This window comes from Xenopus laevis, chromosome 3L (assembly GCF_017654675.1).
Source record: "Xenopus laevis strain J_2021 chromosome 3L, Xenopus_laevis_v10.1, whole genome shotgun sequence".
Taxonomy (NCBI): Eukaryota; Metazoa; Chordata; class Amphibia; order Anura; family Pipidae; genus Xenopus; species Xenopus laevis.
Window position 1 is genome coordinate 13420894 of NC_054375.1, and position 72089 is coordinate 13492982.

The 72089-nt window shown below is 42.8% G+C and overlaps 1 protein-coding gene and 1 long non-coding RNA gene across 3 annotated transcripts; one reads left to right on the plus strand and one right to left on the minus strand.

Annotated features, from left to right (window-relative positions):
• Positions 1-6708: 6708 nt before the first annotated feature.
• On the minus strand, positions 6709-18739 carry LOC121393043. The gene is made up of 14 exons (XM_041585425.1): positions 18447-18739; positions 18232-18345; positions 17889-17960; positions 11604-11693; positions 11398-11484; positions 10929-11003; positions 10085-10232; positions 9689-9990; positions 9395-9602; positions 8463-8585; positions 8240-8373; positions 7880-8104; positions 7544-7767; positions 6709-7144 (listed from the first exon to the last, which is right to left on the minus strand). Exons 1-14 carry the CDS (start codon positions 18737-18739, stop codon positions 7026-7028), a joined length of 2214 nt encoding a protein of 737 aa, XP_041441359.1. The 3' UTR covers positions 6709-7025.
• Positions 18740-66488: 47749 nt separating this feature from the next.
• LOC121401026 lies at positions 66489-70934 on the plus strand. 2 transcript variants are annotated; one of them, XR_005966045.1, is made up of 6 exons: positions 66489-66819; positions 66947-67049; positions 67242-67357; positions 67715-67783; positions 68027-68113; positions 70678-70934. It is a non-coding gene; the product is annotated as an uncharacterized LOC121401026 (long non-coding RNA). The 2 variants fall into 2 exon arrangements; XR_005966044.1 differs by lacking the exon at positions 70678-70934 and adding an exon at positions 69731-69819.
• The last annotated feature ends 1155 nt before the right edge of the window (positions 70935-72089 follow it).

A 72089-nucleotide genomic window follows, 5' to 3' on the forward strand; every position in this document is an offset into this window, starting at 1 on the left:
TCTATTAGAGAACCTGCTGATAAAATGTGCTTTATTTTGCAACATCATGTAAACACGTGATTCAGAGCTACTTCCAATGTATTTCTCTCAGAGGGGTACTGGCACAGATGGATGAGTGTGCACCAGCTGCAAGTCCCACTAACAGACATGAATGAAAATTCACATGACTGTTAGATGCTACTTGAAACTGGGCCACACAATGTAACATTAGGTAATCAAGCGATTCAGAGCTAGAGACAGGCTACTTCTACTCCAATGGCTCTGAAATAGTGTAAATACTAGTCAACCTGTTGGTGTATGTGTGAGAATAAAAATACACACAAACCACTTCAATAGTAGTGTCAGGAAGCAAGTTGTGTAGGTGTGCGATCTCCACTGCCCTCCTCTCTCCCACTCACTGTCCCCTTCTCATCTGCTGTGGCTCCACCTGCAAAATGTAAAACAAGCAACTCAGGTGCACATCTTTGTCATATTACAATATAGGTGCCCAGTTCTATTAAACGGCAAATTGGTATGAATGTGATAAATCATAGTAAAAACACAGTAATACAAAAAAACTGACAAAGAGGGATGGGTGTGCACCAACTGGCGTCCCCACTTACAGCCATGAACCGTATGAATTTACATGACTGTAAGGTGGAGACACTAAAGGGGCCACATGTCTGATAAACAGCTTGTCTTGTGTCTGTTGTTATTCGGAGGTGGAGACGGGCGATGAGCGTGCACTTGTCAGAGTGGTGAGATTCATGAATGAACATACTCACATCCATGAAACTTGCCATCCAAACTGGGGCACACATTTCTATTAGAGAACATGCTGTGCATTGGTGATTGGTGATTTGTGATGGAGAAACTGCTGGCACAGATAGATTGATGCACCCCGGGGTGCTGTGGGTTCTGGCAAATGCCAGAGGGGCTGCTATAAGGTGCCATAGAAAGTCACTATTTTGTGGGCTGGTGGAGGCTGTTTGGGCCTCTGTGTGGGCTGCTGCGCCTCTGTACCTGAAATGCCCGGGCCTATTTTAATTCTCAGTCCGGACCTGGTGTAAAGTGAAGGTCTCACCAACTCCCAGTGATAATGAAAGAAGAAAGAGATCCTGTGAGGCAGAGCAGATACAGGGAAGCAGTCTGGCAGCTTTAATCCACACTGAGCTTGGGATGCTGGTGTAGGGAAAGGCTTCCTGAATTCCTGAGGAGATCCACTGTCACGGAGGCTGCTGGGAAATCCACAGTCCAGATCGGGTGTACACGCTGGCAACTCACTACAGGGCTGAAGTCCTATCTATCCTACAGGGATTACTTCCCTAGCAATAGCTCAGGCAGCTGCACTACTTCCACTCACTATGATGGCTGACTGGAAAGGGTTAACTAACTCCCTGTGCTCTGACTATGGGATTCCCTATATGGGTAAATATTCTATAGGTGAAATCCCTGGCTTCCTACTCAGATAAATCAGCAGGAACACTCACAGCAGTAGTTCTGTGCAGAGACCATGCTTTCTTCTTCTCTCCTTCCTGGTTAACCTAAGCCTCACTTTCATTTTGGCTCCAAACTTCATTCAGAGAGGTCACAAGGTCAGAAGCAAATCCTTCTTGCTGATTGGCCAGGCTGTGGCTGAAAACGGTCTCACTGCAGTGCAAGCAGCAGCCATGCTTTTGGTGGATCCAGATTTAAAGTCGCAGGGTTATGCAGATAGGGAAATGGCAAATAGAGGGATGGGTGTGCACCAACTGGCGTCCCCACTTACAGCCATGAACTGTGTCTGGAAGTCCCTGCCGGGACTTTTCATCTGAAAGAATACAACTCCCATCATGCTGTCTGGTGGTGCTGGCCTGTTACAGCCAGCAGTATTCATGCTATAATGAAGGCAGTGAGCATCATGGTAGTTGTAGTTTACGCTCGTCGTTAACATTTAACTTCCCAAAATGGTCCCATCAACTCCAGCTGTTTGGGCAGTGAGAGGGTGAACGCTGTTGTGCTAATCTGGGGTTAGCATACACCTCCCATCATGCTTGCTACCCCCAATATAACCTGTACATTGCTGGCACTAACAGGCTGGCAAATCTGGCGACCGGATGACATGTTAAATATGGGTCCTTTCAAACGGTTACCTTCCAGGTGGCCTGCCTATATGCTAACCTTGCCATCTCTCACATTCCCAAAAGCATTCGGCCTAAGGTCCCCTACTGCCCGGCAGACATGCCAGACCAGTGCAAGTTAACCTAAAGTGCCTGGCCCATCCAAGGCTGTCCTCTGGGCCCTGGAATTACTAGAGCTCAATGAAGCCCATGGAGGGGATGCTAGGTGCTTTGGACATGCTGGGGCCTTTTGCAGCAGTGACAGAAAATGGCCAAAGGTCCCCCTACAGTCAGGCATGAATGTCAGAGCAGTAAAAGTTAATGGCCATTCAAGGCTTTCCTCTGGGCCCTGGAATTGCTAGGGCTCACTGAAGCCCAGTAAGGGGAAGCAAGGAGATAGTGCATGCAGCTTGAGGCCTGATAGTCACTGTTTAGCTTAGATATGGTTGGCAGTACCAGCCACACAGTTTTGACAAGCTCAGTAACCAACCAGGGCCTATATGGTACAGGGCCTATACAAGCAGCAAGATAGGCTGCTTCAAGCTCTGATCACACTGGGAGTTCCACTCTCTATGGTGCTTGCCTGTTACTATCAGCAATAGTCACGCCATAATATAGGTGGAATATTGAGTAAGTCACAAGTGTGGCTGGTATTGCGAGCCATATCCAAGCTATTGGATATTCCCGCGGCTAATACACATAGAGGGGTGAACAAAAGTATGAAGAGAGTCAAGTTAGACACAGACAGGGAGGCAGATTACCGTTAGCGCGCCAACCGCGCAGTATTCAACAGGATGTCTTGAGAGAATAACTCCTGGGGGCGGCGAAATATGAAAAAGTAGATTTTTTTGCTGGGGAGCGCATTTTAGGGTCCCCAGATGCATTCTAGATATAAAATTTTGTATGGAATTTTTTATTATGCTAGAACCAGAAACCCATTACCACCGGTGGTAATTCTAGCAAAACGTACTTTGAAACCGTGATTCTGAGGAAGTGAGTCGCTGTGGTTTCGGGTTACCCATCTCAAGGCAAACAAACGAACCAAAAATCGAAAAAATCCGATAACAGCGTGGCGCGTTATTTCGATTACCGAAACCGCGCAAGGAATTGGCGAAGAAAAAAAGTTTTTTTTGTTTGGAATTTCGAAGTTTTGAAGGTGGGTAATCGAAGGTCTCATCGAGGGGAACAATTTGACACCTGACTCACCGTATCGCCGTATATGGTGCGCTAGCTATGGGCGTTGCTAGGACGCAAAACTGCGCGTTTTTGGTAACCTCTTAGTATATGATAGGGAATTACTCCAAAACCACTTCCTCTACACACTTCAAATTTGCTGTGGTTGTTCATGAATATTCCCTGGACTAGTGTTTCCATTTTCAGCCTTTGAAACTCAAAGGAGCCTTCACAGGAATTTTTTAGAAACCGCCATTTTAGGTAAATGCTAAATCTGATGCGCGTCTATTTGGGGTTTCTCGAAAACGGTCCATGGTAGGAACGTGAAATTTTGCACACACATGTAGGGGAACACAAGCTATAAACATGCCAAGTTTCAAACTTCTGCATTTTAAGGATTAGCTTCTAGTGCGATTTTAGTGTGCGCGTTTTCGCAATTTTGCTTGTATATAGAAGTTTAGTAATTTATATTACGAAAACTATGCTTGTCAAAAATTTGAAATTATGTTTAGGACATGATAAAAGTTTTGCACAAAAAAAATTGGACTGCTATGTTGCACGGAGGCTGAAAAAATTATTCCCAAAGTTCCATCCATTTTAAGATTTAAAATCAAAATGGAGGGCCCATTGGTTTAACATGGGCCATTGATTTCAATGGAGGAGTGATGTACATCTGATTTATGATTAAATTTCTAGTTTTCCAAAGGAGGTGGAAACATGAAACTAGCCATGTACACTAAGGACATTGGGGTCTACTGTATTGCAAATTTGGGGTTCACTATTACATGCCATCTCAATGGAATATCCAGTCAAATTGGCAAATCCAAGGCTTTCCTCTTGGCCCTGGAATTCCTAGGGACACTGAAGCCCAGAAAGGGGAAGCTAGGAGATACCGCACAGAGCCTGCAGACCGCTCACCACTATTTAGCTTAGCTATGGTTGGCAGTACATGCCACACAGTTGTGATAGGCCCAATAACCAACCAACATGGGCCTATATGGTCCAGGGCCTATACAAGAAATAAGATAGTTGGCTTCAAGCTCCGGTCACACTGGATGGGCTACTTTACATGGTGCTGGTCTGTTACTGCCAGCAATAGTCATGTCATAATATTGGTAGAATATTGAGTCAGTCACAGAGGTGGTTAGCAGTACACAGACTGTATACCTCCTAGCTGCTCACCTGGTTGGGGGGGAGGTGGGGGGGATGTTTGCTGGCAGGAGCTAAACAATGGCTTGTGCTCAGCTCATTAGCAATTGAAAGACCCAGCCCTGCACAGCTCTTTCCCAACCATCTCAAAGAATACAACCCCCATCATGCTTTATGTTGGTGCTGGGCCCTTACTGCCAGCAATATTCCTGCTATAATGAAGACAGTGGGATCATGGTAGTTGTAGTTTACACCGGTAGTTTACCTGTAGCTTTCCACAATGGTCCCATCAACCTCAGCTGTTTGGGCAGTGAGATAGAGATCGCTGTTGTGCTAATCTGGGTTAGCATACACATCCCAGCATGCTTGCTAGCCCCAATATAACCTGTACATTGCTGGCACTAGCATTCTGGCCAAATCTGTATGCCATGTTAATGAGGGGTCCTATCGTACAGAAACCTTCCAGGTGGATTGCCTATATGTTAACCTTGCCATCTCTCATTCACAAAAGCAGTATGGCAGTTCTGGCAGACATGCCAGGCCAGTGCAAGTTTACCTAAAAGTGCATGGCCCATCCAAGGCTATCATCTTGGCCCTCAAATTGCTAGGGCTCACTGAAGCCCAGTGATGGGATGCAAGGGGCTTGTGACATGCTGAGGTCCTTTGCAGCATTGTGAAAAATGGCCTAAGGTCCCCCTACATCCAGACATGAATGATAAAGCAGTGAGAGTTACTGGCCCATCCAAAACTTTCCTCTGGGCCCTTGAATTGTTAGTGCTCAATGAAGCCAGGGAGGAGATTCTAGGGGCTTTGGACATGCTTGGGCCTTTTTCAGCAGTGACAGAAAATGGCAAAAGTCCCACCTTCAGCCATTCATGATTGCCAGAGCAAAGAGAGTTACTGGCCCATCCGAGGCTGTCCTCTTGTCACTAGCATTGCTAGAGCTCAGTGGAGCCCAGGGAGGGGATGACAGCTGCTTTGGACATGCTTGGGCCTTCTGTCGACAAGCGCTGACCCCCAGGAACGTTTCTTTCTTTGTGGAGATCAGCGCATGGGGCAATGGAGATTTTAGAGATGAATATAGTGTAGTATATCTTTGTTGCAGGGAATTCACCCAGTGCTCACGTTTCTAAAGGAGGCAACCTCTAGGACCCTGCAGCATGCCAAAATCATACATGCGAGTACCCCATAAGAGAAAATTGTGAGTGCAATGTTTTTTTTTTAATAACGTTTTATTAAAGTAGCATTACACTATCTTTTGGTTTTATCTTTTGCCTTGGGGGGTCTGAGCGACCGGGACATCAGGACAGAGAGCACCACGAGGACTTGTTATATGCGCTACACCACAACAGTGGTCAGTGAGTAGGCATTTTTGCCAATGGTGGAGGAATTAAGACTTTCTGCACAGGATTGATGGTTTTTTTAAATATTAATCCACCCCTATGTGAATAATATTATAATATATGTAAAGAGGATACCCCTGGTATAAGAAGGAGGGGGGACACTCCTTTAGCATGCTGGGGTCCTTTGCAGCAGTGACAGAAAAAGGTGTAAGGTCCCCCTTTAGCCCAGCATAAATGTCAGACCAGTGAGAGTTACTGGCCCATCCAAGGCTGTCTTCTGGGCCCTGGAATTGCTTGGGCCCACTGAAGCCCGGTAAGGGGAGCTATGACAAACTGCTATCACCTTCTGATGAGCAGCTAGATACAATTGGAGTTCCTATTGATGAGAATACACAAGAGATATAAATAAAGGAGCATTAATTAATTTTAAATCTCTTTTTATTAAATTTGTAAATTTTCCAGAGGGTACAGAAAAAAAAGGGAAATGGGGAAAGAAAATGAACATAAAAAGAACATAAAAGAGAAACAAAATTACACACCTTAGCACTTAAAGGAACTGTAACGTCAAAAAATAAAAGTGTTTTAAAGTAATGAAAATATAATGCAGTGTTGCCCTGCCCTGGTAAAACGGCTGTTTACTTAAGAAACACTACTATTGTTTATATAAATAAGCTGCTGTGTAGCAATGGGGGCAGCCATTCAAAGGAGTAAAAGCTCAAGCTACACAGCAGATAGCAGATGAGCTCTGTCTGTCAGATGGTGTTTTCTGTTATCAATTAATTAACCTGTGCCATTGAGCCATTCTTCAATTTCCACCATTGCTCCACAGCAGCTTGTGTATATAGTGTTTCTGAAGCAAACAGATCAGTTTTACCAGTGCAGGGCAACAGTACATGACATTTTCATTACTTTAAAACACTTTCATTTTTTGGTGTTACTGTTCCTTTAAAACTCAAAGCACAAATAAACATTTTCAAAACAAAAAACCCCCCCAACAAAAACTCCCAGCCAAATATTTCTATTTGGCTACCAGTCATTAAAAATGCTGCAGAATCCAAAACAGGGCAAGGTTTCTCCCATCTGACATATTCATTAGACGAACAATCTCTTCCAACTCTCTTGATGGTTTAAGGTGCTAATGTCTCATCTACATCTGTTATGAGGAAATCTGCAGATGCCAATGCATTCCACCAATCTTTTCAAACTTTCAAACTTTCAAACTTTTATCCAGCTGAATTCATGCTCACTCCACTTGACACGTGTTTAGAAACCTGGTTTGCTATCAACGTGGCTTTATGGTTTCCAGAATATCCCGTATCCGTGGTAAGTTGGTCTTCCATGCATGGCCTTCGATACATTCTCTCACTCTCTCTTCATTTGGTTTCTGATATTTGAAAATTCCTAGAATGGATGGGTGTAAGAGAAAGAATTATTAGATATTCACAAACGTATACATTCAGTGATTGCACATAGTTACATAGTTACATAGTTAAATTGGGTTGAAAAAAGACAACGTCCATCAAGTTCAACCCCTCCAAATGAAAACCCAGCATCTATACATACACCCCTCTCTACTTTTAATTAAATTCTATATACCCATACCTATACTAACTATAGAGCTTAGTATCACAATAGCCTTTGATATTATGTCTGTCCAAAAAATCATCCAAGCCATTCTTAAATGCATTAACTGAATCAGCATCACAACTTCACCTGGCAGTGCATTCCACAACCTCACTGTCCTGACTGGGAAGAACCCCCTAAACTGTGAAAAACATACAACAATTTTGGAAGACTTACCAGCAACATAATCCACCCTCATCTTGTTCTGTAGTTTTCTCCATTGATCATAAAAGTACTGGCCGTACTCATTGGAAAAGGCTAACGCTGCCTTTAAGCATGGAGGATTTGCATCATGGGTGACTGGACGGGCTTTTTTGAATCTCTCAAAAGCATTCTCCCTCAAGTCTCGAGAGACTACTGTACTTTCTGTTTCCAGTGGCTGCTGTGGCATCTGTTTAAACCTGTTAAATGGATAATGAGAATGAAACCGGTGGTTAGTATAAATCATAATTTATCAGTATTTAAAACAAAATTGCATACAGAAAACCATGTAAATGCTCTATATCAACTTACCTTGATGTTGAAGCCTGGGGGCCATACAATGCCTTCTTCATGACTTCTGCCGCTTCTACCATATTTTCAATGGTCTTCTCTCGATAAACCCTTTCGGCAGTCAAATTTGAATGGCCCAGCATCTTGGCAAACGAGTACCTCTCTGCATCAGTTTTTAAGTGGGAGGCCATGTATGTCTCCATTCTTCTTCTAGCCTCTTGACTAGTCATAGGGCGCAAATTAAACCTATGGAAAAAAATATATGTTCAGAAATGTAAACGTTGAACAAGTGCTAAACTTGGCTTGTAAGCCTGTACCAGTATTCACCGGATGGTTATAGTTTTTGAGAAGAACTATTTGCATTACAACATGTATACTTACTTCTTATGAAGTCTAGCAATGTCGTTTGTCACACTGTGAATCGGCTCCCCTGATGATGAGATAAAGAATGTCTTCGGGCTTGTCCCACTCCTGATAAAGGATGGCCGTATTTTTTTATAGAACACATAAAACCACTGAAATGACACAAAAGAAAGTCCAGTTGAAAAAAAAATGCTCTGCAACACACTGTCACAAATTGCAACTGTTCACTTCAGACATATACCTGTTCTTCTTCTTCTTCTAAAAGTACAGTGGCGACTTGCTGTGTAGCAGTCTTATGTTTTTTTACAGCAATGGCCATACGTGTCTTGCAGTCCGACAATTTCCTGTTGCGCCATTCTTCAACCTATATGCAAATAAGACACACAAGGATCAGTAAAATGCCAAACAGTGCAAGTTAACAGCATGGCATTAACTCAAGGGATGAAAACATAATTATGCCTCTTTATAGGTCCCTCGTGAGGCCTCATCTGGAGTATGGGGGCAGTTTTGGACTCCAGTCCTTAAGAGGGATATAAATGAGCTGGAGAGAGTGCAGAGACTAAGTGCAACTAAACTGGTTAGAGGGAGGGAAGAGTTAAATGAGACTGGGAGACTGTCAAGGTTGGGATTGTTTTCTCGGGAAAAAAGGCGCTTGCAAGGGGATATGATTACACTTTATAAATACATTAGAGGACATTATAAATACATTAGAGGACATTATAGACAAATAGCAGGGGACCTTTTTACCCATAAAGAGGATCACCGTACCAGAGGCCACCCCTTTAGACTAGAAGAAAAGAACTTTCATATTAAGCAACGTAGGGGGTTCTTCCCAGTCAGGACAGTGAGGTTGTGGAATGCACTGCCAGGTGAAGTTGTGATGGATGATTCAGTTAATGCCTTTAAGAATGGCTTGGATGATTTTTTGGACAGACATAATATCAAAGGCTATTGTGATACTGTACTCTATAGTTAGTATAGGTATGGGTATATAGAATTTATGTGAAAGAGGGGAGGGGAGGGGTGTGTGTATGGATGCTGGGATTTCATTTGGAGGGGTTGAACTTGATGGACTTTGTCTTTTTTCAACCCAATTTAACTATGTTACTATGTAACTATGTAACAGGGCATAAAAAGCATGTCAGTAGAAAAAAATGCAACATGGGTACTCACAGTCATGTTCTGCACAACTCCTGGTCGCTGGAGTTGCTTTAGGACAACTATTGCCTCCAAGTAATAGAGGACAACACACTTTTCTTTATCCAAAAGTGTTCCACCCATCTTGGCCTTCTTTATCAGCTGCTCGATCGTTGGCCTTGCCTCTACGAGAATCCTCTGACACTCCACTGGGTCCTTTTTTCCAGATGTCATGTAGTCATACCTGTAAATAGGGATGGTAAAGGTTACAAACCAAACGCAAACACACAAACATCCAAACTAGATGCACAGGTACTAAAGCATACTTACTTTTTCCCCACAGTCTCAGCTGAAATTCCTTTGCTCAGCTTTCCCTGTAGACCCGCAGTCATCTCGAGAAACAGCCTACATCTTTCCACGGTTTCTTTAGATTGATGTGATGAAGTTAGAGTATTCATCTGAGACCGAACAAACCTTTTAATGTGCTTCAGGTAGGTGAACTGAGTGGCATGACTGTTCCCCAAACTTGCCAGTTTAGTAAAAAAAGCCACTGTCTTCGGTGTATCATCCAGGAACTTTAAGGAGGGTTTGGAGGGGTCCACAAAATATAAAAACCTGGCCACATTTCCAACCTAAAATTAGACATGTGGAAAAAATCATTATGAGGAAATGGGAACAGCAAAAAAAAAAAACAGCAAGCGCTACATAGACAGGTGTAAATCTTACCTCTTGTGACCATCTTCTAACTCGTAATTCTTGCTGAAGAAATGTTCGGAAACTAACAAGAAGATCACATTCAAGAGAGTGTTTCCTGTACATCCCGGCTGCCTTCATTTTTTTCTTCAGCAGAATTAGATGTGACTCTGTCTTGCTCCTAGCCCAAAGAAAAACACATTTAGAAATGATTGAAAATCTGAACACCTATTACAGCATGGACGTGTGAAGCTTAAATATGCTTGTGTAAAGTTAACTTACTGGTCCAAATTTGGGGGGTTGTGGAAGCACTCTTAAGGCTAAATTGAAGTATATTTAAGTATAAGCGAAGTGCCACTTACAATGCTCTTCCCTGGGCCCTTGTTTTATAAGTAATTCAGTATAAATGCTAGTGCATGTGTTTACAAAAACATGGGTTTTAGGTTACAAAGTTATGATCATAAAGTTGAAAAGCCACCATACCTCATCAAGCTAAACCCCATATGGCTGTCCCTAACTTCTTTAGCTCTGGTCATAGTAAAAAAAGACAATTCCCTGCATAGTAGCATTACCTGAGTTCAGTATGTGTTGGTTTCAGTGTGAAGGCTAAAATCCTCCCCCGCCAATAAGTCTTTTAAGAGACAGTGATTGCCTAAACCAACCAATGCTTCCGGCTAATACAATATACAAATTTGGGGGGTTGTGGAAGCACTCTTAAGGCTAAATTGAAGTATATTTAAGTATGAGGGAAGTGCCACTTACAATGCACTTCCCTGGGCCCCTGTTTTATAAGTAATTCAGTATAAATGTAAAATCTGAACACCTATTACAGCATGGACGTGTGAATCTTAAATATGCTTGTGTAAAGTTAACTTACTGGTCCAGCTTTTTTGGATTTTCATCATCATCATTATCATCAGTCGATGGGCATGCATTGTCTGACTCAACAGGGCTATAACAATACAAATCAACAAAAAAGATTAACACATACTACTGTGTAGACATGATCAATAGAATTCTTAATGAATCAGATGTCAATTGAGCATAGGACTGGCCAAATATGGGATGAGTTTATTATTAAATATATTGTAATATATGGACAAACAATTCCTGTTTTGCTTAAAGGGTAAGGCATTTTTTAATAGCAGTATGCACAAAATGTCTCTGTCTTAAATATATTGATAATGGGTTGAGTGCAGAGGACCTCTTGCTTCTACTATATGTATTTTGTGGTCACAACCTCATTGCACCCCCGCTTAATGTTTTTAAAAGTTAGTGGTTGAGCACAACTTTCCCTTGTATGTAGACAGGTGTAGATTAGATGTGCATGTGCCAATTATACTTACATGTCCAGCTTTTTAAAAGGTCCTCGTGTCTCCACCTCTTTTTCATTTACAGGGCCTACGATGTCCTCCTCTTCTGACTCCATGGGGCTAAAATAAAGATCAACAACAGTTAAGAAAGGATTGAAACAAAAAAAATGCATGCATATTACGAAGTATAGGCAAATATTAGACGTATGCTAGAAGTATAAGTATAGAAGTGGACTTACTGGTCCGGCTGTTCAGCAATAGGTCGGTGTCTCTGCACTTTTTCAGCGTTCACTGGGCTGGGTTTGGTCTTCTTATGTGACCTGACAGAGCTATATTAATAAAAATCAAAACAAGTTCAGAAACAATGAATAACAATGTGCAAGTTACTATGTAGACCAGTGAAGATTTTAAAGGAGAAGGAAAGGTTAAAATTAAGTAAGCCTTAGCAGAAAAGTCCATCTAAATATACCAGTAATCCCTCAAAGAAATGCTATCCTGAGGCCTCTGTCAAAAGAAACACAGTAGGACGGTCGCACAGACAGAGAGCTCCGTCCCAACGGGAGATATATTACCCGATCGTAGCCTCTATATTGCCAACTTTTGCTAATCGGGCGAGTATGAGCACCAAAGGAAAGCGTGTCGAGCTGGGGAAACGCCGAACTAAGGTCTCACCCGACACAATGTCTCCTTATTTTCAGAAGTCGGCATCTTAGAAACAGCGTGTCCAAGATGGCGCCGGAGACTCTGACAATGGCGCACTTGCAGATATCTCTCCGTCTAGCTCTCCGGGACACAGTGATTCGATAGCTACCTCTCCTGGACACTTCACCACTGAGTCCACTATACAACCGCTTACCGCAATCCCGCAGGCACAAGGCCCAGACCTGGTAACGGTACAGGTACTTGCGCAACAGCTTACAGATCTTCATGAGCGGTTAACAAACTCGATTACAGCAAGTTTTCACCTGGCTCTTAAAAATATACAAGCGGATATAACTAATCTTGGGGACCGGACTGATCAACTTGAAAACAAGGTTGACGATCTTATCACACGCTATAATCAAATGGAGGAGGAGAATTTCACACTACGTGATGAGCTCCACTCCCTACAGTCCCATACGGAAGATCTGGAAAACAGATCCAGACGACAAAACCTACGGGTAAGAGGGGTTTCTGAAAACATTTCTCCTCAAGACATTAGGCCCTTCCTTCGCTCACTCTTTTCAGCCATTAATCCGGATCTCCCGGTAGAAGCATGGCGGTTCGATAGGGCCCATAGAGCCTTAGGAGCCAGACCCCCCAACGTCACAACGCCAAGGGACATTGTTGTATGCTTGCACTATTTTGAGAGCAAAGACAGCATTATAGCTAAAACTAGAAATTGCTCACATGTGGACCATCAAGGTCAGAAAGTGCAGATTTTCAATGACGTCTCACCAATTACACTGAACAAAAGAAGGGAACTTTGTCCCACAACTCAAACATTACGGGATCATAATATCCCCTATCGATGGGGCTTCCCATTCCGGTTGATTGTGACAAAGGGGAACCGCCAGTATTCGTTACAGGATCACACTCAAGGATCTAAATTTCTACATGATCTCGGCTTGCATACGTTGGATCCAAAAATACCGACACCGGCTAGGACGGAGCTACAACCCACCCGACTCTCACCCATTTGGGAAAAGGTGAAGACCAGCACCCATCGAACGACGCCCCCTAAAGATGCACCCTGAGCATCTTCCTTTGGTATTATGGACTCTGAGAATAGATCTCTCCGGATACTGAGTCTCTGACGATTTCCTTGTTTAGTTCTGCCCTACTCATTGACACCTGGGACTCCCCCAACACAGATATGGTTATCTTGTGGTCCCGATACCTGCCTGATTTGGCGGTAGAGCTGCGACTAACTGAATCTTTCCCTACTGGCTCCCTTCAGATGGGATACGACTTACAGAGTTCCTTTTATATAAGTATACTTTGTTTGTTTTTGTCTATTTTCTCTGGTTTGTTTTCTATGGTTTTTGGTCAGACATTTTACCCTTGGGGATGGTTCACCGGGATTTGTTTTCTCTACCATGTCTTATTTTCGCTATTTTACCTTTGGGGATGGTTTACCGGGATTTGTTCTCTATACCATGCCTTATTTTCATTATTGCATTTGCTAAAGCCCATTATAGGTTTTCGGTTTGAGATTGGGCTTTGGGAAAACTGTTGGTATAATGGATGTTCAAGGAAGCTTATCCTACCAATAAGTCACCATGGTTAAATGTCTAACATTAAATGTGAATGGTTTGAACAGTGTTATGAAACGATATATGCTCAGAAGGGAGCTACACAGATTGCGACCCGATATTGCTATGATTCAAGAATCGCACTTTAGGACATCCGACAATATCTCATTCATAACTAAATTGTATCCTACTGCTTATCAAGCAACCTCTAGCTCTAAAAAAGCGGGCCTTATGACATTAATACATAGGAATTGTCCCTTTGAGGTTCAAGGTATTCAGGCAGATCCTAAAGGTCGCTATTTGATATTGGATGGCCTTTTGGAAGGCAAACCTCTCAGGCTAGCCAATATCTACTCCCCCAATAAGAATCAGCTGCGGTTTTTGAAAACCACCCTCCCTAAAGCTAGAGGGGATTACCAATATCCTATTATTATTGGAGGGGACTACAATTTAGTTCTCTCGGAAAACAGGGACCGCTCTCACCCCCCTCCTTCCAAGCACTATAAATCTCAATGTCAAAGATTTCGCCAACTAATTCATAGATTAGATTTGAGAGATATCTGGAGGGTACATCACCCCAATGAGAGGGCCTTTTCCTTTTATTCAGCACGCCATTTGCTCTATTCTAGATTGGATTTTTTTTTGACTTCCAGGGACTTGTTAGCATATCCAGCCTCCTCAGATATCATCCCTATTTCATGGTCAGACCATCATGCTATTACCCTGGACATTCATCTGACCTCCCCAGTGCGGAAATCTACGCATTGGAGGTTAAATGAAGATCTATTGAATAACCCTCGTATTTGCGAAGATTTATCCCAATTGATCCTAGACTATTTTAGAGACAATGCTCACTCAGTGAATAAGATCTCAACTTTATGGGAAGCCCATAAAGCAATATTGAGGGGTAAACTTATAGCTATAGCAGCAGCTCGGAAAAAAGCTAAATCACATACTAGGACATCTTTACTACACAAATTAAACCATTTAGAACACAAAGCTCATTGTACTCCAACAGCTGAACTTCGTAGGGAGATTCTTGGGGTTCGAAGAGAGCTTAGTTTACTTGCCTCAGGGGACATCTCGAAAGCGTTAAAATGGACCAAGCAAAAATATTATGAAAGAGGGGATAAACCACACTCTTTATTGGCTAAGAAATTGAGAGAACAGATTGCGCACTCCGCCATAGTCTCCATAGACAAATCAAATGGAGAAAGAACGTTCTCTCCAAAAGGGATTGCCTTGGCATTTGAGGAATACTACACCTCACTTTATAATCTTCCTCCTGCTCAACTTCCATTAGGCACTAGCGTTCCAGTTCTCAGACAATCCTTTTTGACAGACAACGTACACTCAGTTCTCACGCCAATAGAGCTTGAAACTCTTAACAAACCAATCACTGAGGAGGAAGTCAAGAGCACAATTAAGTCTCTCCCTTCTTCAAAGGCGCCTGGCCCCTATGGCTACTCATATGCCTATTATAAAAAATTTTGCGAACTATTGATCCCCCACCTGACTAAGCTTTTTAACTCTTTTATGTCAGACCAACCCATCCCCCAGTCCATGCTGTCTTCTTACATCACCCTACTACACAAGGAGGGTAAGGACCCTGGCCTCTGTGGTAGCTACAGGCCTATAGCCCTTTTGAATTCAGACCTTAAGATCTTCACTAAACTCTTGGCTAACAGGTTGGGACCCCTCATGCCCAGACTCATAAACACAGATCAAGTTGGTTTTATATATGGTAGGCAAGCAGGTGATAATACTCGTAGAGCAATTGATTTAATTGATGCTGTGAACAAAACCAAAACACCAACATTATTGCTTAGCCTAGATGCCGAAAAGGCTTTTGATCGCCTCAATTGGGATTTTATGTTCGACCTACTAGAGCACATGGGCATGGGGGGCCCCTTTCTTAAAGCTCTTCAATGTTTATATTCGTTTCCTGCGGCCACACTTAAATTACCGGAAGCATCTCATAAACAGATCCCTATCCGCAATGGGACTAGGCAGGGGTGCCCCTTGTCGCCATTGTTGTATGCCTTGAGCATTGAACCTCTGGCCTCGGCCATTAGAAATCATACAGATATAACTGGGCCTGTCATCCAACAACAGGAATTTGTTATCTCCCTATTCGCAGATGACATCCTCCTTACCCTGACAAACCCAGTTGTCTCCTTGCCAAACTTACATAAACCTCTGGTACAGTACGGCCAACTTTCAGGATATAAATTAAACATAGATAAAACAGAAGCGCTCCCATTGAATATACCCAGACCGATCAAAGAGGCCTTAGAAGCTTCGTTTCCGTACAAATGGAAAACTCACTCCTTAAAATATTTAGGCGTTCACCTAACTAAAACATATAGTCAATTGTATCAGGGCAACTTTCCCCCATTGATACAAACGATCAAGGCATCCCTCCTTAAGTGGAATTCATATACTATATCATGGTTGGGTCGCATAACAGTGATCAAGATGTCGATTCTTCCCAAGCTCTTGTACCTGTTCGAGACCCTCCCGATAGCGGTTCCCCGTTTAGTTCTTAGAGACCTTCAGACGTCTCTGTTTAAGTTTATATGGGGCAAACGCAGACATAGATTAGCTGGCACACTTATGACCACTAGTAAATCACAAGGGGGTCTCTCGGTCCCATCCTTGAGGGCCTACTATGAGGCGTCTCACTTAAGACATATCCCTGGGTGGACCACATATAATCACACGAGTAAATGGGCTTATATAGAGGCGCTATGGATTACTCCAATACATCCTGGCTCACTTCTCTGGGTCCCAAAGGATAGAAAACTCGGTCCACTCCTCTCTCCAATGTCATTTACTCTGAGGATATGGAAGCTATGCAAGGCGAAATATCGTCTAGCCAACCCCCACTCACTGGTCACCCCTTTCTTAGGAAATGCTGCCTTCCCTCCTGGTCTTTCGATGCACTTTAGAAACTACTGGGGTGCACAGGATCTATCCAGAACTTATGATTTTTTAAATCCCCTAACTCTCAAGCAACGAACTCTTGAGGAACTTGAGACTAAGTTCTCTATCCCACCAAATAGGATGTATGAATTGGTACAAATACTTTATTTCATCGGCCAAGGCCTTCCCCGAGGCACATCATCCCCCTCCCTAACCCAATTTGAGAGGTTATGCTTAAAAGGTCTACCTAGGAAAGCCTTGATCTCTACATTATACAATAATATTATGACTATTTCAGCCAACCCTTTCCCCAAGCACCCTTATATGTTAAAATGGGAGGAAATCACTTCCGATCCACTCCCTATGGAGGTCTGGTCCGAAATCTGGGAAAATGCAAACAGAAGTGCAACATGTGTCAGACAGAAAGAAAGCATCTATAAATCATTGTTCTTTTGGTACGACACTCCGGCTAAGCTTAGCCGTATTTTTCCAGGCACTTCTCCGTTATGTTGGAGAGGTTGTGGTCTTAGAGGAACGCAGCAACATATAATGTGGGAGTGCCCCAAATTAACATCACTATGGCACAAAGTAGAGGAGCTACTAACGAATGTTCTTTCTAAAAACGTCCATCTCGACATCTATACTACTTTGGTGGGCAGGCCATTCCCAGATATCACCTTTGCAGAACAAAGACTTACAAATTTTATTCTAACTGCTACCAGACTGGCTATTACAGCCCTTTGGAAATCGGCCTCCCCGCCAAAAATAGAGGATGTTATCTATAGGGTGAAGGATACGAGAGAGATGGAATATATGACGGCCAACATTAGGGGTAACAGATGTAAATGGGAGAAAGTGTGGTCAAAATGGGATGTGTACACTGTTAGGCTTTCTGAAACAAGGGCCTAAACCCAATCAGTTGGAATTGGACTTTGACCTGCTTATATGGACACAACCGGATTTGATTGTTTTTTGGCTTCTCCCCCTGCTCCTTCCCATCATTACACAATTTGCCATGCAATCTTCAGTGGATTGTTGGTTAACTGGAGGATATGTAGGAATTGCCTACCTTCCACTAGTTAATGTATGATTCTTTGTTCTAAAAGAAAAATGGATAACTTCTCCTTTTGTTCCTGAATGTAATTTATCTCCTTGAAATATACTAAACTGTTATACAGTGTTCATTTTCAATGCGTATTGTTTGTATAACTACGATATGTATGCACCTTTATCCAATAAAAATTTTAAGTTATAAAAAAAAAGAAACACAGCATTTCTTTCCCTCTATTGTAAATTAAGAAAAATTAACACATACTACTATGTAGACAGGTGTAGATTAGATGTGCATGTGCCAATTATACTTACAGGTCCAGCACTTTAACAGGTCCTTGTGTCTTCACCTCTTTTTCATGTACAGGTTTGGTCTTCTTATGTGACCTGACAGGGCGATATTAATAAAAATCAAAACACGTTCAGAAACAATGAATAACAATGTGCACGTTACTATGTAGACCGGTGAAGATTTTAAAGGAGAAGGAAATGTAAAAATTAAGTAAGCCTTAGCAGAAAAGTCCATCTAATATACCCATGTGACCTGACAGGGACGTATTGATAAAAATCAACAAAAGTTCAGAAACAATGGATAACAATGTGCAAGTTACAATGTAGACAGGTGAATATTAAAAGGACACATGCCAAGTATACTTACAGGTCCAGATCTTTAAAAGGTGCCTGTCTCTCCACTACTTTGTCAGCTGCCCGATTGAGGTTCACCTTGGTTCTGTTTATATCGGATGGACGTATTCTCTCTTCCATGGGAGAGCTGTAATGCAACAATAGATTAATTGTTAAGAAGAAATAAAAACAAAATGAATATTACAGACATACATGTCTAGACACAGCAATGGCCGGAGCAATACATACCTTGCTGACTTCTCAGGCTTCCCTCTAACATAGCAGCCATTTTTCTCAAGGAAATTGACAAAAAAATCCAGAGGATCAGAATCCTTATAGTCCAGGTCTTCATATTTAACGACACTAAGCCCTTTCAGGATTGATCGCATCTTTGCTTTTGCTTCCTGCATCAGAAGCTCAATTTCTTCTGCATCTGCATCTCTCTTGCAGGCTCTTCTCAGGTGAACAGTCAAGGTTTCCTGAGTCCTGAGGCAAAACTTGCAGGCAAGAGAATGGCGGTTCTGAGTCTTCTTAGATTCCATTTTTCAAATGCAGCAAAAAATGAAGGAAAAGTTCCTGTGATTCCCAAGGAAGGCAAGATTCAGGAGCTATAGAAATGAAAAGAAGTAAAACCCCTCTCTATTCAATTAACCACCAATTAAAGAAAATTCAAGTATTAGTGCAGCAGTGTCAGAGTTTATTAACAGTTTCGTTAAAGGTTACTAACCCAGTGTTGCTTCAATTATTGGGCAGCCATTGCTGGGTTACCCAATAAAGTGCTATGTGCTAGGTGCTAATAATTCATCAGCAATTAAAAATCATGTAACAGGATTAATTAATATTGTGCTATAAAGTGCTAGTGCTTCAAATGAAATTAAGAAGTTAACTTAAATAACCAGGATTAAATTGACCCAGGTGAGATTAAAGTTAATTCATTATTATATATCACACATTAAAATCCATTCATTATAGAAGATTGTAAATAACTGATTAACTGTTAAAAAGTAAACTTTACTAAATTCATTAAAATTGCTGCAAATCAATTAAGGTAATCTTTGAGGACTGCATAAAAATTGGTGAGTAATAATTAATCCATACACCCCCGTTAAAGTTATAGGGTGTTAAAAAACGTTTGCATAAAATTATTCAAAAGAGACCAGCATTGAAAGAGAAAGGAGGAATAGGAAAATTGTTAGAGGTGGAGAAGTCCCAAGTTCTAGCTGCCTGTATTTTTCTAAGTCTGGGACCCCACACGGAGGAGAAAGTAGGTCACTGGGGACTGTAGTCTCAATTTTACCTTGCTGTCTTATAATTCGGAGAGCTAATCTTCCCTATAAAACTACAAATCCCACAGTGCCATTGGATAACAGGTAAGATTGTAAAAGAAGAATCAATGCGGTCGCAAAAGTTTAAAATCAATAGGAAATTATTTTGCAATAGTAAAAATAAGGAAAGCGCCCAGGAGACTTCACAAACAGCGCTTCCCAGTGTGCCAACACGTGTTTCGCCTGCTGGCTTTGTCAAGGCAAAATCTAAAAGTGACTCGAGATATGTTTGTTTCATTCTTAGTTTCAGTCATCTGTGTACAATCAACATGCTCTGTCTGCTGGCCACCTTCACACTAGACTCATGGTATGTCACCTTCGGCTAGAAGGCTAGGCCTTTGAAGCCAGTTGCCATTGTGCTTACCCACCTGACTCCAGACAAGTCCAGAGAATTAGGCTACATACATTATAACCTTATCTGACAATGGTAGCAAATGTAGACATGTATTACACCTCTCATGCCAAGAAATAAGAATTGCTGGGAGTTTACAATCAACTCAGAACTTTTTAACTTTTAGCTTGGTAAATGCTTATTCCCATAATGATAACAGACCAACAAAGTAGTTCTTTTTACAAATGTTTTTAATTTATAAATGTACAGATATTATGCTGTATGTGTATGAATGTGTCTGCATTTCCAGTAAACAGGGAAAAGCCTTAGATAGGCCAGGCCCATTTGGTAATGTGAGAATGGCAGGTTTGACATATGTGCCATACACCCAGAATGCTGAACTTTAAAATGAGCACCCTTCATTATATTTCTGGGTGAAAAAATTTCACCTTCTTCTGATAAATCCGACTGAACATCCGCAGGATCATAATATTCATCTTCTGAAATGTCCAAAAGGGACTCATACAGCATTTCCCGAGACCTCTTAGGCCTCCTGCTTGAAGAAGATGCTTCCTGCACCCCCTGCACCACTGCTTGCTTAATTAGGGACACTAAGGCATCCAATTGGGGTGCTGAAGAAGTTTGAGGCTCAGCCGTTAAGGGTTGTTCTGCAACCGACTGCTTTCTTGCTTGTTGACTTTCCACCTTCTGTGCTTCAGTAGAGGCAGAGAGGCTAAACAGGAAAGAAACAAGCACCATTAGCCTCCACTCTCTCCCCAACAGTAACTCCGTTATCATTCGCTTACCTAGAAACTTTTGGCTGCACTCCTCTCCCAGAGCCAGACTGATCCATCTTGTCTGTAACCTATGAGACAGGCAATAGTAAGCACCCTTGCGTCCAAAAAATGAGAATTTATGTTCCTCCATGCTCACCGACACACCACGCTCCACTTCCAATTTCGGCGCGCGTCGTGACGTCAGACGCCGGTGCACGCGTCCGTCGCTCCAGAAATAACGCGCGACCGGAAATGACGCGCGACCGGAAATGACGCGTACATCCGGCCGGTGGAACGCAAGATTGCCTGGCTCTGGGAGGAAAATGACGTACTTCCTGCGTCTGTTAGAAGCGGTTTTCAGAGGATCCGCACTTCGCCACCAACAACACGGCCAGTATGAACTGTGGGCCTGATAGGTGGAATGTGACCCAGCCATTGGTCCTTCTCCACCGCGATCCCCTCCGGGGAGCATATGGGAGGCATCAGGGCAGAGAGAGAGCAGAGAGACCCTGGAAGCGGTAAGCTACACAAGTGACCTGGACAGGAAAAAGACAAGGTGGGGGCGGTGCAGAGCGGATGTTATAGGGTTGGGAGTTAACCCTTTCCTGTCCAGTGACCTGAGGGGCGGGGAATACTCATGTTGGTGATATGCTGCCATGGGTGGCTTGGGAAAATACTTTTGGTTAACTTCCCCTTTAAACATCATATAGCTAATCTCCCTTGCAGAAGGTACGAGACACCGACCAATGATGCAGATGATTGGATTCCAGATATGAGGAGTACCGGGATCATTAAAACAAACCCCCCCCTCCGAAAACTGCCGTTTCCATGGAAGAGCAACACAACTACTTACTGGGCTTATCTGGGCTGATATCAAGTGTTTGCGTTTGAGGGGGGAGGACAAACACTGCAATTAACACTTATTCCCCCCATACAGGGCTGATGGTTTGGGCTTTATACAGAGACTTTATTTACTTCAGTGTCCGACCCTTGAAGGTTGGAAACTTTACCCAGACAGAAACCCCTGAGCTACTTAATATTTGGGGGTCTCCTCCCAGGAGGGGAGAATAATTATTATGGCTTATTATATAAGTCTTATTATACAAGAGAAAAAAAAACTACCCCCTGATAAACAAACCCCTGATCCACCTCAACTCTGCCCACCCTGCTGAAACTTTTAACAGCCAATCCCACTTTAACTTCTCTTGGCCTCTGCCTTTAGTATCCTTTAAACTCCCCTTGATGGTGGTCCTGCCCACGAGCCCACCAATCAGGTCAGGGAATTTTCCACCTAAAACAGCTTCGGGGGTATTGTGGGAGCCTGATGAAGGACTCTAGAAAGAGTAGATGGCAGCTGGAATAATTAAGATCCCTGGCAAGTGCCATATGTTAACCGACCAATCAGGACTGTGAGGGCCCTGGACCTAAGTATATGGTTACGGTTGAGGGAATGGAATGAAGTGTCCCCTCCTTTCTCACTTTATTACATCAATTGCAAGGTCCCGGCTGAATTCGGTTAAGTCAAATAAATGGAGATATAAAAGTATTTCCTTATGCGCTAACATTCGGTCTGTGCAACTGTCAGCTGCTCTCAGTGTCACCTGGAAATCAGAGCGCGTCACAAAGAGCGGTGAGACTACAGATAAGTGACAGATAGCGGGAGCAGCGAGACTTGATGAAACGGCGCTGAGTTGGCAGCAGCATGGGGTGATCATTGCGGTTTCCGCTAATTAATGGCGTCCCTCGAGACGAATGTACGAATGTCGAAGAACTTGCAGAGTTTCTCAGGAATGTTAAAGGGGTGGTTCACTTTTAAGTTAACTTTTAGTATGTTATAGAATGGCCAGTTCTAAGAAACATTTTAATTGGTCTTCATTTTTTATATTTTTCTAATTATTTGTCTTTTTCTTCTGACTCTTTCAAATTGGGGTCACTGACCCCATCTAAAAAACAAATGCTCTGTAAAGCTACACATTTATTGTTATTGCTAGTCTCCTATTCATATTCTAGTCTCTTTTTTGGTTGCTAGGGTAATTTGGCCCCTAGCAACAAGATGGCTGAAATTGCAAAATAGAGAGCTGTTGAATAAAAAGCTAAATAACTCAAAAAACACAAATAATAACAAAATGACAACTAAGGGATTTAGCAGCTCTACAGTTTGCAATTTCAGCAATCTGGTTGCTTGGGTCCACATTACCCTAGCAACCATGCATTGAGTTGCATTAACTTTTAGTATGATGTAGAGAGTGACATTCTTAGTTTTCATTTTTTATTATTTGTGTTTTTTGAGTTATTTAGCTTTTTATTTAGCAACTCTTCAGTTTGCAATTTCAGCAATCTGGTTTATATGGTCCGAATTCCCCTAGCAACCATGCACTGATTTGAATAAGAGACTGAAATATGAATAGGAGAGGCCTGAATAGAAAGACAAGGAATAAAAAGTAGCAATAACAATACATTTGTAGCCTTACTGTGTATTTGTTTTTAGACAGGGTCAGTGACCCCCCCCCCATTTGAAAGAAAAAGGCAAACAACTAAAAAACTATAAGAGATAAATAATGAGGATCAATTGAAACGTTTCTTAGTATTGACCACTTATATTAGCCTTAAAGTTAACTTACAGGGCAACCACCCATTTAACCCTTTAAGTGCCACAGAACGTAGAATCTACGTTCTGTGGAAAAGTAACTTGAAATGCCACAGAACGTAGATTCTACGTTCTGCAGCACTTCCGGGTTCTGGAGCAGAGGAGCGGCTGTTAGAGCCGCTCGCTCCGTTCCGCTTCGATCCCCTGCCCCTAGGCAACGAGCAGAGCAGGGGATCGAGTGGCCCCTGGGGCGCGATCGCCCAGGGGCCCAAAAACAGCAGCAGGCACGTGTTTCTTACGTGTCCTGCTGCTGCAGCCTACACCGCGCCATCCAGCTCCGCCCCCACAGCACAGAGACACGCAGATCGTCGCAGATGTCTTCCTCGGACCCCTCCACATCGTGTGCAACAGTCTTCAGCGACTTTTTCAGGTTAGTGCAACAATTACACACACAAACACACACTTATTACAGTAATACACACTTAGATTCACACTTACACACACTTACACATACATTTTTGGGGATTGGGGGGGTCACTTACACTCACTGCACTTACACACACGTGCACACGCACACACGCGCACATAACATGTAATTTACCATTTGTACACACGCACACGCACATACATGGCATTGTGGCTTTTTTTTTTTTCTTATCGCATCGTCTCTTTTTTTTGCTGAAAAAAATGTTTTATTGCCATTACGAATAGCGTATTCGCTAACCATACTGTGCAATATCTTTTGTATGTTATTTCGGTGATTATATTGCAATTTTGGGTATTTTGGTGCATTTTTAGCCATTTTATTGAATTTTTAGCCATTTTATTGCATTTTCAGCTCTGCATATGTTGTGTTCACTTGTTTCTAGCCGTATAACCTGTTTGGCCCAGCTAAAATATTCAAACTGTGATTCTGACGGCCGATAACACTAGTCTGGAAAAAAAACATTGATTTTTGTGGTTTAATTGGATTTCTTTTCATTTCACTCTTTACTGCCTTATTTTGTTTTGCCTTGTAAATTTTATCTACTATATATCCATTTGGGGGTCTCTGTGCGCCACATAGTTTGGTATATCTATGCATATTGGGCATCAAAGTGTTCCGTAGACCCCTGGCGTTCATATTTAGGATGTTTTATGCTGATACGTTACGAAATGTGGGGCATATAATGGGGTAAAATTCAAGCTTTGTGACGATTTTCAGAAATTTGATAAAAACCGTTATGTTCAGCATTGCTTTGCAGTTTGGCAGTTTGCAGTAGAAACACTTATTTACCCATATTGGATTCGTCAGAATGTGTACTTTCTGAAAATATATGGTTTTCTGGGGTCTCTGTACTGTTAGGGGGGTCTAATGTCGCATAATACACACACCAGGCGCTTATATTGCAGCAGCCAGCGCGTCAGCCGTGAAAATGTCTATACATATTGTCATTTGGGGGTCTCTGTGCGCCACATAGTTTGGTATATCTATGCATATTGAGCATCAAAGTGTTCAGTAGACCTCTGGCGTTCATATTTAGGATGTTTTATGCTGATACGTTACGAAACGTGGAGCATATAATGGGGTAAAATTCAAGCTTTGTGACGATTTTCAGAAATTTGATAAAAACCGTTATGTTCAGCATTGCTTAGCAGTTTGGCAGTTTGTAGTAGAAACACTTATTTACACATATTGGATTCGTCAGAATGTGTACTTTCTGAAAATATATGGTTTTCTGGGGTCTCTGTACTGTTAGGGGGGTCTAATGTCGCATAATACACACACCAGGTGCTTATATTGCAGAAACCAGCGCATCAGCCGTGAAAATGTATATACACTATTGTCATTTGGGGGTCTCTGTGCGCCACATAGTTTGGTATATCTATGCACATTGGGCATCAAACTATTTAGTAGACCCCTGGCGTTCATATTTAGGATGTTTTATGCTGATACGTTACGAAACGTGGAGCATATAATGGGGTAAAATTCAAGCTTTGTGACGATTTTCAGAAATTTGATAAAAACCGTTATGTTCAGCACTGCTTTGCAGTTTGGCAAATTGTAGTAGAAACACTTATTTACCCATATTGGATTCGTCAGAATGTGTACTTTCTGAAAATATATGGTTTTCTGGGGTCTCTGTACTGTTAGGTGGTCTAATGTCGCATAATACACACACCAGGTGCTTATATTGCAGCAGCCAGCGCGTCAGCCGTGAAAATGTATATACAGTATTGTCATTTGGGGGTCTCTGTGCGCCACATAGTTTGGTATATCTATGCATATTGGGCATCAAAGTGTTCAGTAGACCCCTGGCGTTCATATTTAGGATGTTTTATGCTGATAAGTTACGAAATGTGGGGCATATAATGGGGTAAAATTCAAGCTTTGTGACGATTTTCAGAAATTTGATAAAAACCGTTATGTTCAGCATTGCTTTGCAGTTTGGCAGTTTGTAGTAGAAACACTTGTAAATGTCTATACATATTGTCATTTGGGGGTCTCTGTGCGCCACATAGTTTGGTATATCTATGCACATTGGGCATCAAACTATTTAGTAGACCCGTATGTTTATATTTAGGATGCTTTATGCTGGTAATGATACATGGACAATACGATGCTGGAAAGTTGAAGCTTTGAGGCAATTTTCAGATATTTCACCAAAACTGCCAAATTTGGCAAAGCCTTGCGACTCAGTAGTTTGGAGCAGAAAAGCATGGGTACCCATTTTAGATTCTGTAGAATGTGTACTTTCCAAAAATGTATGGGTTTGGGGTGTAAACATATATTTCTGTGTTTTTACCCCACAAAAATGCAGACAATGTGCTGATTTTTCATTAGCTGAAGTTACCCACAGGACAATTTGTATGTGCTAAATTCATTTTGGGGCCTCTAAATGCCATATACTTTGGTAAACCTATGCACAGTGGGCACCAAACTGTTTGGAGGACCCCTGGCAATCACAATTTGGGTGCTTTTTTGTGATACGTAATGATACATGGGCGATATGATGCTGGAAAGTTGAAGCATTGAGGCAATTTTCAGATATTTCACCAAAACCGACAACTTTGGGAAAGCCTTGCGACTCAGTAGTTTGGAGCAATAAGGCATGGGTACCCATTTTAGATTCTGTAGAATGTGTACTTTCAAAAAATATATGGGTTTGGGGGGTAAACATATATTTCTGTGTTTTTACCCCACAAAAATGCAGTTAATGTGTTGATCTATCATTAGCTGAAGTTACCCACAGGACTATTTGTATGCACTAACTTCATTTTGAGGCCTCTAAATGCCAGATACTTTGGTAAACCTATGAACAATGGCCACCAAACTGTTCGGAGGAACCCTGGCAATCATATTTAGGGTGCTTTTTCTTGGTGCATAACGATACATGGGTGATATGGTGCTGAGAAGTTGAAGCTTTGAGGCAATTTTCAGATATTTCACCAAAACCGACAATTGTGGGAAAGCCTTGCGACTCAGTAGTTTGGAGCAGAAAGGCATGGGTACCCATTTTAGATTCGGTAGAATGTGTACTTTCCAAAACTATATGGGTTTGGGGGGTAAACATATATTTCTGTGTTTTTACCCCACAAAAATGCAGTCAATGTGTTGATTTTTCATTAGCTGAAGTTACCCACGGGACTGTTTGTATGCGCTAACTTCATTTTGGGGCCTCTAAATGCCAGATACTTTGGTAAACCTATGAACAATGGCCACCAAACTGTTTGGAGGAACCCTGGCAATCATATTTAGGGTGCTTTTTCTTGGTGCGTAACAATACATGGGTGATATGGTGCTGAGAAGTTGAAGCTTTGAGGCAATTTTCAGATATTTCACCAAAACCGACAATTGTGGGAAAGCCTTGCGACTCAGTAGTTTGGAGCAGAAAGGCATGGGTACCCATTTTAGATTCGGTAGAATGTGTACTTTCCAAAAATATATGGGTTTTGGGGGTAAACATATATTTCTGTGTTTTTACCCCACAAAAATGCAGTCAATGTGTTGATTTTTCATTAGCTGAAGTTACCCACTGGACTGTTTGTATGCGCTAACTTCATTTTGGGGCCTCTAAATGCCAGATACTTTGGTAAACCTATGAACAATGGCCACCAAAATGTTCAGAGGAACCATGGCAATCATATTTTGGGGGCTTTTTCTTAGTGCATAATGATACATGGGTAATATGGTGCTGGGAAGTTGAAGGTTTGAGGCAATTTTCACATATTTCACCAAACCGACAATTTTAGGAAAGCCTTGCGACTCAGTAGTTTGGAGCAGAAAGGCATGGGTACCCATTTTAGATTCGGTAGAATGTGTACTTTCCAAAAATATATGGGTTTGGGGGGTAAACATATATTTCTGTGTTTTTACCCCACAAAAAATGCAGTCAATGTGTTGATTTCTCAGTAGCTGAAGTAAAGTCCTGAACAATTTGGATGCGCTAACTTCATATTGGTGTCTCTAAATGCCAGATACTTTGGTAAACCTATGCATAATGGGTATCAAACTGTTCAGTGGACCCCTGGCAATCATATTTCAGGTGCTTTTTCTTGGTACCTAATATAGTTTGGGATATGCGGAGCAGCAAAATAAAACCTTTGAAATGATTTTTCAGAATTTTGAATTTTTTTTTGAAAAACCACTATGTTCAGACAAGCTTTTATGTTTGGTAGTTGGGAGTAGAGAGACATAGTTACCCATTTTGTAATCGGCAGAATGTGTACTTTTCAAAAATGTATGGTTTTCTGGGGTAAACCTACGGTTTCAGGATTTTTTGCCTTGGAATCTAAAGCATGCCGTTTTCTGCCTTAGTGCTTTCAAAATTCGGCAATATACTGACGGGAGTTTTTGAGGTACAGAAGTCCTAAATCTCCCTAAAACTATAAATATCTGGTATTGGCACGTTCGAGAGACATAAGGCTTTCCAAATCAGTTGGATTTTCATCCGTAAAATGAAATATTTTTCTGGTATAAATTGATATACGATGAAAAATGGTAATTTTTCATTTTTTTTTGGTATTTAGCACTATAAATTTTTTTGCACATGTGGAAATACATGAAAACTCAGGCAGATTTAGAAAGCTCAGTTTCTACCGAAAAAAACAATGTATAGTTTTCCTAGGTAAACTATAGGTTTCCCCTCAGAAAATGCCCCTAAAGTGAGAGAGCACAAAATGTTTCAAAAACGGCTGGCATTTCGCGTAACCAAAATGTGAAATTCTGCTGGCACTTAAAGGATTAAGATTAAAATCAGGATTTATGAAGGAAGTCGGAGCACAGGAAGGACTTTGCTCTTCTGGCCTGTGCCCTGTATAAACAGACCCCTCCCTGGTAAGCAGATGTCCATCATGTGAGGGTATTATACATATATTCACTGGAAATCGAATGATCCCCAATAGAAGGAAATTAAGAAATAACAAATGTTTTTGTGATTAAACTATAGGCAAAAAGTATGTTCAGCTCCAGCCCTATTCATTGCACTCACACCCCTTTATCAGTATCAGTTTTTCTTGCTTTTAAAGGAGAAGGAAAGGCTAAAATTAAGTAAGCTTTATCAGAAAGGTTTTTATAAATACACCAGTATATTCTCAAAGTAATGCTGCTCTGAGTCCTCTGTCAAAAGAAACACCACATTTCTTTCCTTCTATTGTGTACTCAGGGGCTTCTGTATCAGACTTCCTGTTTTCAGCTTAAACCTCCAGGGCTAGGGCTTGAGCATGCTCAGTTTGCTCCCATCTCCCTCCTCCTGTAATCTGAGCCCAGAGCTATGAGTGAGCAGGGAGAGACTCAGACAGGAAGCTAATATGGCAGCTGCTGAAATAAATATCGTAATGTAGCTTGCACTATTGCAGCTAATCTATTGGCAATAAACTGCGTAGCTTTCCTTCTCCTTTAAAAAGACACAAGTGATTTTGGATTCCTGTATCTGTTATTGTAAGTCGGAATTCTCAGCAGGGGGCCCTAAAGACGACAATCATCAAAATGAGGGATTGGAATAAAGCTTATTACACCACTATGAGCATTTATCCTGGCAGGGGGCAACACCAAAGCACTAATCAGCACAAGATGAGATTTTTCTTTTTTTTATAAAAAAAAAAAACCCTATTTTTCAGTAAATAGCTTTTTCTTTGTAAATCCCGGATACAAGGGGCTTACGATCGGAAAGAAAAAAATTTAACTTTTGCCTGTGTGTTTGAAAATAGACTGCGGGGATAAAGGGGATTAGTCTCAGGAGCTGTCATAAATAGGGGATTTATATATATATATATATATATATATATATATATATATATATATATGTCATAAATAGGGATAAGTGAATCTTGAGATTGATGCTCATCTGCGGAGTTAACCCTTAAGTGGGAGGCGATCAGTTACACGGAGGGAGGGACAAGGGTTTTATCGATGGCAGTCTCAGATATTTATTGGACAAAAAGTGACAATAATTGCTGGTTCCGGTGCACTTTTGCACCCATTGCTATAACTAGTGATCAGAAATAAGTTCCACTGAATTAGATATAGGAATGGGACCTGTTATCCAGAATGCTCGGGACCTGGGGGTTTCCTGATAACGGACCTTTCTGTAGTTTGGATCTTCATACCTTAAGAACATTAAATTAAGACAATTGGCCTCCAATAAGGATTAATTATCTTAGTTGGGATCAAGTACAACCTATTGTTTTATAATTATACAGAAAAAGGAAATCCAATAAAACCACAACATTTAAATGCTTTTTTTCTACTAGAAAATCATATAGACATTAAATAAACCCAATAGGCTTCCAATAAGGATTAATTATAGCTTAGTTGGGATCAAGTACAGTTATGGGACCTGTTATCCAGAATGCTGTGGACCTGGGGTTTCCGGATAATGGATCTTTCTGTTATTTGGATCTTTATCCCTTAGGTCTACTAGAAAATCATTAAACATGAAATAAACCCAATAGGCTGGTTTTGCTTCCAATAAGGATTAATTATATCTTAGTTGGGATCAAGTACAAGCGACTGTTTAATTATTACACAGAAAAAGTAAATCCAATAAAACCATTAAAAAAATTAAATGCGTTTTTTTCCCGCCTAGTGAAATCAGAAATCCCAGTTTGAATATTTCAGCTTGGTCGAAGGTTTTACGGACAGAAACAAGAGAACAAAATGGTTAAAAATGCATCAAAAATCACCAAAATTGCACTATTATCCCCAAAATAATATACAAAAGGTATTGCGCAGCGAATACGCTTTTCACGATGGCGATAAAATATCTTTCTATGCAAAAAAAAAACAAAAAACAGACAATGCGATAAGTACAAAAAAAAGAAAAACAAATAGTGTAAGTGCGCATACGTGTACAACCGGCAGAATTGCGTGTTATGTGCGTGTGCAGGTGTGTAAATAAATAAATGTGTATTAATTATTAATTCATTATGAGTAACAAGTGGGTGTAGCTGTATAAAACTGGACAGCTTCAGCACAAAAATGAAAATAATTCAAAAAGTGCTTTAAATATAAATGAAAAGATCACTGTGTACAGCAAAGAGTTAAAGGGCAATTACCTATAACGCAGTTCCAAGAGGTCCCGCTCCAAACTGAGAACGAAGAGTGTTGGGATGTTTTATACCAATGTCACTTGTTCTTCTTTGGCTGAGACCCCGAAAAAGAATCTTCTCCTGCACCCGAAAATCCCTTCTGTGTCCTCCAATATCTTCTCTTGTCCCCAATATTCCCTTCTGCAACTTTACAGCCACCTCCCCCTCACCTGCTCCACGTGCAGCTCATGCTCCTCGGCGATGGGCGGGGCTTACTGATATCAACCAATAGCAACCAACCAGCGCCAAAGTGAGGCTTGCAACACAATGTGGGAATTCCAGCGTTGCTAGGCAGCAGTGTATAGAACAGTTGCCCTGGAATCTTCAGCTGGCCGGTAGTCCAGAGAGGAGGAGGAACAGATAGGGAAGGCTCTGGGGAAAGGCAGAGAGTGACAGGGAATGAGAGGGATGTTTCTTATGGTATATTAGTTTATAGTCTGGCCACTTTTTATTTTATAGGGACTTTCACACCCTGTTGGACAGTGAGAATGTAAAGGATTTATTATACATTTCTTTTATTTATTAATGTCCTGCCATAGCATTCTGGGAGTTGTAGTTCATTAAAAACTTAAAGTGCAATGTCCTTGTGACCCTCACCCCAGGCTTCCCTCAATGCCTGCACCACTGTAGTACTAACTCCAACCCTACTCACATCTTCTCTCATTCCCAGAGACTATTATCCACTGTTACTATAGACACATCTCTCCCTACTATACCTGCTATCCCACAGTCACACTCCCTTCCCAGAGACTATTATCCACTGTTACTATAGACACCATCTCTCCCTACTATACCTGCTATCCCACAGTCACACTCCCTTCCCAGAGACTATTATCCACTGTTACTATAGACACCATCTCTCCCTACTATACCTGCTATCTCACATTCACACTCCCTTCCCAGAGACTATTATCCAATGTTACTATAGACACCATCTCTCCCTACTTTACCTGTTATCCCACAGTCACACTCCCTTCCCAGAGACTATTATCCAATGTTACTATAGACACCATCTCTCCCTACTATACCTGCTATCCCACAGTCACACTCCCTTCCCAGAGACTATTATCCACTGTTACTATAGGCACCATCTCTCCCTACTATACCTGCAATCCCACAGTCACACTCCCTTCCCAGAGACTATTATCCCACTGTTACTATAGGCACCATCTCTTCCTACGATTACCTGCTATCCCACACTATGGAGTTCATAGTATTCGCCATATCTGCACTAGAGTAGCAGGAACCAGTCCCTAAGTTGCTTCAATAGTCTGTTACAGAGAGATCCCATTAAAACAATGGCAGCATAGGTATTTCCCTTTACTAAGACAATTCAGGCAGGAAAAACAGTCCCCTAAATTTGCTCATAGTTTGTACAAAGAGATCCCATAAAACTTGGCAGCCATCATTATTCCCAGATACTAAGCACAATTAAAGCAAGGGAAACAGTCCGCCTACGTTTGCTCATAGTCTGTACAAGAGATCCCATAAAATATGGCAGCATCAATATTCCCAGTACTAAAGCACAATTAAGCAGGAAACAGTCCCCTACGTTTGCTTCATAGTCTGTACAAGAAGATCCATAAAACCTATGGCAGGCATAGGTATTCCTCGTGTACTCAAGCACCAATTCAGCACTTCGAGGGCAACCAGTCCCCTAAGTTTGCTTCCCATACTCTGTTACAGAGATCCCATAAAACTATGGCAGAGCCATAGGCTATTCCCCTGTACTAAGCCACAAGTTCAGCAGGAACGTCCCTAAGTTTGTATCTGTCTGCTACAGATGAGATCCATAAACCGATGGGCCCAGCATAGGTATCCCCTACTACTGAAGCACAATTCTGCAAGAAAACAGTCCCTAGGTTGCACTCAGTAGTCTGTACAGGAGAAGATCCCATAAAAACCTATAGCAGCATAGTATTCCTGTACCTAAGGCACATTTCAGCAGAAACAGCCCCTAAGTTTCCTCATAGTCTGTACAGAGAGACCCATACAACTATGGCCAGCAAAGGTATTTCCTCTGTACTAAGCACCAATCAGGCAGGAAACAGTCCCCTACGTTTTGCTCATTAGTCTTGTACAGAGAGATCCATAAAACTTATGGCAGATCAATATTCCCAATACTAAGCACCAATTTAAGTAGTTAACGTCCCACTACGATTGCTTCATAGTCTGTACAGAGAGATCCCATAAAAACTTATGGCAGCATCAATATTCCCGTACAAAGCAACAATTAAGCAGGAACAGACTACTACGTTTGCTCATACTCTGTACAGAGATCCCCAATAAAACTATGCAGCCATAGGTATTCCCTTCTTAGCACAATTCAGCAGAACAGTCCCTAAAGGTGCTCAATAGTCTGTACCAGAGATATCCCATAAAACGCAGTGGCAGCATAGTATTACCCTATACTAAAAAAAAAAAAAAAAAAAAAAAAAAAAAAAAAAACAAAAAAAAAAAAAAAGAAAAAAAAAAAAAAAAAAAAAAAAAAAAAAAAAAACAACAAAAAAAAAAAAAAAAAAAAAAAAAAAAAAAAAAAAAAAAAAAAAAAAAAAAAAAAAAAAAAAAAAAAAAAATATAAAAAAAAAAAAAAAAAAAAAAAAAAAAAAAAAAAAACTGCCAACAATATCAGCAGAACAGCCCCTAATTTGCTCATAGTCTGTACAAAAAGATCCCATAAAACTATGGCAGCATAGGTATTCCCCTATACTAAGCACAATTCAGCAGGCAACAGTCCCCTTACAGTTTGCTCATACTCTGTTACAGAGGATCCAATTAAAACTATTGGCGGCATAGGAATTCCCTGTACTAAGCACAATTCAGCAGAACAGCCCCTAAGTTTGCCATAGTCTGTACAGAGAGATCCCTGAAAACTATGGCGCCATAGGTATTCCCTGTTACTAAGCACAATTCAGCAGGAAAACAGTCCCTAAATTTGCTTCATAAGTCTGTATCAGACAAAGGAGATCCCAAAATCTATGGCAGCATAGGTATTCCCCTGTACCTGAGCACAATTCAGCAGGAACAGTCCCTAATGTTTGCTCATAGTCTGTACAGAGAGACTCCATAAAACTATGGCAGCATAGTATTCCCTGTATTAAGCACAATTCAGGCAGGAACAGTCCCCTAAGTTTGCTCATAGTCTGTACAGAGAGATCCCATTAAACCTATGGCAGCATCACATATTCAAGTACTAAGCACAATTCAAGCAGGAACAGTCCCCTACGTTTGCTCATAGTCTGTACAGAGAGATCCCAATTAAAACTATGGCAGCATAGTATTCCCTGTACTAAGCACAATTCAGCAGGAACAGCCCCTAATTTGCTCATAGTCTGCTACAGAAGAGATCCCATAAAACTTATGGCAGCATGGTATGCCCTGTACTAAGCACAATCAGCAGGAACAGTCCCTAAGTTTCTCATAGTCCTTACAGAGGGATCCATAAAACGATTGGCAGCATAGGTATTCCCCTGTACTGAGCACAATTCAGCTAGCAACAGTCCCCTAACTGTTGCGCTCATATGGTACACGAGAGATCCCATAAAACTTCATGCAGCACTATGGCTATTCCCTGTATTAGCACAAGAATTAACAGGAACATGTCCCTAAGTTTGCTCATAGTCGTTAACAGAGAGATTACCCATAAAACTAGGCACAGGGCTATCCCAATGATATCCCATCAAGCTCACTCAATATGCCACAATCAGACCACGGAATCGAAGTCCCCTATAGCATGCTCTTGCTTCTGAATCAGTACCTGCGACAGGAAGATCCATTAAAACTATGGCCAGCATCAATATTCCCAGTACTAAGCACCAATTTAAAGTAGGCAAACCAGCTCCCCTGCAACGTTGCTCATCAGGTACTGTACCACAGTAGAGATTCCCATAAATACTATGGCAGCAGCTCATAAACGATTCCTCCAGCTAGCTATAGCGCAATTCAGCCAAATGAACAGCCCCTAGTTTTGCCTCATAGTCTGCTGATCCAGCAAATACGATCCATTAATAAGCCGTTATGGCAGCATACGGGTAATTCCCTGTACTAAAGCACAATTCAGCAAGCGAACGATCCCTAAGTTCTGCTACATTAGTCTGCGTACAAAGAGATCCCATGAAAAAACTATACGGCAGCCATAGGTCATTCCCTGTACTAAGCACAATTCAGACATGGAACACCCCTAACGTTTCCTCATAGTCCTGTACAGAGAGATGCCCATACAAACCTATGGCCAGGATACGGTATTCCTCTGTACTAAGCGCACAATCAGCAGGAACTATCCCCTAAGTATTTCCTCATTAGTCTGTTCACCAGAGAGTCCCATAAAATGTATCGGCAGCTCAATATTCCCAGACTAAGCACAATTCAGGCAGGCATACAGTCCCTAAGATGTTGCTCATTAGTCTGCTACAGCAGCGGATCCCACTGAAAACCCGATGGCAGCATAGGTATTTCCCCTGTACTGAGCCACAATCAGCAAGGAACAGTCCCCTAACGTTTGGCTCATGTGGTGTACAGATGAGATCCCATTGAAAAACCTTACTGGCAGGCCATAGTATTCCTGCATTAAGGCACACGATTCAGCAGGAGACAGTCCCTAAGTTTGCTCATAGTCATGTACAGAAAGATCCCATAAATAATCTATGGCAGCACTAGTAATTCCCTGTATTAAGCACAAATTTCAGCAGGAAATAGTCCCATAAGTTTGCCTCATTAGTCTGTACAGAAGATCCATAAAAACACCACTATGGGCCCAGCATCCAATGAATTCCGTACTGAAGCACAGATTCGAGCAGGAACAGTCCACCTAGTTGTGCTCGATAGATCTTGTACCAGAGACGATCCCATTAAAGAACAATTATGGCAGCATTCAACTATTCCCAGTACTAAGCACAAGTGTTAAGTGGAACAGTCCCCTACCGTCTTGCTCCATAGTCTCTGTACAGAGAGATCCCAATTAAAACTATGGCAGCATCAATTATCCAGTACTACAGCACAATTTAAGCCAGGAACTAGTCCCCTACGTCTTGCTTCAATAGTCTGTACAAAAACGATCCCATAAACACTATGGCACGCATAGGTATTCCTCTGTACTATAGCCACAATTCAGCAGGACAACAAGTTCCCCTACGGTTTTGCTCGATTAGTCCTTGTAACAAAGAGATCCATCTACAACTATGGCAGCATTAACCGTATTCCCGTCGTACTAAAGCACAATTTCAGCCGAGGAACATCCCCCTAAGTTTGCTCTATAACTCTGTACAGAGATGCCATAATAAGACTATGGCAGCATAGGTAATTCCAGTACTACGAAGCAACAATTCAGCCAGGAAACAGTCCCTAATGTTTGCTCATGAGTCTGCTACAGAGGTCGGATCCCATAAACACTGATGGCAGCATAGGTATTCCCCATGTACTGAGCACTTCAGCGGCGAACAGTCCCCAAAGTTTGCTCCATAGTCTGATGTACAGAGAGATCCCATAAACACTATTGGCAGCATCAAATATTCCCAGTACTAGCACAATAAGACGGAAACAGCGTCCCGTACGTGTTTGCCTCATAGTCTGTTACAGAGGAGATACCCATATAACACCAATAGGCCAGCACTTCATAAATTCCACTTACTCAAGCACAACGTCAGCCAATGAACAGTCCGCCTAGAGCTGCTCAGTAGTCTGTACAGAAAGAATCCCGATAAAAACCTTATGGCACATAGTTCTATTCCCCTGCTACTAAGACACCAACTTCAGCCAGAACAGTCCCTAAAGTTTGCGTCATAGTTGCTACAAAGAGATCCCATAAAACGTCATTGGCAGCATAGGTTATTCCCTTACTTTAAAGCACAATTACACGGACACAAGCCCCTCAAGTTTCCTCATAGTCTGTTACAGAGAGATCCCATAATAAACTATGGCAGCATAGGTATTCCTCTGCTACTAAGCACAATTTCAGCCAGGGAACAGTCCCCTAAGTTTCCTCATAGTTCTGATTACAAGAAGAGATCCCATAACAAAACATATGGCAGATCCAATATTCCCATACTAAGCACAAATTAAGTAGGAACAGTCCCCTGCGTTGGTGCTCATAGTCTGCAGAGAGGATCCCATAAAACGTATGACAGTCATAGGGTATTCCCTTACTAAGCACAATTCAAGCTAGTTACAGTCCCCTAAGGTTTGGCTCATAGTCTGTACAGAGAGAGCCCGTAAAAACTATGCGCAGCATTAGGTATTCCCTGTACTAGGAGCAAATTCGAGCAGGAACAGTCCCCTAAGTTGCTCATAACTAGTCCTGTACAGAGAGATCCCAATAAAACCGTATGGCAGCATAGGTACTCCTGTATCTAAGCACCAGATTCTGGCAGGAACAGTACCCCCCTAATTTGGCCTCACATAGTTTGTACAGAGATGATCCCCATGAAAAACTATAGGCAGCATAGGTATTCCCTGTACTAAGCACATCATTCACATCAGGAACAGTCCCCTAAGCTTTGCTTCATAAGTCTGTACAGAGAGCATCCCATAAAACATCGGCAGCATACGCGTATTCGCCTGTTACTAAGCACGAAGTTCAGCAGGAACACGTCCCTAAGTAGTTGCTCATGTCTGTTAACAGAGAGAATCCCATAAACTTGGCAGCAAGTATTCCCTGTACTTAAGCACAATTCACAGGAACAGCCCCTAATTTCCTCATCAGTCTGGACAGGAGATCCCATAAAACTATGGCGAGGCATAGGCTATCTCCTCTGTACCAAAGCACAATTCCAGCAGGAACAGTCCCTAAGTTTCCTCATAGTCTTGTACAGAGAGATCCATAAAAACGTATGGCAGCTCCAATATTCCCAGTACTTAAGCACCAATCAGCTAGGAACAGTCCAAACCTACGTTTTCTTTCATAGTCTGTTACAGAGAGATCCCATAAAAGCGATGGCAGCATTCAATATCCCCAGTTCCACTAAGCACAATTAAGTAGGAAACTCAGTCCCCTACGTTTGCTCATAGTCCTCAGCCTGTACAGAGAGATCCCATAAACTATGCAGCATCAATGATCCCATAGTACTAAAGCACAATTTAAAGCATGGAACAGTCCCCATACGTGTTGCTCCATAGCGTCTGTTACAAAGAGCGATCCCCATAAAACCTATGGCAGCAATCAATATTTCCCAGTACGTAAGTCAACAATTTAGCTACGGACACAGTCCCCCTCGTTTGACTCAATTACTCATTACAGACGAATACCGACTAAAAACCTATGCAGTGCATAAGGTATTCCTTGTACTAAGCACAACTTTCAGCGAGTGAACGAGTCCCCCCATAAGTTTGCTCAAACTCGTTGTTACAGCAGATCCCATAAAACTGATGGCCAGCATTAGGTATTCCCTTGTACTAAGCAACAACTTACACGCAGGAACAGTCCCTATAGTTTGGCTCATCAGTCTGACCTACAGAGATAGATCCAGATAAAAACGAATTGCAGGCATAGGGTATTTCCCTTACTAAGCCACAACTTCAGCAGGAAACAGTCCCCTAAGTTTGCTCATAGTCTGTTACAGAGACCGATCCCATAAAAACTATGGCAGCATAGCATTCCCTGTTGACTAAGCACAATTTCATCAGGACAGTCCGCCTAAGCTTTGCTCATAGTTTGACAGAGAGATCCCATAAAACTTCGCAGCGCGCATAGGCTATTCCTGTACTCAAGCAACAATTCATCAGGAACAGTCCCCTGAAGTTTGTCACAGTCGTACAGAGAGATCCCATTAAAAACCATGGCAGACCATAGGTTATCCCTACTGTTACTAAGCACAACGTTTACAGCAGGAACAGTCCCTAAGTGTTGCTCATCAGTCTGTACAGCGAGACGATCCCCATAAACTATGCCGAGACCCACAGCCGCTTCTGCGCTGCATACACGCCAACCCGACCCGTCTCTACAACAAGGTGACCACAGCATTGGCCACTGAACACCGCCGCTTCCCAGCCGAAAACCCATAATCCATGCAGCAGTCCGCATAGCAGTCCCCGACCGGCACGGAACCCTATCCCATCAATGACTGTCCCATTCATCAGACTATAGGATCCCATGTACTGTTAAGCAAATTCATCAGGAACCAGTCCCTAAGTTTGCTCAATAATCTGTTACAGAGAGTTCCCATTAAAACTATGGCAGCATAGGTATTCCCTGTACTAGCACAATTCATTCAGAACAGTCCCCTAAGTTTGCTCATTAGGTCTGTACAGAGAGATCCCCACTAAAACTATGCAGCCATACGTATTTCCGCCTGTACTAAAGCACAATTCAGCAGAACAGTCCCGTAAGTTTGCTCATAGTCTGTTTACAGAGAATCCCCATAAAACCATGGCAGATAGTATTCCCTGTACGAAGCACCAATTCAACAGGAACAAGACCCTAAGTTATCCTATAGGTCGTACAGAGAGAGGGCCCATAAAACTTACTGCAGCATTCAAATATTCCCAGTACTAAGCACAATTACAAGCAGGAAACAGTCCCCTACGTTTGCTTTCATAGTCTGTACAGATGTAGATCCCATAAACTATGGCAGCATCAATATTCCCAGTACTAAGGCCACAATTCAGGGCAGGAACAGTCCCTACGTTTGCTCATTAGTCTGTACAGAGAGATCCCATAAAACTATGGCAGCATCATATTCCCAGTAATAAGCACAATTTAAGCAGAACAAGTCCCCTACGTTGTCTCATAGTCTGTCAAAGAGATCCCATAAAACTTATGGCATGCATAGGTATTCCTCTGTACTAAGCACAATTCAGCAGGAACATCCCTAAGTTTGCTCATACTCTGTACAGCGGATCCCATAAACTATGGCAGCATAGGTATTCCCTGAACTAAGCACAATTTCAGCAGGAACAGTCCCTTAAGTTTGTTCATAGTCTGTACAGAGAGATCCTTAAAACGATGCAGCATAGGTATTCCCCTGGTACTGAGCACAATTCAGCAGGAACAGTCCCCTAAATTTGCTCATAGGTCTGTACAGAGAGATCCCATAGAAACTATGGCAGCCATAGTATTCCCTGTACTAAAGAACAATTCAGCAGGAACAGTCCCCTAAGTTTGTCATAGTCTGTACAGAGAGATCCCATAAACTCATTGGCTGCATAGGTTTTCCCTGTACTAAGCACAATTCAGCAGGAAGAGTCCCCAAGTTTGCTCTAGTCTGTACAGAGAGATCCCATAAACTATGCAAGCATAGTTATTCCCTTTTACTAGCCACAATTCAGCTAGGAACAGTCCCAAGTTTGCTCATAGTCTGTACGAGAGTCCCATAAAAACGCATGCAGCATTTCAGTTATTCCTCCTGTATTAAGCACAAGTTCAGCAGGGAACAGTCCCCTACGTTTGCTCATTAGTCTCTACAAGAGATCCCATAAAACTATGGCAGGCATCAATATTCCCAGTACGAAGCACAATTCAAGAGGAACAGATCCCCTACGCTTTGCTCATGATAGTCTGCGTACAGAGACATCCCATCAAAAAAACTATGGCAGCATAGGTATCCCTGTTACTAGCACAATTCAGCAGGAACAGTCCTTAAGTTTGCTCATAGTCTGTACAGAGAGATCCCGATTAAAACTATGGCGCATAGGTTATTCCTCTGTACTAAGCACAATTCAGCCGGAACAGTCCAACTAAGTCGCTCATAGTCTGTACAGAGAGATCCCATAACAACTTATGGCAAGCCATCAATATCCCAGTACTAAGCACAATTCGCAGGAACAGACCCCTACGTTTGCTCATAGTTCTGTACAGAGAACCCATAAAACTATGGCAGCATCAATAATTCCCAGTTAGCTAAGCACAATTTCAGCAGGAACAGTCCCCACGTTGCTCATAAGTCTGTACAGAGAGATCCCATAAACACGATTGGCAGCATAGGTATTCCACCTAGTACTTTAAGCACAATTTCACAGAACATCCCTAAGTTTCCTTCATAGTCGCACAAAGATCCCATAAAACTTATGGCAGCATAGGTCATTCCCTGTACTAAGCACAATTCAGCAGGCAAACAGCCCCTAAGTTTCTCATAGTCTGTACAGAAGAGATCCATAAACTATGGCAGCATTCACATATTCCCTAGTACTTAAGCCACAATTTTTAACGCAGGAACAGTCCCCCACGTATTGCTCATATTCTGTACAGAGAATCCCATAATAAAACTATGGAAGTCATTAGGTATTCCCTGTACTAAGCACCCAATTTCAAACAGAACCAGACCCTAAGTTTCCTCTCATATCTGTACAGAGAGATCCTCATAAAAACTATGGCAGCATCAATATTTCCCAGTATAAGCACAATTCAGCAGGAACAGTCCCCTACGTTGCTCATAGTCCTGTACAAACGAGATCCCCATAAAACTATGCAGCATAGGTATTTCCTCTGTACTAAGCACAATTTAGCAGGAACAGGTCCCTAAATTTGCTCACCTCTGTACAGAGAGATCCCATAACATATGCAGCCATAGTATTCCCTGTACTAAGCACAATTCAGTACCAGGAACATCCCTAAGTTCTCCTCATAGGGCTGTACAGAGAGATCCCAAAACTATGCAGCATCAAATTATTCCCCAGTACTAACGCACGAATTCAGCAGGAAAACAGTCCCCTACGGTTGCTCATTCTGTTACAGAGAATTCCCATAAAACTAATGGCAAACATCATATTCCACAGGACTTTTAAGGCCCCCCCCCCAAATCTCAGTAGGAACTGTCCCCTAACGTTTGCTCATAGTCCTTGTACAGAGAGATCCCATCAAAACTACGGCAGCATAATATTCCCAGTATATAAGCCACAATTAAGCAGGAACAAGTCCCCTAAGTTTGCTCATAGTCTGTACAGCCGAGATCCCATAAAACTATGGCCAGATAGGTATTCCCTGTACTTAAGCACAATTCAGCTAGGAACATCCCTAGTTTGTTCATATAGTCTGTACAGAGACGTTCCCATTTTAAAACGATTTGCAGCATAAGGTATTCCCCGTACTTGAGCAGAATTCAGGCAGGGAACAGTCCCCTAAGTTTGCCTCATGCTAGTCTGTACAGACGAGATCCCATAAAAAACTATGCGCGATAGCGTAATTCCTGTACTAAGCCAACATATCCTGGCAGAACATCCCTAAGTTTGTTCATAGTTCTGTACAGAGAGATCCCATAACAACGATGGCAGCATAGGTATTCCCCTGTATCTGCAGCACAAGTTCAGCAGGAAATAGTCCCCTACAGTTTGCTTCATAGTCTGCTACAGAGAGGATCCCATAAAAAACTATGGCGCATAGGTCATTCCCTGTACTAAAGCACAATTCAGCAGAACAGTCCCTCAAGTTTTGCTCATATCTTACAGAGAGGATCCCATAAAAACTATGGCAGCATAAGTATTCCCTGTATTAAGCACAAATTTATTAAGCAGGAACAGTCCCTAGTTTGCTCATAGTCTGTACAGAGAGATCCCATAAAACTATGGCAGCAGAGCTATCCCCTGTTAACTAAGCACAACTTTCAGCAGAACAGTCCCTAAAATTTGCTCATAGTCTGTACAGAGAGATCCCATAAAAACTATAGGCAGCATAGTACTTCCCTTGTACTAAGCACGATTCAGCAGGAACAGTCGCCACGTTTGCTTATAGCTCTGTAACAGAGAGATCCCATAAAACTATTGGCACAGCATAGGTATCCTCTGTACTAAGCACAATTTCGCAGTAACAGTCCCCGTACGTCTTGCTCATAGTCTGTAACAGGAGAGATTTCCCATAAAAATCATATGCAGCATCAATATTCCCAGTACAAGCACATTTAAGTAAGGAACAGTCCCCCTACGTTTGCTCATAGTCTGTTACAGAGACTCCCATAAACTATGCAGCAATCAATATCCCCAGTACTAAGCACAATTAAGCAGGAACAGTCCCCTACGTTTGCTCATACTCTGTACAGAGATCCATAAAACTATGGCAGCATAGGATTCCCTGTCTAAGCACAATTCAGCAGGAACAGTCGCGCTAAGTTTGATTCATACTCGTACAGAGATCCATAAAAACTATTTGCAGCATAGGTATCCCCTGTTACAAGCCACAATTTCAGCAGGAACAGTCCTAAGTGTGCTCATAATTGTACTAGAATATCCCATAAACTGTGGCAGCATAGGTATTCCACTGTACATAAGCAACAATCCAGCAGGAACAGCCCCTAAGTTTCCTCATAGTCTGGTACAGAGAGCATCCCATAAAACTTATGGCAGCACAGTATTCCGCTGTACTTAGACAATTCAGCAGGAACATCCCAAGTTCCCATAGTCTGTACAGAGAGATTCCCATAAAAAACTATGCAGAACTCAATATTCCCAGTACTAAGCACAATTCAAAGGAACAGTCCCCTACGTATTGCTCCATAGTCTGTACAGAGAGATCCATAAAACTATGGCAGCATCATATTCCCAGTACTAAGCACAATTAAGCAGGAACAGTCCCCTACGTTTGCTACTAGTCTGTACAGAGAGATCCCATAAAACGATGGCCAGCATAGGTACCACTGTACTGAGCACAATTCAGCAGGAATAGTCCCCTAGTTTGCTCATAGTCTGTACAGAGAGATCCCATTAAAACTTATGGCGCATAGCAGTATTCCCTGTACTAAGCACAATTCATGCAGGAACAGTCCCTAAGTTTGTCATAGTCTGTACAGAGAGATCCCCATAAAAACTATGGCAGCATAGGTATTTCCTCTGTATAAGCACAATTCAGCAGGGAACAGTCCCCTCGTTTGCTCATAGTCTGTCAGGAGACGATCCATTAAAACTATGGCAGCATTCAATCATTCCCAGTACTAAGCACAATTAAGCTAGGAACCAGTCCCCTACGTTTGCTCATAGTCTGTACAGAGAATCCCATAAAACCTATGCAGCAATCAATTATTCCCCAGTACTAAGCACAATGTAAGCAGGAACCAGTCCCTACTTGCCTGCATACTCTGTACGAAGATCCCATAAAAAACTATGGCAGCATAGGTTTTCCCTGTGACTAAGCACAATCAAGCAGAAACAGTCGCTAAGTTTGATCATACTCTGCTACAGAGATCCCATGAAACCTATGGCAGCATAGGTATCCCCCTGTACTAAGCACAATTCAGCAAGGAACAGTCCTTAAGTTTGCTCATAGTCTTACAGAGAGATTCGCCATAAAACTATGGCCAGCATAGGTATTCCCCTGTACTAAGCACAATTCAGCAGGAAACAGCCCCTAAGTTTTCCTCATAGTCTGTACAAGAGAGATCCCATAAAACAATATGGCAGCATATGGTATTCCTCTGTACTCAAGCACAATTCCAGCAGGAACAGTCCCCTAAGGTTCCTCATAGTCCTGTGCAGAGAGATCCCATAAAACCTATGGCAGCATCAATATTTCCCTCAGTACTAAGCACAATTCAGACAGGAACAGTCCCCCTACGTCTGCTCATAGTCTGTTAACAGAGTAGATCCCATAAAACCATGGCAGCATCAGGTATTCCAGTACTAAGCCACAATTAAGGCAGGAACAGTCCCCTACGTTGTGCTCATAGTCTGTACTACAGAGATCCCAATAAACCTATGGCAGCATAGGTATATCCCAGTACTAAGCACAATTTCAGCAGGAACAGTCCCCTACGTTTTGCTCATAGTCTGTACAAAGAGATCCATAAAACTATGGCAGCATAGTATTCCCTGTACTTAAGCAACCAATTCAGCAGGAACAGTCCCCCTAAGTTTGCTTCATACCTCTGTAGAGATCCATAAAACTATGCAGCATAGTATTCCCTGTACTAAGCACAATTCAGCAGGAACAGTCCCCTAAGTTTGCTCATAGTCTGTACAAGAGAGATCCATAAAACCATGGCAAGCATAGTATTCCCAGTACTAAGCACAATTCAGCAGGAACAGTCCCCTAAGTTTGCCTCATTATCTGTACAGAGAGTCCATAAAAACTATGGCAGCATAGGTATTCCCTGTACTAAGCACAATTCACAGAACAGTCCCTAATTTGTCATAGTTGTTTACAGAGACTGTCCCATGAAAAACTATGACATATAGGTATTCCCTGTAACTAAGCCACAATTCAGCAGGAACAGTCCCTTAGTTTGCTCCATAGTCTGTACAGAGAGATCCCAAAAACTATGGCAGCATAGGTATTCCCTGTACTAAGCACAATTCAGCAGGAACAGTCCCTAAGTTTGCTCATAGTCTGTAACAGAGATCCCATAAAACTATGGCAGCATAGATATCCCCTGTACTAAGCACAATTCAGCAGGAACAGTCCCATAAGTTTGCTCATAGTTTGTAAAGAGAGGTCCCATAAAACTATGGCAGCTTAGGTTTCCCTGTACTAAAGCACAATTCAGCAGGAACAGTCCCCTAAGTTTGCTCATAGTCTGTACAGAGAATCCCATAAAACTATGGCAGCATAGGTATTCCCTGTACTAAGCACAATTCAGCATGGAACAGTCCCTAAGTTTGCTCATAGTCTTGTACAGAGAGATCCAATAAAACTATGGCAGCATAGGTATTCCCTGTACTAAGCACAATTCAGCAGGGAACAGTCCCCTAAGTTTCCTCATAGTCTGTACAGAGAGATCCCATAAAACTATGGCAGCATAGGTATTCCCTGTACTAAGCACAATTCAGCAGGAACAGTCCCCTAAGTTTCCTCATAGTCTGTACAAGAGATCCATAAAACTATGGCAGCATCAATATTCCCAGTACTAAGCACAATTCAGCAGGAACAGTCCCCTACGTTTGCTCATAGTCTGTACAGAGAGATCCCATAAACTATGGCAGCATCAATATCCCAGTACTAGCACAATTCAGCAGGAACAGTCCCCTACGTTTGCTCATAGTCTGTACAGAGAGATCCCATAAAACTATGGCAGCATAGGTATTCCCCTGTACTAAGCACAATTCAGCAGGAACAGTCCCCTAAGTTTGCTCATAGTCTGTACAGAGAGATCCCACTAAAACTTGGCAGCATAGCGTATTCCTCTGTATAAGCACAATTCAGCTAGGAAACAGTCCCCTAAGTTTGCTCATACTTCTGTACAGAGATCCATAAAACTATGCAGCATAGGTATTCCCTTTACTAAGCACAATTCAGCAGGAACAGTCCCTAAGTTTGGTTTCATAGTCTGTACAGAGAGATCCCATAAAATTGGCAGCATAGGTATTCCCTGTACTAAGCACAATTCAGCAGGAACAGCCCCTTAAGTTTGCTCATAGTCTGTACAGAGAGATCCCATAAAACTATGGCAGCATAGGTATTCCCTGTACTAAGCAACAATTCCAGAAGGAACAGTCCCCTAAGTTTGCTCATTGTCTGTACACAGAGATCCCATAAACTATGGCAGCATAGGTATTCCCTGCACTAAGCACAATTCAGCAGCAACAGTCCTAAGTTTTCCTCATAGTCTGTACAGAGAGATCCCATAAAACTATGGCAGCATAGGTATTCCTCTGTACTAAGCACAATTCAGCAGGAACAGTCCCCTAAGTTTCCTCATAGTCTGTACAGAGGAATCCCATAAAACTATGGCACCAATCAATATTCCCAGTACTAAGCACAATTCAGCAGGAACAGTCCCCTACGTTTGCTCAAGTTGTACAGAGAGATCCCATAAAACTATGCAGCATCAATATTCCCCAGTACTAAGCACAATTCAGCAGGAACAGTCCCTACGTTTGCTCATGTCTGTACAAGAGATCCCATAAAAACTATGGCAGCATAGTATTCCCTGTACTAAGCACAATTCAGCAGGAACAGTCCCCTAAGTTTGCCTCATAGTCTGTACAAGAGATCCATAAAACTATGGCAGCATAGGTATTCCCCTGTACTAAGCACAATTCAGCAGAACAGTCCCCTAAGTTTGCTCATAGTCTGTACAGGAGATCCCATAAACTATGGCAGCATAGGTATTCCCTTTACTAAGCACAATTCAGCAGGAACAGTCCCTAAGTTTGTTCATAGTCTGTACAGAGAGATCCCATAAAAACTAGGCAGCATAGTATTCCCCTGTACTGAGCACAATTCAGCAGGAACAGTCCCCTAAGTTTGCTCATAGTCTGTACAGAGAGATCCCATAAAACTATGGCAGCATAGGTATTCCCTGTACTAAGCACAATTCAGCAGGAACAGTCCCCTAAGTTTGCTCATAGTCTGTACAGAGAGATCCCATAAAACTATGGCAGCATAGGTATTCCCTGTACTAAGCACAATTCAGCAGGAACAGTCCCCTAAGTTTGCTCATAGTCTGTACAGAGAGATCCCATAAAACTATGGCAGCATAGGTATTCCGTGTACTAAGCACAATTCAGCAGGAACAGCCCTTAAGTTTGCTCATAGTCTGTACAGAGAGATCCCATAAAACTATGGCAGCATCAATATTCCCAGTAATAAGCACAATTAAGCAGGAACAGTCCCCTACGTTTGCTCATAGTCTGTACAAAGAGATCCCATAAAACTATGGCAGCATAGGTATTCCTCTGTACTAAGCACAATTCAGCAGGAACAGTCCCCTAAGTTTGCTCATACTCTGTACAGAGATCCCATAAAACTATGGCAGCATAGGTATTCCCTTTACTAAGCACAATTCAGCAGGAACAGCCCCTAAGTTTGCTCATAGTCTGTACAGCGAGATCCCATAAAACTATGGCAGCATAGGTATTCCCTGTACTAAGCACAATTCAGCAGGAACAGTCCCTAAGTTTGTTCATAGTCTGTACAGAGAGATCCCATAAAACGATGGCAGCATAGGTATTCCCCTGTACTGAGCACAATACAGCAGGAACAGTCCCCTAAGTTTGCTCATAGTCTGTACAGAGAGATCCCATAAAACTATGGCAGCATAGGTATTCCCTGTACTAAGCACAATTCAGCAGGAACAGTCCCCTAAGTTTGCTCATAGTCTGTACAGAGAGATCCCATAAAACTATGGCAGCATAGGTATTCCCTGTACTAAGCACAATTCAGCAGGAACAGTCCCCTAAGTTTGCTCATAGTCTGTACAGAGAGATCCCATAAAACTATGGCAGCATAGGTATTCCGTGTACTAAGCACAATTCAGCAGGAACAGCCCTTAAGTTTGCTCATAGTCTGTACAGAGAGATCCCATAAAACTATGGCAGCATCAATATTCCCAGTAATAAGCACAATTAAGCAGGAACAGTCCCCTACGTTTGCTCATAGTCTGTACAAAGAGATCCCATAAAACTATGGCAGCATAGGTATTCCTCTGTACTAAGCACAATTCAGCAGGAACAGTCCCCTAAGTTTGCTCATACTCTGTACAGAGATCCCATAAAACTATGGCAGCATAGGTATTCCCTTTACTAAGCACAATTCAGCAGGAACAGCCCCTAAGTTTGCTCATAGTCTGTACAGCGAGATCCCATAAAACTATGGCAGCATAGGTATTCCCTGTACTAAGCACAATTCAGCAGGAACAGTCCCTAAGTTTGTTCATAGTCTGTACAGAGAGATCCCATAAAACGATGGCAGCATAGGTATTCCCCTGTACTGAGCACAATTCAGCAGGAACAGTCCCCTAAGTTTGCTCATAGTCTGTACAGAGAGATCCCATAAAACTATGGCAGCATAGGTATTCCCTGTACTAAGCACAATTCAGCAGGAACAGTCCCCTAAGTTTGCTCATAGTCTGTACAGAGAGATCCCATAAAACTATGGCAGCATAGGTATTCCCTGTACTAAGCACAATTCAGCAGGAACAGTCCCCTAAGTTTGCTCATAGTCTGTACAGAGAGATCCCATAAAACTATGGCAGCATAGGTATTCCGTGTACTAAGCACAATTCAGCAGGAACAGCCCTTAAGTTTGCTCATAGTCTGTACAGAGAGATCCCATAAAACTATGGCAGCATAGGTATTCCCTGTACTAAGCACAACAACTTTTTATATTTTGGGACAAAATAATTGCCTTATAAACCCGCTGGTTGGAAATGTCCGTCCCCCCCCCATGCTTTTCATTCATCCAGGTCATGGTATATCTAGTATAGTTACAGCAAGTGATTTAGAGCTGGAGATTGGCGATGAGCGTGCACCTGTCAGAATACCAAGATCTATGAATGAACCTACTCTAATTCATAAACCTTGGCATTCAAACTGGGGCACACATTTCTATTAGAGAACCTGCTGATAAAATGTGCTTTATTTTGCAACATCATGTAAACACGTGATTCAGAGCTACTTCCAATGTATTTCTCTCAGAGTTGTACTGGCACAGATGGATGAGTGTGCACCAGCTGCAAGTCCCACTAACAGCCATGAATGAAAATTCACATGACTGTTAGATGCTACTTGAAACTGGGCCACACAATGTAACATTAGGTAATCAAGCGATTCAGAGCTAGAGACAGGCTACTTCTACTCCAATGGCTCTGAAATAGTGTAAATACTAGTCAACCTGTTGGTATATGTGTGAGAATAAAAATACACACAAACCACTTCAATAGTAGTGTCAGGAAGCAAGTTGTGTAGGTGTGCGATCTCCACTGCCCTCCTCTCTCCCACTCGCTGTCCCCTTCTCATCTGCTGTGGCTCCACCTGCAAAATGTAAAACAAGCAACTCAGGTGCACATCTTTGTCATATTACAATATAGGTGCCCAGTTCTATTAAACGGCAAATTGGTATGAATGTGATAAATCGTAGTAAAAACACAGTAATACAAAAAAACTGACAAAGAGGGATGGGTGTGCACCAACTGGCGTCCCCACTTACAGCCATGAACCGTGTGAATTTTCATGACTGTAAGGTGGAGACACTAAAGGGGCCACATGTCTGATAAACAGCTTGTCTTGTGTCTGTTGTTATTCGGAGGTGGAGACGGGCGATGAGCGTGCACTTGTCAGAGTGGCGAGATTCATGAATGAACATACTCACATCCATGAAACTTGCCATCCAAACTGGGGCACACATTTCTATTAGAGAACATGCTGTGCAGTGGTGATGGTGATTTAGCAACACAGAATATGGTACATACAGTTAGAATAAACACTCACGTTAAAACAAGTGATTTTGGAGACTGGCGATGGGCATGCACTTGTCAGAAAGGCAAGATGCAGGTATGAACATACTCACATCCATGCTCTCTTGCCCTTCTAACTGGGGCACACATTTCTATTAGAGAACCTGTTGTGCACTGGTGATGGAGAAACTGCTGGCACAGATGGATAAGTGTGCCCCAGCGTGCAAACCCACTCTCAGTCATGAATATGTAACCCTTTCTTGGCAGGAATATCCAGGGCCACACTGTGGTGCTAACAGTATAGAGCCCAAGCCTCTGCTAAGTGGGAGATTTGCGGGGTTTGGATAAGTTAAGTGCCTCCACCCAGGGCTAAAACCAGATATTGGTGGCATACAACTCCCTGGGAACTGCAATAGCAGTGATTTTGGTACCAATTGTAGCAGACAATAAACCACACAATAGGCAGATATGCAGTAAAAGGAATTTACTTACCTGGTAAATATCTTTTGCATAGGCCCGTACTGTCAGTGCAGGACGTATGGGGTTAAGTTCTCCTCTCTGGAGGCAGGACAAACAATGAATGAATTTTGACTCCTCCTCTTCCTGTGTCTCTCCTTCTATCTCCAGTTGATTGTAAAGTCTGTGAAGGAGATACAGAGAGTACATAGAACTAACTCCCTAGCTAAACTAAGGATCAGCAACCGGCAGAAAGCCGTCCAAAAAATGGGTCGGGAACAATAACTTATAAACTGTGTGAACAATAAAAACTATAAGTAGATAACTATCAGGAAGCTAACTACGTGCTACCGCTGCTTGTAGCACCTTCCTGCCAAACTCAGACCGCTGAGAATGGAAAACATCAAAACTTGTAAAATCTGGAAAAAGTATGAGGAGATGCCCAGGTAGCTGCCTGACAAATTGTCTCTAACGACATGTGCAGATGGTAAGCCCAGGAAGTACTGACTTTCCTAGTTGAATGCGCTTTCAATGGTAATGGGGGATGCAACCCTGTTTTGGTGTAAGCTGTGGAAATGGTATCAACAATCCATCTACCTATGGTTCTCTTGGAAGCGGAAAAACCTACTTTATGCCCTCCAAAAAGAACAAATAGGGCATCAGAATGCCTGATAGACTGAGTCCTGTCTACATACAACTTTAGGGCTCTAACAGGATCTAAAGTACTAACAGGGCTAGAAGAACTACCTGAGTCTTGAACTTGTAGAACCAGGATCACAATATCCTGATTTAAATGAAATTCAGTGACAACTTTTGGCAGGAATTTAGGATCGGTACGGAGTACCGCTTTATCTGGATGGAATTTTAGCCAAGGAGACTTGCAGGAAAGGGAAGCTATTTCAGAGACTCTTCTAGCTGAGGCAATAGCAAAAAGAAAAACCCTCTTGAGAGTGACAAATTTAAGTTCCACAGAGTCGAGCGGTTCAAAGGGAGGAGCTTCTAGAGCCTACGACACAATATTGAGGTCCCAAGCAGTGACAGGAAGTCTAACTGGAGGTTTAAGTCTATTTAGTCCTTGGAAAAATAGCCTAAATTCCGTTAGTGTTGCCCACTGTGTGTGGAATAAAGCTGCAAGTGCTGATGTCTGTACCTTGAGAGAAGTGACACTCAAATTAATTTCAAAACCTGACTGTAAAAATTGTAGGATTTGTGGAGAACTACAATCAGACCAAGACAATTTTTGCAAGTCACACCATGAAAAAAGATACTCCAAATACAATATGTTCTGCATGTAGATGGACTTCTTGCTGCTAAAAGAGTTTTAATTACATTAGGTTGAAAACCTTTCTGTTCCCAGAGTTTGGATACAATAGAAAAGCCGTTAGGCTGAGTCTGTGCACGTCTGGATAGTAAGATGGACCTTGTGTTAAGAGATCTGGTGACAGAGGCAGTTGAAAAGGTTGATCTGCTAACATTGTCATTATGTCTGCAAACCATGTTCATGCAGGCCAAGCTGGAGCTAACAGTATTGTTGGAACTTGTTCCTGCCTGATCTTGGTTAGTGTTTGTTGTAATATTGGTAAGGGAGGAAATGCATAAGCCATCTGGAAAGACCAACTTATAGCTAGAGCGTCGACAGCCTCTGCCATTGGGTCCCTGATCCTGGAGAAGAATCTTGAAACTTGGTTGTTGTGTCTTGATGCCATGACATCCACACAAGGTGTGCCCCATCTGAAATACTGTGGTTTTTAACTTCCATTCCCCGGGATCCAACTGATTGAGATAGTCCGTCTGCCAATTCTGGATGCCCGGAATGTAGATGGCTGTCAAATGAGCAGAGTGATGTTCTGCCCACTTGATAATTTTGGTGACTTCTGTCATAGCAGCAGCACTCCGTATGCCACCATGCTTGTTTATGTAGGCAATAGCTGCGCTGTTGTCCGATTGAATGCGAATGTGAGCAGATTGGAGATACGTTGACAGTGGATAAGTGCATTCAGTATGGCTCTTATTTCCAACACATTCATGTGTAACTTTTGTTCGTGAAGGTCCCATAGACCCTGGCAACTGAGATGGTTCCAAGTTGCTCCCCAACCTGACAGACTCGCATCTGTGGAAATCACCTTTGGACTTGGAAGGCACCAAGGTTTGCCTTTGGATAGGTTGGCACACTGTGACCACCAATGAAGACTGTTGAGGACAGTGAGAGGTAGGGTAATCACTTGAGACAAATCTTGGTGATCTTTCTTCCATAGGCTGAGAAATGCTCTTTGAAGTGGACGCATGTGGAACTTTGCAAATTGAACAGCGTCTATTGTTGACGCCATCAGGCCTAACAGTTGGAGAATGGAGAATGCTGTACTCGGTTCACAGAACAGTCTTGCAATTAGGGCTTGAATCTTGGTGATCTTTTCGTCTGGTAGGAACAACCTTTAGTTGCGGGAATCCACTATCATTCCTAGCAATGGTAGTACCTGTGTAGGATGTAACATGCTCTTCTGATAATTGAGTGTCCTTGATGGCTTTTTCTACCGACTCCGAGAATATGAGGATGTCGTCTAGGTAAGGGAATATGTGTATCCCGTTCGCACGAATGTTTGCAATAAGTGCTCCCAGGACCTTGGTGCAGATCCGAGGAGCTGAAGTCAGACCGAAAGGCATGGCCTGAAACTGATAATGGTGCTGCCCTAGAAAAAATCTGAGGAATTGTTGATGGTCTGGATGAATAGGAATGTGGAGATATGCGTCTTTGAGGTCTACTTTTGTCATAAAAGTTGCTAAAGGAATGCATGAGGTGATAGAGCGAACAGATTCCATCTTGAAGCGTTGGTATTTGATGTACTTGTTGAGTGGTTGTAGGTTGAGGACCGGACGGAAACCGCCTTCTTTTTTCTCCACTAGAAAAAGGTTTGAATAAAAACCGTGGAAATATTGTTTTCGGGGAACTGGAGCAATCACTCCCTTTTCTATAAGCTCTTGAAGGATTTCTGTCATGGACGTTGCTTTGGCAGAGTTGGTGGAGAGTGTTGAGGGAACGAACCTGTTCTTTGGTGGGTATTTGGTAAAATAAATTTTGTGGCCTACGCTTAAAGTTTGGAGAACCCAAGAATTTGAAATTGAGCGTGTCCAAACGTGGGCAAACTCTTGTAGTCCGCCCCCCACTTGTGGTTTGTTTGTGGTGTGAGAGTCAGGAATCCTGATTCTTGGGTGGTCCACCCTTCCTAACAGACTTCTGTTGAGATTGCCAAGGTTTGAATTTTCTCTGAGATGATTGATGTGTAGTAGTGTTCCACTGATTAGAACGTCCCCTGGGATTTGATCTAGAATAAGAACTCCAAGACCTGTGGTGATAATTATGTCTGTGTGTATCTTTGCATGGTTTCTTGCCTTGTGGAAGGAAAGAACCTTTGCCACCTGTAACTTCGGAAATGATTTGTTTGAGTTGTGGGCCAAAAAGTTGTGCTCCTTCAAACTTAAGTGAGATTAATCTATGTTTGGAAGCTGTGTCACCAGACCATTGTCTCAACCATAGTGCCCTGCGAGCTGAAATAGAAGCTGCTGAAGCTCGTGAAGACAATTTTGTAATCTCTAGAGAAGCATCACTGAGAAAAGTCAATGCCAGATTCAACTTATCTAAAATGATAAAAGTGTCTGGTAGAGTACTGCAAAGAAAGTTACATAGTTCCTGGCACCAAAAACGAGCTGTACGAGCTACGCTAAGGGAAGCGGAAGCTGGTCGTAGAATGGCTGCGGAGTGAGTAAAATCCCTTTTCAGAGCTGACTCCATATTTTTGTCCATGGGATCGCGAAAAGATCCTGCGTCTTCAGACGGAAGTGTAGTGTTTCTGGAGAGTCTCACTATATACGGAGTCTACCTTGGGGGATTTATCACAAATTTGTTTAAATTCGTCTGCAACTGGGTACTTAGACTGGCATTTTTGTGGAATGGTATTGCGTTTGTCAGGATTAGTCCATTCTTCTGAAACAATTTTGGAAATTGACTGACTAGTTGGAAAAATTCTAGATTTTTTGGGAGTATTGCCTAAAACCTTATCTACCTTGGAAATTGGAAGTTGAGTTTCCTTAATTTCCAATGTGTCTTGTAGGTATTTAATGAGCAACTGGACGTCCTCTGGTTGTTTAGTAGTAGATGTTTCATCTGATGTGGAATTATCAGACATAGATGCTTCACTGTCACGGCCGGCACCCAATACCAGAACAGGTGCCAAGTACCCTGGTCTCGGCTCGGCTTCACCAGTAGTGTGACCACCGTTGGGCTTCGGGAGGAGCCCTCAGATTACTTGGGTGCCACCTGGACTTAACGAGGGGTAGAAGGCAAGATGTTCTGGCTAGCAGAGGGGCACGGCAGGTAGCAGAGTCTTTTGGGCCAAAGGTCACGGTACAAACGGAACAGGCAACAGAATCGTCAGACAGGCTGGGTCGAGGCAGGCAGATAGCAAGAATCGTCAAACAGGCAAAAGGGTCAAAACCGGGTAATCAATCGAAGGGTTAAACTGTAGAGTAGTCGTAAGCAGGCAAGGTCAGGATCCAGAATTCAGAATAGTCAAATAGCCAGGCAAGGGTCAAAACAGGAATCAAACAGGTTCAGACTGAATCAGAAAATAGCACAAGGCTCAGGAGCACCAGGAATACAATCCTATCACGGGCAAAGTCCCACAGCCCTAATGGGCTTTAAATAGTGTTTGAATTGCGCGCCCTTGCGCGCTGACGTCACTACGTCAGCGCGCCTTTAAGAAAAACCCGAGCACGCCGCGCGCGCCCTAAGACACCGGCGGCCTACAGGAAGCCGCTTGTCGAGGCGGGCGTCCCCGCCGAGGGGGCGGCAGGCGTCCCTGTCGTCCCCCCCTAGACCACCAGGTATGTTCGTTACATTCACTCTCTTGAGAGTCAGATTGAGAAGTACAGTCAGAAAGAGAAGCAGAGTGTTCGGATGGTATGGAGGATTGCTTAACTTTAGGTTTGACAGATGGTGCTGTCTGTTTAGCCACAGCATGTTGAACAGATGAAATAATCTGTGCCTGTAACCACCCCATAAAATGTGAAAACTGAGGGTCAGCTTGTGTATTAGCTGAAGTTCCTGGTAAATGTTGTGGTGATTTTTGAGGGCTGGTAAGGCCTGGTGAAAATTGTGGAGGAGTAGCAGGTTCCTGCGCAGCATGAACTGTGGCTGTAGTGGAAAAAACTAGAGGGTGTTCCTTTTCCACATCAGATTCATCTGAAATTACTGTTTTAGTCATCTTTTTTAGATGAGGAGGGGAAGAAGGAACAGTTCTTTTTCTATGAGGTCTCTTCCTGGCCTGCCTGGTGTGTCTTCTAGGAGACAGGGCAGGTTGGTCTGATAACTCCTCAATGAGGTCAGCCAAATCTTTGGAATGAGCCATGGTATATGGTTATGAACCCAGGAAAACAGTAGATCAGTGTAGCTGCAAATCGTTATGTAAGGGCCAAGTAGTAATAAGCTAGCGTTACTTAGCTGGAAGCGGTGCTGCTTGCGGCGTTGTTCGCGTGACGTCACTAATGCGTGCCACCAGTATGTGCCGAGTCGTTTTGGCGCCAACCGCCACTAGAACAGTGGAGGCGGAAGTGACGCGGAAAAACCGGAAATCGCCATAGACGCGAACTGCCATGCAAGGGAGGCCAGGTTAGCGGCTGCAAGCCAGTTCTCCACGAACGGTATGTCATTGAATACTGGGGGAATAGACCGCCAGTCATCCAGAATTGCCCTCAGTGTCTAAGACCATCGGCGCACACTAAATGGGGCTCACTTTGGCATAAGGAAACAAGGTAGTAGATATACCTGCATAACTGGAGCTCGCTCTTTTCCTGGAGAAAGGGCTCACATAGTAAGACATTGAGTCAATGGCTCACGTGTATAGTTGCAGCATAACTATGGGGCTCCATTATGCCTGGGGAGCTCTCTCCTAATCGGGGGCTCACCCTGGATAAGAGCACACCATGCTGAAATAATCCGGTGTATGATAAAAAATAAGCATAAAAAATAAAAATAAAACAAAAAAATGAGAGGAGGTATGAAATATGTCCACCTCCGAGCTGGACAAACAAAAAACTGGAGATAGAAGGAGAGACACAGGAAGAGGAGGAGTCAAAATTCATTCATTGTTTGTCCTGCCTCCAGAGAGGAGAACTTAACCCCATACGTTCTGCAGGTAGGGCCGTATGCATAATATATAATATTAGAAATGCAATAAGAACAGTGAAATAACAATAATACGATGAATATAAGACAATATAATAAGTATCACCCTTAGTATGAAAATGTCCACTGTCACTTTAAGAATGGTGAGTGTGCACACTAGAGGTCTGAGGGGATATACCAAAGTAGTAATAGAAGAGGGATGTGTTGCAACACCAGATTGATGCACCCCGGGGTGTGTAAAGTGAAGGTCTCACCAACTCCCAGTGATAATGAAAGAAGAAAGAGATCCTGTGAGGCAGAGCAGATACAGGGAAGCAGTCTGGCAGCTTTAATCCACACTGAGCTTGGGATGCTGGTGTAGGGAAAGGCTTCCTGAATTCCTGAGGAGATCCACTGTCACGGAGGCTGCTGGGAAATCCACAGTCCAGATCGGGTGTACACGCTGGCAACTCACTACAGGGCTGAAGTCCTATCTATCCTACAGGGATTACTTCCCCAGCAATAGCTCAGGCAGCTGCACTAGTTCCACTCAGTATGATGGCTGACTGGAAAGGGTTAACTAACTCCCTGTGCTCTGACTATGGGATTCCCTATATGGGTAAATGTTCTATAGGTGAAATCCCTGGCTTCCTACTCAGATAAATCAGCAGGAACACTCACAGCAGTAGTTCTGTGCAGAGACCATGCTTTCTTCTTCTCTCCTTCCTGGTTAACCTAAGCCTCACTTTCATTTTGGCTCCAAACTTCATTCAGAGAGGTCACAAGGTCAGTAGCAAATCCTTCTTGCTGATTGGCCAGGCTGTGGCTGAAAACAGTCTCACTGCAGTGCAAGCAGCAGCCATGCTTTTGGTGGATCCAGATTTAAAGTCACAGGGTTATGCAGTTAGGGAAATGGCAAATAGAGGGATGGGTGTGCACCAACTGGCGTCCCCACTTACAGCCATGAACCGTGTCTGGAAGTCCCTGCCGGGACTTTTCATCTTTCATCTGAAAGAATACAACTCCCATCATGCTGTCTGGTGGTGCTGGCCTGTTACAGCCAGCAGTATTCATGCTATAATGAAGGCAGTGAGCATCATGGTAGTTGTAGTGAACACTCGTCGTTTACATTTAACTTTCCACAATGGTCCCATCAACTCCAGCTGTTTGGGCAGTGAGAGGGTGAACGCTGTTGTGCTAATCTGGGGTTAGCATACACCTCCCATCATGCTTGCTACCCCCAATATAACCTGTACATTGCTGGCACTAACAGGCTGGCAAATCTGGCGACCGGATGACATGTTAAATATGGGTCCTTTCAAACGGTTACCTTCCAGGTGGCCTGCCTATATGCTAACCTTGCCATTTCTCACATTCCCAAAAGCATTCGGCCTAAGGTCCCCTACTGCCCGGCAGACATGCCAGGCCAGTGCAAGTTAGCCTAAAGTGCCTGACCCATTCACGGCTGTCCTCTGGGCCCTGGAATTACTAGAGCTCAATGATGCCCAGGGAGGGGATGCTAGGTGCTTTGGACATGCTGGGGCCTTTTGCAGCAGTGAGAAAATGGCCTAAGGTCCCCCTACAGCCAGGCATGAATGTCAGAGCAGGAAAAGTTACTGGCCATTCAAGGCGGGCCCTAGGGCTCACTGAGGCCCAGTAAGGGGAAGCTTTGAGATAGTGCATGTAGCCTGAGGCCTGCTAGTAACTATTTAGCTTAGAAATGGTTGGCTGTACCAGCCACACAGCTGTGACAGGCTCAGTAACCAACCCACATGGGCCTATATGGTCCAGGGCCTATACAAGCAGCAAGATAGGCTGCTTCAAGCTCTGGTCGCACATTGGAGTGCCACTCTCCATGGCGCTGGCCTTTTTGCCAGGACTTTTTCTCCGGTCGGTTCCCGTGGTGTCCCAGTTTACATGGCGGGACAAAGCGCCACGCGTCGTCACTAACGTGACGCGACGTTGCTGAATACTGCGCGGTTAGCACGCTAACGGTAATCTGCCTCCCTGTCTGTGTCTAACTTGACTCTCTTAATACTTTTGTTCACCCCTCTATGTGTATTAGCCGCGGGAATAACCAATAGCTTGGATATGGCTCGCAATACCAGCCACACTTGTGACTTACTCAATATTCCACCTATATTATGGCGTGACTATTGCTGGCAGTAACAGGCAAGCACCATAGAGAGTGGAACTCCCAGTGTGATCAGAGCTTGAAGCAGCCTATCTTGCTGCTTGTATAGGCCTTGTACCATATAGGCCCTGGTTGGTTACTGAGCTTGTCAAAACTGTGTGGCTGGTACTGCCAACCATATCTAAGCTAAACAGTGGTTAGCAGGCCTCAAGCTGCATGTATTATCTCCTTGCTTCCCCTTACTGGGCTTCAGTGAGCCCTAGCAATTCCAGGGCCCAGAGGAAAGCCTTGAATGGCCAGTAACTTTTACTGCTCTGACATTCATGCCTGACTGTAGGGGGATCTTAGGCCATTTTCTGACACTGCTGCAAAAGGCCCCAGCATGTCCAAAGCACCTAGCATCCCCTCCATGGGCTTCTGTTAGCCCCAGCAATTCCAGGGCCCAGATGAAAGCCTTGGAAGGGCCAGTAACAAGTCATCAGGTCGCCAGATTTGGCCAGCCTGTTAGTGCCAGCAATGAACAGGTTATATTGGGGGTAGCAAGCATGATGGGAGGTGTATGCTAACCCCAGAGTAGCCCAACAGCGTTCTCCCTCTCACTGCCCAAACAGCTGGAGTTGATGGAACCAATGTGGAAATCTACAGGTAAACTACGAGTGTTCACTACAACTACCATGATGCTCACTGCCTTGATTATAGCATGAATACTGCTGGCTCTAATGGCCAGCACCACCAGACAGCATGATGGGAGTTGTATTCTTTTGGCGTAGAGCTGTGCAGGACTGTGTCATTCAATTGCCAATGAGGTAAACACAAGCCATTGTTCAGCTCCTGCCAGCCACCATGCCCCCCCCAACCAGGTGAGCAGCTAGTAGGTATACAGTCTGTGGACTGCTAACCACTGTTTTGCTTGGATATGGCTGGCAGTACCAGCCACACTGTTGTGACTGACTCACTATTCTACCTATATTATGGCGTGACTATTGCTGGCAGTAACAGACCAGCACCATTGAGAGTGGAACTCCCAGTGCGACCAGAGTATGAAGAAGCCTATCTTGCTGCTTGTTTAGGCCCTGGACCATATAGGCCCATGTTTGTTGGTTACTGAGCTTGTAACAACTGTGTGGCTGGTTTGGGTTTTAAAGGGACGGCAACACTATTTATAACTGGTTTATATGCCCATGAATGGTGCGTGGGATATGGGCTGGGTGAGTTCAAGTAGGGTTACCTTTAGAAATAATGGGGCGTCATGTACCCGCAAGGCTACTCTCATACAGCCCAACCCACGAATGAACCTCTTAAAGGGATACTGTCGTGGGAAAAAATATTGTTTTGTGACATAAAGTCCTGAGATTTCCCTCCCCACTCCTAATTTACATATGCAAATAAGGATTCGGTTCGGCCAGACAGAAGGATTTGGTCGAATGCTAATCCTGCTGAAAAAGGCTGAATCCTGGCCAAATCCAGAGTCGAATCCTGAATTCGGTGAATCCCTAGTTATGACCCATGTGCCCCCCTCAAGTCACTGATTGGTTAGTGGCTGGTAACCAATCAGTGGAAAGAAAGAGAGCTGCAAATCAGGAAGTAGTGTTCTGACTATTATGTTAGACATCCACTCACTCCAGCCTTTATACATTACATTCTTGGCTAACTCACTATATTAGAAACACTTTTAATTGTGCACAGTGTCTATTTACCCAGTTTTATTTTTACACTGAACTGTTCCTTTAACAGGAGCTCTTTTATAAAAGAAAAAGGATAAATTGCGTTTGCACCGGCGCCTCCCGGAGGCCAAATGCCGACACATTTGCAAAATTTCTACCTTTCCAGACTGGAACGGGCTTCCTGGAGTGCAGCGCTGAGTCCAGCCAATGGCAGGCGGCCGTTAATCCGGCGCAGATGTAGCCAAACCAGTCAGGTCCATTTCAGAAATCTATTACCTGCATTTGCATTTGCATTTTCTCAGCGGGAAAGCTTTTTTCCCCACAGTCGCTCCGGCCGCTGTCTGTCTTTCTCATCAAATAAATTGCCACAAATTCACTTAGTAGCAGTGCATAATAATGGAATAAATCACCGTCTCTCATCTGGCACCTGACAGGGTTATTATACCGGCTGCTTGAGCTGCGTCCGCTGTCGGTTCTTTTATACAGAAAATATTAACTTTTCTTTTGTGAATTAAAGGAGTGGCTCACCTTTAAGTTAACTTTTAGTATGTTATAGAATGACTAGTACTGAGCATCTTTTCTATTGGCCTCCATTATTTATTTTTTATCATTTTTGAATTATTTGCCTTCTTCTGCTGACTCTTTGCAGCTTTCAAACAGGGGTCACTGACCCCATCTATAAAACAAATGCTCTTTAAGGCTACAAATGTATTGTTATTTTTACTTTTTATTTCTCGGCTTTTTATTTATCCCACCTACTATTCATATTCCAGTCTCTTAGTCAAGCAATGCATGGTTGCTAGGGTAATTGGGACCCTAGCAACATGATTGTGGAAATTGCAAACTGGAGAGCTGCTGAATAAGAAGCTTAATAACTCAAAAAAACAGAAATAATAAAAAATGAAACCCAATTCCAAATTGTCTCAGAATATCGCCCTCTACATCATAGTAACAGTTAACTCAAAGGTGAACAACCCCTTTAAAGGAAGCAGCGCTACCTAGAGATGGGGCGTGCTTAAAGGAGAAGGAAAGGCTAAAACTAAGTAAGCTTTATCAGAAAGGTCTATATAAATACACCAGTAAACCCTCAAAGTAATGCTGCTCTGAGTCCTCTGTCAAAAGAAACACCACATTTCTTTCCTTCTATTGTGTACTCATGGGCTTCTGTATCAGACTTCCTGTTTTCAGCTTAAACCTCCAGGGCTAGGGCTTGAGCATGCTCAGTTTGCTCCTCTCTCCCTCTCTGCTGTAATATGGAGCTATGAGTGAGCATGGAGAGACTCAGGCAGGAAGTAATGTCACAGCAAGCTAATATGGCAGCTGCTATCCTAACCAGAGAGCTTCTAGAGCTGTTTACTCAGGTATGATAAAACATTCTGCGGAATAAATATAGTGTTATAGCTTGCACTATTGTGGCTAATCTAGTGGCAATAAACTGCTGCGGTAGCTTTCCTTCTCCTTTAATAGGCAGTAGTGTTGGTTCCTCTATTAGATCCAACTTAAAGGGGTTGTTCACCTTTAAATTAACTGTTAGTATGACATAGAGCGTCATATTCTGCGACAATTTGCAATTGGTTTTTATTATTTGTGGTTTTTGAGTTGTTTAGCTTTTTATTCAACAGCTCTCCAGTTTGCAATTTCATTCATCTGGTTGCTAGGGTCAAAATTACCCTAGCAACCATGCATTGAACAAGAGGCTGGAATATGAATAGGAGAGGCCTGAATAGAAAGCTGAGCAATAACAATAAATGTGTAGCCTTACAGAGCATATGTTTTTTAGAAGGGGTCACTGACCCCCCCCATTTGAAAGCTGGAGCATAAGAGGAAGGCAATTAATAAAAATATATATATAAAAAATAAACAATGAAGATCAATTGAAAAGTTGCTTAGAATTAACCACTCTAAAAGTTAACTTAAAGGTCTTAAAATCTCTTACCTTCTGATCTGTCTCCTAGAGGTGAATACGACTACCAGTTAACCCTTCGCACTGACCTGTACACTGACCGCCAGACGCAGTGGTTTTACTTCCGAGTCCGCAACACCCGAGCCGCCGTCCCTTACCGCTTCACCATCGTCAACCTCAGGAAACCGTCCAGCCTTTATAGCCGTGGCATGCGGCCGCTCGTATATTCCGTGGCGGAGGCAAAAAGCTGGCGGTGTTGGCTGGCGCAGAACAGGAGAGAATATAAAGTACTACAGGAACAACCTGGAGCAGAATGGGCAGCCATACTTCTCTCTGTCTTGGACCTTCCACTTCCCGCACAATATGGACAGTGTCGGACTGGGATACCAGGAAAACTCCCGGTGGGCTCAGGTGTCAGTGATCTCTTGCTTTTAACTATTTGGCCTATTTCATGGTCATTCCCTATTTCTTAATAATGGAAGAATATAATATAAAAGACTAATAGGAGAATAAAGAGGTTGAGTGAGTAAAGGATAGTTTGGAAAGTGGGCCCTCAACCTAAGGTTTTCTGGTGGGCCCCTTATATCCCAGTCCAACACTGAAGATGGACACATGCTATTTTGCACACTGTTACCCGTATACCTATTCCCACCTGCAGGATTACTTGGCCAGTATCACCCGTGGCCCGGAACATTCCAAGTACTGTAAGATCAGAGTCCCGTGCCGTTCCTTAGCTAGTGTAGCGCTGTAGTAAATTGTGTGTTATTTACACCACTATTGAGCTCCACTCCCAATAAATGTGCCCCGGATAAGACCTGTAATCTTAGGAAGTGAGCCCTCGCAACGGTGTGGAGGCAGGGTGTCATGCACCTGTAACTGAATTCAGGGTATAATAATTGGGCGCCAGTGGTTCTTATAACTTAAACATGAACTGGTTTATTGAACATACACAATCCTCAGTGGAGTATACAATAGAGCATGACAGGATTTGGTATCACATTGAATAGGCAATACTCACAGCACCATATGGTCGGTATTAATCCCCACAGGCAAGAGGACGTGCTCAGCAGCAATAAAGGTACACCCAGCTTCCAGCCTTTTCCCTAAGTGGAACCTGAGGGGAATCTATCTACCCTGTTCTTATACACTTAGTCCCTACTTCTGGGCTATTAGTACCCGGGATCTTAATCCCTCTGACTCTCCTCGTCGGAGCCTTGAGCTGCTCAGCTAAATAACCTGCCTATCTGTCACTCCTAGAGTGACCTATAATGGTGAGTAGCCTATTCTTACTAGACCTGACCTGTCTAGATTCCACAGAGCTCTGCCTACCTGTTCAGGTCACAGCTAACACAAAATGGACAGTGAAAGCATGGCTTCAGAGCCTTTTATATCCTAGCACAGTGCCATCTGCTGGTCACTGTGAGAAGTAGCAGGGGCCTAGCTTAGAGCAGAAAGAGCAAACAGTACCCCTCCCAACTGTATTTTAGGACCCAGTTAGGTGTCCATAACATTGAGGGACTGCCTGCACAAAATACTAGGGGTGGCTATTTTACACATCCCTACACTAGGAACATGGTGTATGTACTGACCATTACCAACCCGTCTCCTGCTACCTACCGACCAACGAAGAAGAAAGTAGTGATAGTAACGGCCAGGGCCCACCAAGATCTTCCTGGATTATATTCTAAGTGCCAGTAATGATGCCCAAGTCTTAACGCGATTCCAAAGTGGTACCGATGCTGAACCCGGATGGGGTGATTGTGGGTAATTACCGCTGCTCTCTGACTGGTAGCGACCTCAACCGCAACTACAAGTCCAAGCTGAAAGATTCATTTCCCTCTATCTGGTTCACCCACAACATGATCAAGCGGTGAGTTATGGGAGTTATTGGCTTTATTTAATGTTTATATGATTTTCTAGTAGATGGTAGTGGTGTAGTACGAGTCAGCACTGGGCAATGGAAACCTTTTGCAGCCGGGGTGCACGTCTCAGGCAGCCACTTCCACCCGAATACAAAACTCTATTTTCGTGGATAGAAAGCACCACACGTTCCGTAATTTTTCTTAAAAAGCCTTTATTTGCAAAAGGGCTTTTGTTGGACAGGAATACAGCGACGTTTCAGGCCGACAACTGCCTTTCCTCAAGACTTAAGGTATGGAGATCCAAATTATGGAAAGATCCCTTATCCAGAAAACCCCAGGTCCTGAGCATTCTGGATAACAGGTCACATACCTGTACTTGAGCCCAACTTAGATATAATTAATCCTTATTGGAATAAAAACCAGCCTATTGGGTTTATTTCATATTTATATGTTTTTTTTAGTTTAAAGGGGTGGTTCACCTTTAAGTTAATTTTTAGTATGTTATAGAAAGGCCAGAAAGGGTTAAAGCTCCTTCTCCTTTGCTTATTGGACAGGGGGGGGTTTGAAGCCTATAACAGCGATTGCAATAATTGTGAATATTATTGCAATAATTAGTGACCACGCTCCAACAATATAATGATGAAAGGAGCCCGTCTGATATCATGATACCCCATGTTGCCTTGTCTCCCCCTGTTTTTAATAAAGTTGGATCAACCTTGGACTAATTGACGTATTTATCTCCTTCAATTCGTTCTCCCCGAGGGACCTGCAAACCGATATCGGAGTTTTAATTGGTGCCTACTAATATGGAGCTGCCAATGCTCCGACTTCTCAGCCAGAGCTTTAATAATAATCAATCCATGCGATAAACATTGCCCCCTGCTGGTGGACTAAGTCCCTGACTTGGGATCCCTGGGAAACTGAGAGAATAAGCCCCATGCTGCTTGTTCTTGAAATGGAAAATATACAGTAACTTCTTTCCCTTATTAAAGGGGTGGTTCACCTTTTAACAAACTGTTAGTTTGATGTAGAGAGTGATATTCTGGGTCAATTTGTAATTGGTTTTCATTTTATTATTTGTTGTTTTTTTGTTTTTTGTAGCACCAATCTGGTTGCTAGGGTCCAAATTCCCCTAACAACCAAGCACAAGAGATACTGCTGTAGTGCGACCTACACAGACACATCTGGAATCAGAATGTTTTTATGTGTCGGTGCAAAAAGAGCTCCAAAGAGTTCCCGGATAAACACCACTACTTGTACGAGCGCATATTCCCGCTCATGCTCAGCAAGAATGCCCCGGAAAAGGTATTACTGGAAATTTTTATTGACTTGTGTGACTGTGGGATAGCAGGTATAGTAGGGAGAGATGGTGCCTATAGTAACAGTGGATAATAGTCTCTGGGGAAGGGAGTGTGACTGTGGGATAGCAGGTATAGTAGGGAGAGAGATGGTGCCTATAGTAACAGTGGATAATAGTCTCTGGGAAGGGAGTGTGACTGTGGGATAGCAGGTATAGTAGGGAGAGATGGTGTCTATAGTAACAGTGGATAATAGTCTCTGGGAAGGGAGTGTGACTGTGGGATAGCAGGTATAGTAGGGAGAGATGGTGCCTATAGTAACAGTGGGATAATAGTCTCTGGGAAGGGAGTGTGACTGTGGGATAGCAGGTATAGTAGGGAGAGATGGTGCCTATAGTAACAGTGGATAATACTGGTTGTCTCTGGGAAGGGAGTGTGACTGTGGGATAGCAGGTATAGTAGGGAGAGATGGTGCCTATAGTAACAGTGGGGATAATAGTCTCTGGGAAGGGAGTGTGACTGTGGGATAGCAGGTATAGTAGGGAGAGATGGTGCCTATAGTAACAGTGGATAATAGTCTCTGGGAAGGGAGTGTGACTGTGGGATAGCAGGTATAGTAGGGAGAGATGGTGCCTATAGTAACAGTGGGATAATAGTCTCTGGGAAGGGAGTGTGACTGTGGGATAGCAGGTATAGTAGGGAGAGATGGTGTCTATAGTAACAGTGGGATAATAGTCTCTGGGAAGGGAGTGTGACTGTGGGATAGCAGGTATAGTAGGGAGAGATGGTGCCTATAGTAACAGTGGGATAATAGACTCTGGGAAGGGAGTGTGACTGTGGGATAGCAGGTATAGTTGGGAGAGATGGTGTCTATAGTAACAGTGGATAATAGTCTCTGGGAAGGGAGTGTGACTGTGGGATAGCAGGTATAGTAGGGAGAGATGGTGCCTATAGTAACAGTGGGGATAATAGTCTCTGGGAAGGGAGTGTGACGGTGGGATAGCAGGTATAGTAGGGAGAGATGGTGCCTATAGTAACAGTGGATAATAGTCTCTGGGAAGGGAGTGTGACTGTGGGATAGCAGGTATAGTAGGGAGAGATTGTGCCTATAGTAACAGTGGGATAATAGTCTCTGGGAAGGGAGTGTGACTGTGGGATAGCAGGTATAGTAGGGAGAGATGGTGCCTATAGTAACAGTGGGATAATAGTCTCTGGGAAGGGAGTGTGACTGTGGGATAGCAGGTATAGTAGGGAGAGATGGTGCCTATAGTAACAGTGGGGAGAATAGTCTGCGGGAAGGTTCCATTGTAGAAAGGGTGAGTTATAGGGTATAAGGGAGTGAAATCCTTGAGTTGTTGAGCTCATAAAAACCCTCTCCAGTGAGACCACTTACTGTCGCCCCATTCAGTTTTCTTTCTCAAGCTGTAAGTTGAAGGTGCAGAAGAGTAAGGAGGGAACAGGGCGAGGGGTGATGTGGAAAATGGGAATCCAGAACAGTTACACCTTAGAGGCCACGTACTGTGGTTCAACGCTAGGTAAGAGGATTGTCAGTGTTACACCTAAATTTGATTCCTTAATGTGATTAAACAAGCCCCGCCCACTTATCCATCATTTTTAATGTGTATGTTTCTTTTCTAATGATCAATGCAATTCCCTCTTTAGAGGTGGGCGGTGTGGAACCCATTTCAGCACCAAAGATCTGGAGTCCGTGGGATATCATTTGTGTGATACTCTGTTGGATTTCTGCGACCCCCATCAAACCAAGGTAAGACTCATGAACCTACCTACCTTTCTTAAATGATTCTGACTCCTGAAACAGTGTAGTTGCAGCTGGGAGGTGATCAGACCTGCAGGAGGATTGACTTCTGCTACATTGTTTCAAGAGTCACAACCAGAGAGCTTAAAGGGACAGACAAACTTTAGTCTTTACTGAAAGTCTCCCTGGTTTATGTCCTAGAACATCATCTTCCTAAAAGAACTGGAGGAAATCCTGATACTACAAGTAAAAGCCAGGAGTGGCCAACTAGACCCCGAATCCCTGCTGGACAATATTCTCTCGGATCTGGATTCTAGGTGAGTGGCATTGGGTTTATTATACAGGGAACTCTGAGTATCACTCATGTATTATAAGGGGTAATGTACCCCCTACTGTAAATGATAAGGATATTAGAAGTCACTGAGGGGTTGTTCTGTGACCATTTAAAGGCACAAGGCTGCAGGCTGAGTTATACAGGGAACTCTGAGTATCACTCATGGATTATAAGGGATAATGTACCCCCTACTGTAAATGATAAGGATATTAGAAGTCACTGAGGGGTTGTTCTGTGACCATATAAAGGCACAAGGCTGCAGGCTGAGTTATACAGGGAACTCTGAGTATCACTCATGTATTATAAGGGATAATGTACCCCCTGTTTCATTATTTTTCAGTACTCTGCATGTTCTGACAGCTCTGACTCTAACGCACCCCCTGCTCACCTCTTGGAAATGGCTTTAAAGGTAAACTTCAGGGAAAAAATAAATAAATACAATTTTTCTAGTAGCCTTTTAGTAAGTCTTGATCATCCTCTGTCTGCCCTGTTGTGCAACGTTTATTATTTGTTTTAAAATATAATACAATTAAGAGGCAGCTACAAATGTTTTGCTGCATGGAGCATTAGAGTCCATGGAAGCTGCACATACAGAGATATAGTGCTACACCCTGTTGTAGAGAAGTGTTAGCTCTTTATTCCCCGTGTTTAGATGAAGCCCATGAAGAAGGTTCTGAAGACAAAAAAGGAGAGAAACCTGCACAGGAATCTTCAGTTGAACACAAAGCAAGAAACCCAGGTATGTGACTTTTAGTATGTTATAGAATGGCCAATTCCTAGCAACTTTGCAATTGGTCTTCATTATCTATGTGTTATACTTTCTGAGTTATTTGCCTTTTTTTCCTGACACTTTCCAGCTTTTGAATGGGGGTCAGTGACCCCATCTAAAAAACAAATGCTCAGTAAGGCTACAAATGTATTGTTATTGCTACTTTTTATTACTCCTCTTTCTATTCAGGCCTCTCCTCTATTAATATTCCAGTCTCTTATTCAAACCAATGCATGGTTGCTAGGGAAATTTGGACCCTACCAACCAGATGGCTGAAATTACAAACTGGAGAGCTGCTGAATAAAAAGCTAAATAATTCAAAAACCACAATTAATAAAAAAAAAATAAAAGAATACCCCTCTCTACATACTAACAGTTAATTTAAAGGTGAACAACCCCTTTAAAGTAACATCATCGCATCACATGGGTGCCAGACAACCCATAAACCAAGTCCCAATTGTTTACCTTACTCTTCAGTTTCTTTCCAGCTTTCACATGGGGGTCACTGACCCCTGCAGGCAAAAAAACCTATTGTTCTGTGAGGCTACAATTGTATTTTTATTATTTTTGATTCCTTATCTTTCTACTCAGCCTCTTTCCTATTCATTTTCAACTCTCTCATTCAAAGCGATGCATGGTTGCCAGGGTAAACTGGACCATAGCAACCAGACAGCTGCTGCAATACAGAATATTAATTACAGCGAGATCCTGTTAGTGTTGCATCAGCTGAGGATTTGCCGTAAGGATCAATAGTTCTTGTTTATCTCTTGTTCTGCTCATTGAGATCTCACAGGGTTTCTCCCTGTAAAGAAGACAAAACGATACTGTTGGGTCCTTATACATATCATTTCTTACGGACCCTCTGTGCAATGAGTCCTAATAGGTGAAGTGAAGCGTCAGCTCTTGTGGCGCCTCTTCATTTGCAGCCAATTATCTGCCCATCTGGCAAAACTCTAACATATACTATATATTTATTCCTGGTGCAGGATTGCCTAAACATTAATGTGATCTCTGATTTTAAGCATTCCTGACCCTTCCCCTGTGAGCTGCCATAGGAGTGTTCTAGCTCCACCCCCTGCTTGAGTCACAGACCTCCTGTAAACAGGGTCAGACTGGGCCGGCAGAACACTGGGAAAAAACCTGCTGGCCCAGATCCACAACCTCTTCCTTTGTCGGGCGGTTGCGGCAAAAACATTACGCGCATACGCACACGCAGCACGCCGGCCACACCCACATCTGCTAACCACACCTCCAATCCTTATCTCATTAGCAGGAGGGATTTGGGAGTGGATACAGAGAATTATGGAAGGTATGGAGCCAGAATGGTGACCAACACATCCAGTATCTGTTCCGGGATTGGTCAAATACCGGTGCTGTTACAGCAACCAATCAGCCGTCTGCCCTTGCATTACTGCCTATATCAGATTAATTACTAGTATAACTAGTGCAGCTCCTGCAGAAAGAATTCTGTTGCTATGCAGAACAGTGCAGGGCTCAGCCCACAAGCAGCACATGGGAAATGGTACCTATTATATATGTTGATGGCAGTGACTTTGTTCTGCTCATGTCGGGGAGTTGGCTCCTTAGATACGATTGGCTGCGCTGCAGAAGGCGACTGAGTTACAGAAAACGCCTGCGAAGATCAGGACTTCATCTCCCAAACTTCCCAGAGAGGATTTATTCCGGATTCCGGATAACAAAAAGGTTTGGCCTAAGGTTTCAGCTGTGGGTTTAGGGAGATCCCTTAAAGGGGTTGTTCACCTTTGAATTAGTATGACGTAGAGAGGGATATTCTGAGACAATTTGCAATTGGTTTTAATTTTTTATTAGTTTTAATTTTTGAGTTACTTAGCTTTTTATTCAGCAGCTCTTTAGTTTGCAATGTCAGCCAGCTGGTTGCTAGGCTCCAAATTCCCCTAGCAACCATATGAACAGGAGAGGCCTAAATAGAAAGAGTAATAAAAAGTAGCAATAACAATACATTTGTAGCATTACAGAGCGTTTGTTTTTTTTAGATAGGGTCGGTGACCCCTATTTGAAAGCTGGAAAGAGAAAAAGGCAAATAATTAAACAAACTACAACAAATAAATAATGAAGACCAATTTAAAAGTTGCTTAGAATTAGCCATTGTATAACATATCAAAAGTTAACTTAGAGGTAAACCACCCTTTTAATTATCCCCTGCAGCTCCCCATCTTGGATCTTGTTAGGCATCTTCTGTGAGTCAGTGGCACTGCACCTGCTCAGTGGGTCCTGGGCTGCTGTTGGGAAGCTGAGCTTAGGGGTCGGGGGAAATCATTCAGCAGAAAGTGAGGTTCATCTATTGTAGAAGCTGATGCTACAGGCCTGATTATGAATGAATTCTGATGCAGACTGCACTGATTTCTATGCTGCCCTGAAATGTGAATCTGAAATGTGTCTTTCCCCAGTGATCTGAGATTTGTGCAGCAATGTGAGGCAGAGCAATGAAGCTACAGCAAGAGTCAGAAATGGTTTCATTTTCTTACCCTTCCTTCATTTATGTCTCTGCAAAGGTGTCCGTTGTGTATCTGGTCTTCAACCCCCGACGGACAAGTCATATCCACCAAGGTGAGAGACAGATTGATTTCATTGCCGCACTCTATCACAATCACGTCACAATCTACTTGTAAGCAGTGACTGTTTATACTCTCTGCACTGCTGGTTCTGACTCCCAAATAATGTAGCAGAAGCCTGGCTGATGAACAGAGCTGGAGCATTGACCTGCTGGGTTTTGATTGAGTTTTGCTGAGCTCTAGAGATTGTTGCTGATTCCTGCCGGGTTTTCAGTCCAATCAGTGAATGCTGAATTTGGAGCACCCCTATTTATCATATCCCCCAAATTTATAACTAACTCGTTTTAGTGTTTCTCGCTCCCCTTTACTTTCAGTCTAACACGTGTTCTCCAGAAACGAAGGCTAAAGGACATTAACATTACTTTTGGTAGGAAGTGAATAGATATACTGCAGTTGGAGGGGGTCAACAATATTGGTGAGACACCAGAAAGGTATCAGATGATGTATGGAGTATTGGATGTTGGTTGGATGTCCTTGTGAATGATTTGTTGGATTTTGGTTAGATAGGATGGATGGATGAAGGTTGTGGATAGTAGATATGGAGAGATGATTGGATGAATGCCTTGCTAGTTGGTTTAATAGGTCATGGATGAAGATTGGATAGAGAATGGAGGATGATTGGATGAAGGAGTGGATAGTTGGTTTAATAGGTGCATGGATAAGATTGCATAGTGGGAGATGATTGGATGATATGGAGATGGATAGTTGGTTTGATGATATGCATGGATGATAGATTTGGATGGTTGGATGGAGATGATGTGTACGATGGAGAGATGATTTTAATGTCCATGGATGATGGATGGATATATGTTTGGATGATGGGATGATAGCTGGTTGTATAAGTGCATTGATGATTACTCGTATAGTTGTTTGGAAGAGTGCAAGAAACATATGGATAGTTGGTTAGATGGATAAAAGATGCCTAATAGGTCAACTTAGCCAGGATTGTTTTAGGGGTTGCGGGCAGAGTGGAACCGTCATGCATATTTGGTGGACCTGTCCAAATGTTCGTAGATTTTGGATTCGGATCTATTCTATTATATATTCAGTGACACAGGTTAATCTTAAGAAAGATCCGATACAGGCTTTATTGAACCAGAAGATTTCCAATGTTCGTAATAATACAAGGTCCCTAATTACTTTTATGTTCCTAGCTGCGAAAATTACAATAGCCAAACATTGGAAATCGTCTCGAATCCCAATACTGCATTTTAAAGAGAAACTAAATTGGATCATGGTCAATGAAAGGTTAACCAGTATACTTGTGGACAACTATCAAAAATTCAAGGAAATCTGGGAACCGTGGTATAGATATTCCTTTCCATTGGCAGAAACCCCTTCTATTCTCTGGT

Excerpts from the sequence above, each read along its gene's own strand:
- LOC121393043 (XM_041585425.1), bottom strand. The coding sequence starts at position 18,739 with ATGGAATCTAAGAAGACTCAGAACCGCCATTCTCTTGCCTGCAAGTTT. Across the intron at positions 17,961-18,231 it reads CCTTTTAAAGATCTGGACCT|GTCACATAAGAAGACCAAAC; the intron begins GTAAGTATACTT and ends TCGCCCTGTCAG. Across the intron at positions 7,145-7,543 it reads GAGGGTGGATTATGTTGCTG|GAATTTTCAAATATCAGAAA; the intron begins GTAAGTCTTCCA and ends CATCCATTCTAG.